This window comes from Elephas maximus, chromosome 5 (genome assembly GCF_024166365.1).
Source record: "Elephas maximus indicus isolate mEleMax1 chromosome 5, mEleMax1 primary haplotype, whole genome shotgun sequence".
NCBI classification, from domain to species: domain Eukaryota; kingdom Metazoa; phylum Chordata; class Mammalia; order Proboscidea; family Elephantidae; genus Elephas; species Elephas maximus.
In genome coordinates, this window is record NC_064823.1 from 91,002,952 (window position 1) to 91,062,402 (window position 59,451).

The 59,451-nt window shown below is 37.8% G+C and overlaps 1 protein-coding gene across 1 annotated transcript; it reads left to right on the top strand.

Moving 5' to 3' along the window:
* The first annotated feature begins 18,223 nt into the window (after positions 1 to 18,223).
* TMPRSS11E (transmembrane serine protease 11E) lies at positions 18,224 to 51,822 on the top strand. Its single transcript, XM_049885294.1, has 10 exons — positions 18,224 to 18,351; positions 20,353 to 20,477; positions 26,065 to 26,186; positions 30,809 to 30,876; positions 33,454 to 33,617; positions 40,212 to 40,250; positions 41,291 to 41,468; positions 46,348 to 46,607; positions 47,536 to 47,678; positions 51,661 to 51,822. Exons 1-10 carry the CDS (start codon positions 18,224 to 18,226, stop codon positions 51,820 to 51,822), a joined length of 1,389 nt encoding a protein of 462 aa, XP_049741251.1.
* Positions 51,823 to 59,451: the final 7,629 nt, after the last annotated feature.

The following is a 59,451-nucleotide window of genomic DNA, read 5'->3' on the forward strand; positions in this document are numbered from 1 at the left end:
CACACACACACACACATCTAAAAAAAAAACAAACCAAACCCATTGCCATCGAGTCGATTCTGACTCATTGCGATCTATAGGATAGTGTAGAACTTCCCCATAGAGTTTCCATGGATTGGCTGGCAGATTTGAACTGCCAACCTTTTGGTTAACAGCCATAGCACTTAACCACTTTGCCACCAGGGTTTCCATAAATATATACATATACAAAGAAACTATGTGAGCTTATAGGCAAAGATGGCACAGGACCAGGCAGTGTTTCGTTCTGTTGTACATAGTGTCACTATGAGTTGGAACTAACTCAAGGGCACCTAACAACGACAACAACAACATAATCAAAGAAAGAGATCATGTACGGATTAATATGCAATGATGCCCATTTATGCTGAGAGAGGAAGAGTAACAATAAAACTTTACTTTCATTTTTAGTCTTTTAAAAGATTTTTAAGAATGTACTCACTGTCCTTGTTTAATTTACTTTACACTGTATTTGTATTTAAAGCAAAATAAGCATGTGATTACATTTCCCACACTATCTCAAAGGTGATCAGTGACTTAGAATATAAGGTTCAATTACATTACCACTGTTTTCTAAAAAGGATTACAACATTTGCTATTGTATGAAAATCAAGTTCATCTGAGTGCAGAATTCTGTGGAACAAATTTATCAGTCTGTAGTTACCATAACTGTCTAATGGACCTTTATTATTCTTTCATTGTCTACTTCTCTCAGAAAATACATCATTGCTTTAACATAAAGAGGGAATAAACAGATATACTCAAAAAAAAAAAAAAAAAAAAACTGGCACCGTCATGTACTTCCACATCGGCACTGAGATTTTTAAGCATGCCTGATGGCTTTAGTCTTTGAGAATGAGGAAGGTTGCATAGTTGTAGAGCTGGTCTTCAGAGATGGCTGCTGTGTTTCATGGCTTTGTCTAGGTTATTGTTTAGAGGAACTCTACTAAGAAATTCTTAAAGCAAATTCCCTTGGACATACCCTCATCAGAGATAATGGATGACAATTGTGAAGAATGCTCTCACAGATTCAGGCATAATCTAATAGATCTGAAATGAGTGGATTAGAAAAAGGAGGTATTAAGAGATTGAGAAAGAAAAATGAGCTACAGAGACATCAAGTCGTGCCAGAACCTGCAAGTTCAACCATCTCCCAGGAACATATTTGGCCTGTGTGGTTGAGCAATTTCTGAGATTTTTTGAATAGTAATTCTAACATTAAAAAAAAAAAAAAACTTTTTTTTTTTTTTTTTTTCAATTCTAAGATGCTAGAACTAATCTTCGGGGAATCCAAAGTAAAGTACCATACAGGCTCCACCAAATGCTAGCCTACAACCTTTCATCTGAAGATTTCAGATAATATCTCTTTTTTGAAGCTGCAAAAGCAAAGAAGAGTTTAGCACTGTCTAAAGCCAAACCATGAGTCAGTGCAGAACAAAATATAATTACTGTCATTTGCTTCACAGGTACTATGTACTAGCTACTGTGATAAAACATTTAATCTTTATGACAGTCTTTAGTTATATTATTATATCCATTTTACAGATGAGCTGAGGCTGAGACAGGTAACATTATTTGCCCAGGGCTAATAAATGTCAGGACTGGAAATTGACCCAGGTGTGCTTGACCCCAAAGCATATGCTTTTAAACATTGTACTATGCTACCCTCACAGTATCTTCTTTGTTTGCCTGAATGGTCCTACTATTATGTTGGCTTAACTGTTTCATGTTGAAAGATATAAAATTTATATTTTCAAGGAACCATTTTATTATTTAATGGATAATTTTCAAAATAGACCTCTGAGGATGGAAGACAAGAACCATTTCTGTTTGCATTCTATAAAGTAAGGAAATGAAATGTTCAAAGGTAAGGTAATTCACTTGCGCGAATGAGCAAGTCAGTCAATATGAGAGATGGGATCTCTCCTCCCAAGTCTCCTGTCTACAGAATTCAACATTGCCAAGTAGAAGAGTTAAATTATCACAGCTGACTACATAATCTAAGAAATATTATGGCTATTACTATTGTCATTTGGACTTGTATAGAAATACATGGTCCTTTCAAAATTTTTTTTTTTCAAAATTAGTTATTGAGCAATAAAACCCTGTAAGTCCACATTTAGTTAAACACAGAGAGAACATACATAGTAGGGGGAAAAATCCCTGATGTTTATATATATTTTCATATATATATGATTCCAACATACATTTTTTCATTTGGTACTTATTAACAACCCTAGGAGGCAGGTAATTTTAATATCACCATTACTTTACAGATAGGGAAAGATTAGGAAGACCGAGACTACCAAGTCTCTGAGTTAGTAATTGACAGAGCTGAGGCTTAAACACACGTGTTCTAACTTGAGTCCTGGACTCTCCAGTACCCTCTGATGCCTTACCACACCGTAATCACTGGAACCACAAGCGCATCCTTGGCTAAGCAGAGCAAACTTTTCTTGGCCTTCAAACAGTTCATCTTAGTGTCTCAACATTCCGGATCAAGAAAATACCACAGATAATAAATGAATACATCTAAAAAATTTCAAACCAATCTTTCAAACTACATAACACATTCAAGCAGTTACTAAGCACTTGAGCGTATTATTTCCTTAATTTTATTGTGTTTTAGGTGAAAGTTGACAGCACAAATTCGTTTTTCTTTCAAAAATTTTATACACGAATTGTTTTGTGACATTAGTTGCAATCCCCACAATGTGTCAGCACTCTCCCCCTTTCCTTTTCCACCCTGGGTTCTCCGTGTCCATTCATGCAGTTTTCTTGTCCCTTCTTGTCTTTTCGTCTTTGCTTTTGGGCAGGTGCTGGCCGTTTGGTCTCATATACTTGATTGAACTAAGAAGCACGTTCCTTACATGTGTTATTGTTTATTTTATAGGTCTGTCTAATATCTGGAAACCCTGGGGTGGGTAGTTTGAATCCACCAGGTGTTCCTTGGAAACCCTATGGGGCAGTTCTATTCTGGCCTTTAGGGTCACTATAAGTCAGAATTGACTTGATGGCAACATGTTTGTTTTTTTTGGTCAAATTTTTGGCTGAAAGGTGGACTTTGGGAGTGGCTTCAGTTCTGAGTTAACAGGGTGTCTAGGAGCCATAGTCACTATCAGACCAGTAAATCTGTTTTTTTTTTTTTTTTTGTGTGAATTTGAATTTTGTTCTGTGTATTTCTCCACCTCTGTCTGGAACCCTCTATTGTGATCCCTGTCAGAGCAGTTAGTGCTGGTAGCCAGGCACCATCTAGTTCTTCTGGGCTCAGGCTAGTGGAGACTGTGGCTCATGTGGTCCATCGGTCCTTTGGAATATTTTCCTTGTTAAACAGTTTTTTAATCCTTGCACTGAACTCTATACTTCATGGCTGACAGTTGGAAGGTTTCTGACTCATAGATAACTTAGAGCTGGACAAATCCAAAGATGAGTAATTTTCTACATTTTCTTTACCAGTCGAATCCCTATTCGCACATGAAACCAAAATGCAAATCCCAGATATATGGATTGAAGTTGCTACAGTTGGAGCGGGGCTGTGGCTTGGGGCCTCACCTGTTGTGTTTTCTCCTTGTCCCCTCAGGCACATATGAGGCATCTTGAGAGATTTTTCAACACTTTTAATTAATTTCTCTTTATGAAGAAGGCAATAATGACAATAACCAACATTTGTTGAGCATTTACTGTGTGCCTGGCATAGTATCAATTACTCTATAAACACAATTTCATTTAACTCTTAGAAGAACCCTGTGACTTAGGTGCTATCATTGTCCCCATTTATAGGTGGGGAAACATAGACTTATTGAGGGTGAAGAATTGCTCACGGCCACTAGCTACTGAGAGGCAGAGCCAGGACTACACCCAAGCTGTTTGACCCAGAAAGCTCAGGCTTTTTTAACCACTAAGCAAAAGAATGGAAGTTGTTTGCTTAAAGTCATAGAGCTTATTACAAAGAGCTCTTTGACTGAAACCTTGATTTATTAATATTAGATTTATTATTTGTATCTCAAGATCACTCTGCTAAAGCAAATTAAACAAAATATTTTATCAACTTTCCCAAATACAGAAGCTGCAGGTGACTGTCTTTGTTCTTCAGTGTAATTATATAACAATGTTAATGTACTTTGCCCCCACATGTCTGTCAGTTTGTCACACTATGGGGGCTTGAACGTTGGCGTGATGCTGGAAACTATGCCACCGGTATTCAAATACCAGCAGGGTCACCCATGGCGGACAGGTTTCAGCTGAGCTTCCAGACTAAGACAGACTAGGAAGAAGGACCCAGCAGTCTACTTGTGAAAATACTTAGGCAATGAAAACCTTATGAATAACAGTGGAACATTGTTTGATATAGTGCTGGAAGATAAGCCCCTCAGGTTGGAAGGAACTCAAAAGACTACTGTGGAAGAGCTGCCCTCTTTAAGTAGAGTCAACCTTAATGACATGGATAGAATCAGTCTTTCAAGACCTTCATTTGCTGATGTGGCATGACTCAAAATGAGAAGAAACATCCATTAATAACTGGAACCTGGAATGTGCAAAGTATGAACCTAGGAAAATTGGAAGCCTTCAAAAATGAAATGAAGGGCATAAAGATCTATGTCTTAGGCATTGGTGAGCTGAAATGGACTGGTATTGGCCATTTTAAATTGGACAATCATATGGTCTACTATGCCGGGAATGACAACTTGAAGAGGAATGGCGTTGCATTCACTGTCAAAAAGAACATTTCAAGATCTATCCTAAAGTACAATGCTGTCAGTGATAGGATGATATTCATATGCCTCCAAGGAAGACAAGTTAATATGGCTATTATTCAAATTTACACACCAACAACTAAGGCCAAAGATGAAGAAATTGAAGATTTTTACCAACTTCTGCAGTCTGAAATGGAGCCAACATACAATCACGGTGCATTGGTAATTACTGGCGATTGGAATGCAAAAGTTGGAAGCAAAGAAAAAGGATCGGTAGTTGGAAAATATGGCCTTGGTGATAGAAATGATGCCAGAGATCACATGATAGAATTTTGCAAGACCAATGACTTCTTCATTGCAAATGCCTTTTTTTCACCAACATAATCGGTGACTGTACATGTGGACCTCACCCGATGGAATACACAGGAATAAAATCGACTACATCTGTGGGAAGAGATGATGGAAAAATTCAATACCGTCAGTCAGAACAAGGCCAGGGGCTGAACAATAGATCATCAATTGTTCATACGCAAGTTCAAGTTGAAACTGAAGGAAATTAGAACAAGTAGACGAGAGCAAAAGTATAATCTTGAGTATATCCAACTTGAATTTAGAGACTATCTCAAGAACAGAGCTGAAGCATCGAACACTAATGAAGACCAGACAAGTTGTGGAATGACTTCAAGGACATCATACATGAACAAAGCGAGAGGTCATTAAAAAGACAGGAAATAAAGAAAAGACCAAAATGCATGTCAGAAGAGAATCTGAGTTGTTCTTGAACATCGAGTAGCTAAAGCGAAAGGAAGACATGATGAAGTAAAAAAGTTAAACAGAAGATTCCAAAGGGTGGTTTGAGAATACAAAGTAAACTATTGTAATGACATGTGCAAAGACCTGGAGATGGAAAAACAAAAGGGAAGAACATGGTCAGCATTTCTCAAGCTGAAAGAACTGAAGAAAAAAATTAGTCCTTGGTCTGCAATAATGAAGGATTCTATGGTGAAAATATTGAGCAACTCAGGAAGCATCAAAAGGAGATGGAAGGAATACACAGAGTCACTATACCAAAAAAAATTGGTTGACGTTCAACCATTTCAGTAAGTATCTTACGAGCAGGAACCAACGGTATTGATGGAAGAAGTCCAAGCTGCACGGAAGGCATTGGGGAAAACAAGGCTCCAGGAACTGATGGAATACCAGTTGAGAAGGTTCAACAAACAGATGCCGTGCTGAAAGTACTCACTTGTCTATGCCAAGAAATTTGGAAGACAGCTACCTGGCCAATCAACTTGAAGAAATCCATATTTATACTTATTCCCAAGAAAGGTGATCCAACCAAATGCAGAAATAATCGAAAAATATCACTGGTGCCATACAAAAGCAAAATTTTGCTGAAGATTGTTCAAAAGTGGCTGCAGCAATATATTGACAGGGAACTGCCAGAAATTCAGGCTGAATTCACAAGAGGAAGGATGTGGAAACAGGGATATCACTGCTGATGTCAGATGGATCCTGGCTGAAAGCAGAGAATACCAGAAAGATGTTTGTTTGCCTGTATTTTATTGACTATGCAAAGGCATTTGACTGTGTGGATCATAACAAATTATGGACAACATTATGAAGAATGGGAATTTCAGGACACTCAATTGTGCTCATGAGGAACCTGGACATAGATCAAGAGGCAGTTGTTCAAACGTAACAAAGGGATACTGTGTGGTTCAAAATCAGGAAAGGTGTGCGTCAGGGTTGTATCCTTCTATCATATCTATTCAATCTGTATGCTAAAACAAATAATCTGAGAAGCTGGACTATATGAAGAAGAATGGGGCATCAATGTTGGAGGAAGACTGATTAACAACCTGTGTCATGCAGATGACAGAACCTTGCTTGCTGAAAGTGAAGAGGACTTGAAGTACTTATTGATGGAGATCAAAGACCACAGCCTTTAGCATGGATTACACGCCAACATAAAGAAAACAAAATCCTCACAACTGGATGAATAAGCAACATCATGGTAAATGGGGAAATGATTGAAGTTGTCAAGGATTTCATTTTATTTGGATCCACAATCCACACCCATGGAAGTAGCAGTCAAGGAATCAAAAGAAGCATTTCATTGGGCAAATCTGCTGCAAAAACCTCTTTAAAGTGTTGAAAAGCAAAGATGTCACCTAGAAGACTAAGGTGGGCCTGATCCAAGCCATGGTGTTTTCAAATGCCTCCTATGCATGTGAATCAGGAAGACCAAAGAAGAATTGACGTTTATGAATTGTGGTGTTGGAGAAGAATATTGAATACATCATGGACTGCCAAAAGAATACATAAATCTATCTTGAAAGAATTACAACCAGAATGCTCCTTAAAAGCAAGGATGGCGAGACTACATCTCACATACTTTGGACATGTTGTCAGGAGGAATCAGCCCCTGGAGTAGGACATCATGCCTGGTAAAGTAGGAAAGTCAGTGAAGGAGAGGAGGACCCTCAGTGAGATGGACTGACACAGTGGCTGCAACAATAAACTTAAGCATGGCAGTGATTGTGAGAATGGTGCAAGACCAGGCAGTGTTTATTTCTGTTGTACATAGTGTTGCTATGAGTTTGAACCAACTCATTTGTGCCTAACAACAGCAACAAGAATGTACTTTGATTGCAACTAGTCTGTTTTGGATATTGTAATAGTATTAGATTTAGCTATGAGTATCCAGAAACCCAGAGTAACAGTGGCTTACCTAAACAGAAGCTTATTTCTGTTTAATGTAAAATAAGTCTGTGGTAGGTAGTTAAGGACTGATAGGGAAGTTCACAATGTAATTAGAAATCCAAGTTACTACTATCATGCTGCCTCACCAACATGAACATGTGTCTCCCAAATCATGGTCCAGCGTGGCTGCCTGAGTTCCAACCAGCACATCTGGATTCTAGTCACACTGGAATAGAGGCTTTATTTGTTGGAACTTACTTACATGGCAATTCTTATGGACAAGAGACACCACTTTATTTTCCAGGTGGTCATGTACCCAACAAAGAATTCGGAATTATATTATTTAGAAAGACAGGTAGAACACATATTTGAGGTAGGCCACTAGGAATCCTTACCACAGACATGCTGAATTTGAATTATCATTGGTACATCTCATGTATCTACCTGCCTTCTGTTTGTCACAGAAGGCAGGTGGATATATGAGTCTAAAGTTAGTCAGGTGACTTGGGTTAAAGTTATAGATTTGATATTTATAAGCATATAGATATGAATTAAAGCCATGGGAATTGGTGAATGGAAGTACTGGTTGTTTGGATAAAATAATAATATTCTTGTAATTTTATAGTATTAATTTGTACAGCAAATTCTATTGTATTCTAATATGAACCTGAGCACATTCTACTATAAGTTTTTAATAAAATTTTGATATACTAAATGGAAAAACAGACCACGCTCATGAATAGGTAGACTTAACATTGTGAAAATGACAATTCTACCGAAGGTGGTTTACAAATACAATGCAATACCGATCCAAATACCAACAACACTCTTTAAAGAGATGGAAAAACTTATCGTTAACTTCATATGGAAAGGGAAGAAGCTCCGGATAAGTAAAGCACTATTAAAGAAGAAGAATAAAGTAGGAGGACTTGAACTACCTGACCTCAGAAACTATTATACAGCTACAGTAGTCGAAACAGCCTGGTACTGGTACAACGACAGATACATTGACCAATGGAACAGAATTGAGAACCCAGTGTAAATGCATCCACCTATGGTCACCTGGAAAACCCTTGTGGCATAGGGTTAAGTGCCACAGCTACTAACCAAAAGGTCAGCAGTTCGAATCCACCAGGTGCTCCTTGGAAACTCTATGGGGCAGTTCTACTCTGTCCTATAGGGTCACTATGACTCAGAATCGATTTGACAGCAGTGGGTTTGGGTTCTTTTTTTTCTTTTTTATGGTCACCTGATCTTCGACAAGGGCCCAAAGACCATAAAATGGGGAAAAGACAGTCTTTTTAACAAATAGTGCTGGCGAAACTGAATGTCCATCTGCAAAAAAATGAAACAGGACCCATACCTCGCACCATATACAAAAACTAACTCAAAGTGAATCAAAGACCTAACTATAAAGCCAAAAACTATGAAGTTCATAGAAGAAAAAATAGGATCAATGCTAGAGGCCCTAATACACAGCATTAACAGGGTACAAATCACAACCTACAACACACAAGCTCCAGAGGATAAGCTAGATAACTAAGATCTTCTAAAAATTAAACACTTATGCTCATCAAAAGACTTAACCAAAAGAGTAAAACGAGAACCTACAGACTGGGAAAAAATTTTTGCTATTACCAATCAGACAAGGGTCTAGTCTCTAAAATCTACAAGAAAATCCAACACCTCTACAACAAAAAGGCAAATAATACAATTAAAAAATAGGCAAAGGAAATGGCTAGACACTTCACCAAAGAAGACATTCGAGCGGCCAACAGACACATGAGGAAATGCTCACTATCTCTAGCCAATGGAGAAATGCAAATCAAAACCACAATGAGACACCACCTCACCCCAGCATTATTGGCATGAATCAATAAAACAGGAAATAATAAATGTTAGAGAGGCTGTGGGGAGATCAGAACACTTTTGCACTGCTGTTGGGAGTGCAGAATGGTACAACCTTTTTGGAAAACAATATGCACTTCCTTAGAAAGCTAAGAAATAGAAATACCATATGATCCAGCAATCCCACTCCTAGGAATATATACTAGAGAAATACCAGTCAACACATGAATAGATACATGTATACCCATGTTCATTGCAGCATTGTTCATCATAATAGCAAAAAGATGGAAACAACCTAGATGCCCATCAATAGACGAATGGTTAAACTGCGGTACATACACACGATGGAGTATTATGCAACGCTAAAGAACAACAATGAACCTGTGAAGCATCTCATAGCTTGGACGCATCTGGAGGGCATTATGCTGAGTGAAATAAGTCAATCATGAAAGGACAAATATTGTATGAGACCACTACTATAAATACTCATGAAAAGGTTTACATACAAAAAGAAACAATATTTGATGGTTACGAGGGTGGGGAGGGTTGGGGAAGGAAAAACACTTAATAGACAATAGATAAGCGGTACACAATACTGGGGAAGCAAGCACGACTTGTACAAGGCAAGGCCACGGTAGCTCCATAGATACATTCAAACTCCCTGAGGACTGAATTGCTGGTCTGAGGGTTGTGGGGACCATGGTCTCAGAGAATATCTACCTCAATTGGCATAACAGATTTTATAAAGAATATGTTCTACATTCTACTTTGGTGAGTAGCATCTGGGGTCTTCAAAGCCTGTGAGCGGCCATCTAAGATACTCCACTGGTCTCACCCCTTTGGGAGCAAGGAATAATGGAGAAAACTAAAGATACAAGGGAAAAATTAGTCCAGAGGACTAATGGACCACATCTGCCACGGTCTCCACCAGCCTGTGTCCAGTACGATGAGATGGTGGATGGCTACCACCACTGACTGCTCTGACAGGGATCACATTAAAGGGTCCTGGACAGAGCTGGAAAAAAGTTTAGAACAAAATTCTAACTCAAAAAGAAAGACTAGACTTCCTGGACAGGCAGAGACTGCAGAAACACTGACAGTATGGGCTCCAGATACCCTTTCAGTTCAGTAATGAGAGCACTCTTGAGGTTCACCCTTCAGCCAAAAATTGAAGAAGCCCATGGAACAAAACAAGACTAGAGGGGCGCAGCAGCTGTAGGGCAGGGACTGGAAGGCAAGAAGGAACAGGAAAGCTGGTAATAGGGAACCCAGGGTTGAGAAGGGAGAGTGTTGACATGTCAAAGGTTGTTAACCAATGTCATACAACAGTGTGCGTACTAACCGTTTAATGAGAAACTAGTTTGTTCTGTAAACCTTCATCTAAAGTTCAATAAAAAAAATTTTTTTTGGTAGAGTATGATTAAGCTGAGGTGAATATGTATATAATGATCATTTTCACAAATCTTATGAAATGTTTTCATATATTAACAAGTAACCAGTTGCTGTTGAGTCACTTCGGACCCATAGAAACCACACGTGTGTCAGAGTAGAACTGTGTTTCATAGGATTTTCAACGGCTGTTTTTTCAGAAGTAGAATGTCAGGACTTTTTCCTGACACATTTCTGGGGTGGGCTCAAACCTCCAACCTTTTGGATAGAGGATGAATGGATTAGCTGTATTAACAGGTTAGTTATTGGGACAGGGAATTAATTAATCAAAAACCTCACTTTTGGAGAATCATATGAACATTAGTAGGGTCCTCACATTTTCGAACTGCCTTTCATTGCAAAATCAACTCAAATAAGATTTTATCATTCATAGGTATTTCTAGATTATTTTTAGGCAATTCTGGTACATGGATTACAATGCTTTCCAGGGAAACAACAATCTGGAGGACACCACAGGATCTTAACATGTATTTCACCTGGCACATTCTTACTTTAAGGACCATTAGCGTCTAGGGATTTTAAAGCTGACTTGGGATGTAAGAGGTCATGAAATCTTATGACTTCGTCATATGAGTGATACTTGGAGTATACCAAGTGACTTGCTGTCCCTTATTTGGCCATTCCATATTATCTAGCATTGTAACCATCGGAAAAATAATGTATTTGAACAATTATGTAAAGGTGGATAGCTTAATAAATGCTGAATTTTAACCATAACTTATACGAAACATTTCTAGGTTGAGGCATGGGACATTAATTTTGGAGGAAATTAAAGAATATTTAGGTCAATTCAAATCTCCAGTTTTTTTTTTTTTAAACAAATAAAGACTATGAGAGCACATGGAACGTCACACAGATTGGGGGCTGGGGGATGCTGGCTGGAACTTGCGTGATGTTCAATGTGTTCTCAGATTTCTCATCTACTGGAATTGTCTCAAGTCACCAGCCTTCCAATTCAGAGTTACTTCACCTGTATCATGCCAATTCTCAGCAGGCAAATACAAAAACTAACAAGAAAGATTTGATAGGAAGACTGAAAATCTGATACTATGCGTTAGTAACCACAAGAATGTCTCTAGCTCAGGTTTCTCAACTATTTTTCTTTTGGTACACCTGCCATAACATACTGGACACACTCTCTATTGATTCTTATTTTTCTTTCACACTTTTAAGTGAGTACAATTCCCTATGGCAAGCTGCAGAGTCATCCCTTTCCACACCGCTGTGGGAAATTTCTACTTTTAAAGTTGCTAACTCAGGTCATGCCAATTTATTATCTCCAACTGCAAAGAGTTTGAGGAAAAGAAAGTAGATATATTGGTGGAATGTAAGGCCCATAATAACTCAATTTGTAAGTCTGTAAACCCATACCTAATTGCTTAATAGTATCTTTTATGCCCCCCATCTATCTGTGATTGTAAATCTCTAGAGGTCATGCAAAGTGTCAAACTAAAGCTCAGTTTGTAGTATCCAATGTTGCATCATACCTGGTTGAGAATTTAATAAAGACCTTGATGATGACACATGGGGATCAGAGACAGTCCTTACTGTTGAGCTGCCACTAATATTTACATAATACTCTTATCTAACTCATCAAGTGCCATCTTAACTAACTCCTGTTAAAGTAGGTGGAAGGAAAGATACTATTACTTGAGTTTTATGGTTAGTTAAATATAATCATGGTTAAGCTATGGGTTCACCACCCGGCTGTCAGTTTTTCACATCTTTATCAGTTTGTTGCATCTTGCTGCGATGGTGGAAGCAATGCCATTGGCATTTCAAATAACAACAGGCTCACCCATGGTGGACAGGTTTCAGCAGAGCTTCCAGAGACAAAGACAAACTAGGAAGAAAGGCCTGGCATCTACTTCTGAAAATTAGCCAATGAAAATCCTACGAATTACAACAAAATATTGTCCCATATACTGCTGAAAGATGAACCCCCTAGGTTGGAAGTCTCTTAAAATACACAGTAGCTACAAGAGTGGACTCAAGCATACCAACAATCAGGAAAATTGTACAGGAGCTGGCAATGTTTTGTTCTGTTGTGCATGAGGTCAAATCTGACTTGACAGCAGCTAACAACAAGCTGTGGGTTCTGCATAAGTTGACAGTTAATGAGTGGTAGGGTTTTTCTGTCACTCACAATTTTATTAAAAACTTACTGCTGTACTAAGCAATATTTTATTTTTTAAAAGTCTAGTTTTATGCCTACCACTTCAATAATCCCTAGGTATTTTGTAATGTGAAAATACCTTATAAAGTCATTTCAATAGTACTTAGAAAATTGTGAGATATTTAAAAGAATTATCATAGAGCTTGGTATCTGAATGATTTCACACTGTCACCTCCTATAAAATGACAGTTATTTAATTGTAATTGATGCCATTTGCTAGTATTGAACAACATACTAAGAATATTATGAAACTAATTTTTGTTTCTATGCTAAAAATGTTGTTGAGAATATAGTTCATTATATTTCATAGTTTTTTTTTTTTTTTTTAAATGAGGACCTAAAAGAATTGTAATGCTGCTAAGCAATTGGTCTGTTTTTATCTTAGGATGCCATAAAGAATGTACAGGAGCATGGTTTGTTTGTTTTGTTTTATTTTTGAGTTGGCTATTAGAAAGCTACAAAATTTGTGACCCAACTTAAGAAAGTAAATAGGTGGGGGTTATGATATGTAGTCCTAGTACTATTGCATTTTATGTTTTCAGTTATGTTTTAATTTCTTCTTAACAACAAAAAAAATTCCAGTTACGTTTTAATTTCTTCTTACATTATTAAATTTAATTTAATGTCATGTAATTCTAGTCTATATGTCCTTATAAAAAAATTATAAGCCACCCCAAATCAGCCTGGAACAAGGTGGATATAAGTAAAAACATTTATAATAAAAACAATGAGTTTCCTATCATTTGTCTTAGGCATAACAAGAAAATGGAAAGAGCCGTCTGGCAATCAGACTACCACTTCATTATAATTGTAACTTCTCTATGAGTACTATTCATTATTATTATCATTGTAGGGGATGCACACATTATAATTCAGTACAAGGTCCTAGCTGATGCTATCATACACTTTATAGATATATTTTAAGTATCAGTGGATGGGGCATAACTATGTTATTTGTATTTTTACAAAGAAATTTTATTTGTATTTTTTCTTTTAAAAATGGCCGTGAAGATACATGACCCATGCACACATACACAAAATTTAATTCTACCTTGGACATCTTTATAGTCTTGTTCTAGAAAGTATGAGAAATATTGAAAATTTGACCCATGCTTGTTTGTATGAGCTTCCCACAAAGGAAAAAGTATTTATGTGGATAGGATAAGCAGGGACAACCCTATGGACTAAAGAAATAAACTAATTCCAAACACATAATAAATACAAAATAAATATTTATTAATTGATGTTTTAAATATTAGGCACTGACTTAGGGAATTAGCAATGGCGTAAGGTACCATGTTTTACTGTGGTATCTCTTCTTATGCTTTTGTTTTGCTATTGTGGCATGCAGACATTCAATGCCCCCAAATTATGTTTCTCCAGAGACTAATGCCCACTTATGGGTACTTGTCACTTTCTGTTCTAACACTTTTACAAATAGACCAAATATATAGTTGAAAAATAATTATTTTAAACACAGGTGAAATAGAAATATTAACCATAGAGCTTGATCATTACATAAAGTTTTTCTTGGAAATCAGGGTTTATTTTATTAGTAATTATTCTTTACAATGGCTGACCTGTCTTTCCTGTGTATAGTATTCCAAGTTATTCTCTAAGAACCAAGATGAAACGTAAGTGCTTTGAAAGACATCAGGGCTCATATTGTGGTGTTGGCAAGTGATCAGTTCAGTACGGTTTACCTGTTGCCATTGAGTCGATACCGACTCATAGTGACCCTAAAGGACAGGGTAGAACTGCCCCACAGAGTTTCCAAGAAGTGCCTGGTGTATTAGAACTGCTGTCCTTTTGGTTAGCAGCTGTAGCTCTTAACCACTACACCAATATGGTTTAGTTGACTTTAATTCACTCCATGAACATTTCTTGAGCACATATTTAGAGAATACAGAGATAAATAAGTCTTAGGACCTGTCCCCAACGAGCTTAAGATGCATACTTCAAAGCGATTCATGGAAGTAAGTAGACTTGACTGAAGTAGACTGGGACAAGAAATATTAGAGGGGACTTTTTGCACTGGCTCTTAATTATGCACAGGCTTTTATGGTACAAGCAAAGGATAGACTCTAAATTACTCCACATTGGAGGCAGCATGAGCAAAGGCAGAGAGCTTAAAAGCTTGCTCGTCAGGTAGAGGGAGAATGCCAGGCTAAGGGAAGGCAAGTAGTCTGAGCCATTGACTTTATCAGTTGTAGAAAGACAGCTTAGAGTAAAGGAATGAATCAGGGACAGGGGAGACCGAAGAGAAACTTGTTATCAAGCTACAGGGCAAGTTTTAGTGAGGACTGCCAAAACAAGGTCTGGCAGTCTTGGCAATGGGATTGGAGACAGACTACATTAGATTTGCCATGTGAGTGAGACTAGAAAATGAAAAGATTATAACTTCCAACAGAATTAGCATTGACTTTAGGTCCATAAACCATGGCAAGAAGGCCAAATCAGCCCACCATCTGTTTTTGTAAGGTCCTTGGGTTGGAGCCCTGGAGGCACAGTGGTTAAGAGTCTGGCTGCTAATCAAAAGGTTGGCAGTTCAAATCCACCAGCTGCTCCTTGAAAGGGGCAGTTCTATCCTGTCCTATAGAGTCACTATAAGTCAGGATCTACTTGATGGCAGCTTATTTACTTGATGGCAACAGACTTGGAACTAAGAATGATTTTTATATTTTTTAATGGTTGAAAACAAATCAGAAGAAGAAAAATATTTCATGCACAAGTAGAAATTATATGATATTAAAACTTCAGTGTACATAAATAAAGTTTTATAGGAACACTGCCATGCTCATTTGTTTATGTACTGTCTCTGGCTGCTTTTGTGCTGCAATGGCAGAGCTGAATAGTTGTGATGGAGGCCATGTGGTCCACAATGTCCAAAATATTTTCTATTTTGTCCTTTATGAAAAGTTTGCTGATTCCAGCTTAAGTAGTTGATAGCAATGCTTTGGGGCCCACCAACCTCGTAGATATTAGGCAAAAGCTTGTTCAGAACAGCTTGGCTGGAGTAACCTGGTGAAACATAAGAACTGACAGAATATCAGGGCTGCTTATTGTTATGAAGGACGAGAAAAGAATTTCAGACCCACTACTGGAGTCCTGGGTAGTGCAAATGATTAACACACTCGGCTGCTAAGTGAAAGCTTGGAGGTTTGTGTCCACCCAAAGGCACCTTGGAAGAAAGATCTAGTTATCTACTTCCGAAAAGCCAGCTATTGAAAACACTTTTGAACACAGCTCTACTCTGACATATGTAGGGTCGCCATGAATTGGAGTTGACTTGACAGTAAATGGTATTAATCAACATATCACGGTGTTGTTGTGTAAGGGTGTTTGTTCTGGTAAACATAATGATAAGCCTTGACTTATTCTCCAGTGTTTGCCAGGAGGTTCATTTGGGTTAGTACCATTTATCCCCCCTTGCCTTTTTGTGGTTGTTGCTGTTTTTCTTTTTTGGCACTATTTTTCAAATGACATGTTAAGGAGTGATAAAACAAATGGCTTCACTGTCATGATAATGCAGCCTTGGACACATTAAAAATTGTCTTTTGGCAATTTTAGACTAATAAATATGTACTCATACTTTAACTGCTATATTCACCTGACTCGTCACTGTCTAACCACACATGTCCCCAAATTGAGAAGAATCTTGCAAAGAAAGCTAGTAGACACCACTGAAGCTATTAGAATTCAATCGCTCTGTCTGAAGGTGATTTTAAATGATAGTAGGTTTGAGATAAGGCTCAGATAAGTTTCAGCAGGTGGCAATTATGATTGGACAAGAGATTATGTGCAGGAGGGGACTGATTATGTAAGCGTCTGTTGATACATAACATGTACTTATTCTTCCATTTGCTAAATATTTTGAGCTTACTTCCTAGCATATTTAATTTGAAACAGTCCTGTACTGAAATATCTTGCTGAGATAACCAAAAACAAAAATAATTGAGAAACAAGGTGTGTCAGTTGGAAAAGCAATGCCATACAGACTGGGAAGGGAAGGAAAAAGATAATGTTTCACATGACAAGTATCTCAGTAATATGGTCACTATCATTGTTATTAATAATTAAAACAATGATGATAATAATAAAAACCAAACCCATTGCCATGGGGTCAATTCTGACTCATAGCAACCCTATAGGACAGAGTAGAACTGCCCCATAGGGTTTCTAAGGAGCACCTGGTGAATTGGAACTGCCAGCCATTTGGTTAGCAGCCGAGCTCTTAACCACTGCACCACCAGGGCTAGTCCCTGCTATTTATACAATGATTTTTCCAGTTGGGAGCTCAAAGTACTAAAATACTTCATCATTTTTATCTCTACATAGCTTGATAGCTTAGGAGGGGTTTGAAATTATTATCCCTGTTTTTGACATGGAGAAAATAAGAGGAAGGATTGAATCTACTGGTCCAAGACTACAAAATAAATAAGTTGGTGGAAGAACTCAGACGATGCTTTCTTAATTGTTTATTTGAAGTGATTTTGACTGGATTCTGTTTTTTTTCCTTGTTCTATGCTATCTCTCCTGTCTCCTTCTAAACCACCAAAGACTGTCACTAAAGTAGGCACAGGAGGTGGAGGTCAGAGAAGGCAGACATACCCGTACCTTATACACTATAGTGATAGGATTGGCATGAAATCTTCCAGTTGTTTTTACTTCTAATTTAGATCTCTCTCTCTTTCTCTTTCACTTAATTCAAAAGCCATGCCTATTTGTTCTTAAATAAATAAATAAAGCCACCTTAAAATAAAAAAAATGTAAATTAAAATGAAAATTTCTCTTTTATTCCTGCCTTTTCACTCCTTACTTTTAATAATTTGGCATATCCCCTTCTTTATATTTTGCTATGCACACACACACATAGTTTTATTGTTTACCACAACTGGAACACGGAATGCATGTTATTCAGCAACATTTTTTCACTAGAATAGGTCATTGACATTTTTCATGTTAACACAGGTAGATCTACCTCATCACTTTTAATGGCTGTATTGTTTTGCTTTACTGTCTTGATTAAACATTGTTATAGAACAAATAGAACTTCTGTCTTATATTTCACAATTTTACATAAGTGATCATTTACTTTTGACAAAATTTTGACCTATTTTCTACAACTACAAATTCATTTCTTCATCGAGTACGTTTTGAGATTCGTTGAGAAGCCCTCTCCTCCCTGCATTCCCCCCAAAGTTGTGCTTACGTCTGCTATATGCATCTCCTTTTTTCTGAAACAGATGAATAGCAAGGATTCAGGAAGAAAGAAACAGGACTCAGTTTTAGGACGTCTTGGCCACATTTGCACATAGAAGACAGCCTCCTCATGGAGAAGCCCTTTTATATCGCAGTAATTGCCATTCTAGGAACAGTTGTTTGGAGTCTCACTCAAGGGATAGCTGTACATGAGGGAGGTTTGGGAGAAAAAGATGCTGTTTCCCTGGCTATGGCCCCGTGAGAAAAATCAAAGGAACAAGGGAGGAGACCAGGTAGAGTCCCCCGAGCCTTCTACTACCTCCCAGTGCCTTCAGCAGGCACATTCATGTAGTGATGATAACGCCACTGATTTTGGTGACAATGCTACCTGTTCTGTGTCCAGGATGTGGTGATGGTATGGAAGAGATCAACATGATAGTATCATCACTTCCTGGTCCTACATCAACAGGAAACACAGTTTCCTAGATTTATATAAGCAAAAAAAATTATTTACTGTACAATGCTTTGCAGTTTGCAAAAAGTGTTCACATTGATGATCTCATTCTGGGTCTCACAATCAATCATGAGCTTTAGACAGGATGGCTATCCTGTCCCTAATTAACAGATAGAGAGACTTAGTTCAGAGTTTAAATGATTTGTCCAAGCTGCACAGCAGGTGAGGAAAGAGCTGGAATTAGAATTCTATTGATGGTGATTGAGTGCCCAGAGCTCATTGCAGGATGACACCGCACTCCCTCCAGTCCTCAGCTTCCAGAAACATAGAACTCTGGAAACAGGTTACGGACGCCACCCATTCTACCAGTATGATAAATACTCCCGAGAAATTTAAAGTAACAGTATCATAATCAAACTCCTTAGACGACTTTGACTTATTATTTCATTTTCTTTAGCTTTTGAGTTCACTTTTCAACTACTATACCCCGAGGGAACAGCAATTTTATTAATCAAAGAATGACCAGGTTGGTCAACATTTTTAGTAACATGTTTTTGGAGGCAGAACAATTGAGAGAGTTTGAGGAAATTTCATGCAGAAAGAATTTCCTGTAGCATCCCTGAAGCTCAGAGGTAAATACTAGCTTTTTAGAAGGGAGTCTCAGGTTATCTCTCATGTATATCCTCAAAGTTTGGTGTGGAAATAAATTAGAGAATTAGAAAGAGAATAGAATTAGAAACTCTATCTGAAACCTGGTATGATTCCAGCTGCAACACATTTCACAGACTGCTTAAGATTCTAGAGTGCTAGAAACAGTGCTCTAAATGGTTTTGTAGTTCCTTCATTGCCTAGCTCAGTGTCTTCTATATGCTGTTGTTAGCTACTGTCTTGTCTACTCAGAGGCACAGTAACCTCATGTACAATAGAATGAACCGGTGCCCAGCCCTGCATTATCTTCACAATTGCCAGTATGTTCAATCACATAATTGCAGATATGGTGCTAGTCCATTTCACTGAGGTTCCCCTGGCCTTTGCTGGCCCTCTACTTCACCAAACATGATGTCCTCCTTTAGCGATTAATCCCTTCCGATGATTTGCCCAAGGCAAGAGAGTAGGACAATATTCTGTTGTGATCCATAAGGTTTTCATTGGCTAAATTTTTTGAAAGCAGATGACCAGGTCTTTCTTCATAGTCTGTCTTAGTCTGGAAGCTCCACTGAAATCTACCCACCATGCATGATCCTGCCGGTATTTTAAATACCAGCGGGATAGTTTCCAGCATCACAGCAACATACAAGCCATCACAGTACAAGAAACTGATAGACAGGTAGTGGATTTTGTACATAGTGGGTCAATAAATAATAATAATAAAAAAAAAATAGCTGACCCTAATATAACTCGTTCCTGTCGAGTTGATTCCAACTCATAGCCACCCTATAGGGCAGAGTAGAACTGCCCCATGAGGTTTCTAAGGAGTGGCTGGTGCACTTTCTATATGCCAAGCACTGTCATAAGCACTTTACATGTAGGATTTCATTTAATTCTATGAGATAGATGCTATTATTACCATCTTTATTTTATGGATGAGGAAACTGAGACCCAGAGATGCTAATTTACTTGCCCAAGTTCAGGTAACAGAGCTAGGATTGGACTTAGGTACCCTGGGGCCAGGGTTGTCCTCTAAACCAAGACACTACACTACCATGTAACTGAATGTCATTTATTCCCCAGAAATTTCTGCTTTACTTAAGGAGTGGACATGGTATGCATTGTGATATAATCCATCTATTTGTTTTCTTTCTCAGGCCAGCTGTGGTGAGGGCCAGGAAAAGAACTTGTTTGGAGCCCTGGGCTATTGGCCTCATTACCTTTCTATCCTTGATTGTCCTGGCAGTGTGCATTGGACTTATTGTTCATTATGTGAGATACAGTAAGTATGAGCTGCCCTGGCATCATTTTGACTCATCCCACATATTTCTCACTTACCTTTCCTGTTTCTATTTGCCTTGGGTGTATTCATTCATTACTACAATTTATTTGCATAGCTGGCACAAAGAACTCTTTACCTGTCTTGCCTCTCTCTTTGAATCCTCACAGGCCATGGAGGATCCTGGCTTCTGCCTTTGGTGTAGCAATGCTTCCTGCTGGGAACAGCATGCTAGTTTGTATACTCACTAATGAGAATAATAAAACCTTAAAGAGGGAAACAGTGGAGGTACACAAGAAAGCTAGAGGAGAAACACAATATCTTATGTTGTTTGAGGCCATAGGGCTACCAACTTGACTTAAAATAATTCCAACTCATTGATTTTATGGAGCCCAATAAATTAATTAAATAATCAGAGATCATGGAGAAGTTGACTCTATTTATAACAGTATATTGGAAAAATGCTCATAGCAACGTATTGTTGAATAAGTGCCTATTTATGTTATTTTAAATCTCTTCTTGGGACATATTGCATATGACTAAAGAGGACAGGATATGCTAAGAAGGTTAATTATAAAGAGGCTCACTCTGTGATAATCAAGTATCTAACTTATTGCTGGATGAACCTTGAGTTGCTGTTATTAGAAAGATCTCCAGGGTCCTTCAGAACTGTTCTTCCCCAGTGTAACAACCCTCATGAAGTTTGCTTCTACTGTGCAGGTTTTAATTAGTTGACTCAACTATGACCTATTGGTTTAATATCTCCCTCTGTGATTAGATTATGCTTTGATGTTCAAAGACCTATAACCAAAGAAGCTAATCACTTGATTCTAATGTAATTGGCGATTTGGAGAAGTTGCTTTCCTGTGAAGAGAAACGGTGATACTGTAAACTGATTATCATCCCCCAGAATCACACACTAATCCAATCTTAATTTCCAGATCAAGGTGGATCATTTCTGGGTAATTTATGAAAAATAATTAAAGCAAAATTTATTTTTGGTAGAATTTGCCCACATGTCTTTAAATTCTGGGTATCTGCATTTTGATAATGGAGACTTCTGTGGAGCGTGCCTTTAACAAAAAAAAAATAATAGGAATACCTTTATAATTCTACAGCTATATTATGAATATATTGAGTTCCATTACATTGTGAGCATCATTATACCTACTCGTGGATGCTTAAGACTGGGTAATACTCACTTTTCTACTTCCAGAACTTAGAGGAATCCTGGCATATACTAGGTGCATGATAAATGTTTATTGAATATTGAATGACAGAAATGAATAAATAATACTTGCTATGCATTCAATTGTGTCGCTCCAAACTGTATGTCAACTTGACTAGGCCATGATTCCCAGTATCATGTGGTTGTCCACCATTTTGTGATTTTACGTGATTATCCTATGCGTTGTAAATCCTAACCTCTATGGTGTTAATAAGGCAGGATTCAATCTACAGGATTAGTTGTACCTTGAGTCAATCTCTTTTGAAATATAAAAGAGAGAAGCAAACAGAACAGAAAGGGACTTTATACCACTAAGAAAGAAGAGCTGGGAGCAGAGTGTGTCCTTTGGACCTGGGGTCCCTGCTCTGAGAAAACTCCTAGACCAGGGGAAGGTTGATGAAAAGGACCTTCCCCCAGAGCTGACACGCAGAGTGAAAGCCTTCCCCTGGAGCTGGCATGCTGAATCTGAACTTCTATCCTCCTTAACTGTGCGAGAATAAACTTCTGTTTGTTAAAGCCATCCACTTGTGATATTTCTGTTATAGTAGCACTAGATAACTAAGACAATATTTATCATGTCTTCTTGGGGCTTGCTTTGGCTTGTCTGATACCCCAGGAAGCACCTAGGAATGATACTGCCCTTATCACCTCAGTGAGAGAAAATATTTCTTACTACTGACTTCTTTGCCTCTTCCCAAGTCAAGTTTCAAAACACTCACAAATCTTACTCATATGAATACAATGAAAAACTAGCAAGATTTTCCAGTAATCCGTGCCCATTTCCAGTATACCTGTGCCTGAATCCTATTGTTTGGGTGTTTGGAACCCACAATTTCCACTTCCCACACAGGTCACCTGAATAAACAGTGATTGTTGTGATTAGTTTTATTGTCTCGTATTTATGACCTGTTCTCTGTTTTATGGGATGTAAATTCATAACAGAGAACATATAGCACGTGACCATTTACGAGCTGGGATGCAAAGATAACCAAACCATTAAGTTACAGAAACAGTGATACAGATGAAGGTAATCAGACTTGGGGAAAAAATCCTTTTCACCCTCATGTCATGGAGTTGTACGTGTAGTATGTGTTCAGGGACCTTTGGGACTGCATTTCTGCCCCTACTGTAATTTAAATGACCAGAGGCAAATCTGTTATGAGCCACATGTTGCGGATGTAGAATCACAAACCTGTTAGGAAATTATCAAGAAACTCACATTCATCCTTATGTCTCTTACTTGTCTATTAATATCCTGTCTTAGTCATCTAGTGCTGCCATAACAGAAATACCTCAAGTGGATGGCTTTAACAAAGAAAAATTTATTCTGTCACGGTCTAGTAGGTTACAAGTCCAAATTCAGGGTGTCAGCTCCAGGGGAAGGTTTTCTCTCTCTGTCAGCTCTGGAGAAAGATTCCTTGTCATTAATAGTCCCCTGGTTGAGCAGCTTCTTAGAAGCAGGCACCCCAGGTACAAAGGATGCCATCTGCTCCCGGTGCTGCTTTTTTGGTGGTGTGAGGTCCCCAACTCTCTGCTTGCTTCCCTTTCCTTTTTTATCTCTTGAGAGATAAAAGATGGTGCAGGCCACACCCCAGGGAATCTCCCTTTACATTCGATCAGGAATGCAACCTGGGTAAGGATGTTACAATCCCACCCTATTCCTCCTTAAAATGAAATTACAGTCATAAAATGGAGGACAACCACACAATACTAGAAATCATGGCCCAAGCAAATTAATACACACAGTTTTGAGGGGGCATAATTCAATCCATGACATATCCCTAACAATATTTTTGAATAAGTAATGTGCCACATAATTCTGGAAACTAGAGATACTTTTAAATATTTGGTGGCCTGATTGGGTCTATAGAACAAAGTAAAATGCTGAGTATAGATAATAAGTTGTTCATTAGGTTGAGCCATATGCAGCTGCCAATATTTGACCATATTTGACTCATGCAAATGACAATTACATGCGGTTCAATCTAATAATTAAAAACAAACAGGTCTAAGGAAGTAGAAGAGTCCCTGGTGGTATATAGTTAACACGCTCAAACTGCTAATTGAAAGGTTGAAGACTTGAGTCCACCCAGAAGTTCCTTAGAAGAAGGGCCTGGAGATATGCTTCCAAAAAATCAGCAGTTGAAAACCCTATGGAGCACAGTTCTGCTCTCACACACATGGGGTCACCATGCATCAGAATCCACTGAAGACAACTGGTTTTTTAGGAAGTAGAACAGTCAGCTCTCCTTTTATCTGGAGCCTTGCTATTCAATGTGTGGTTCAGTATCGGCAGTATCAGCTTCCCTGAATCTTAGGCCCAACCTTAGATTATTAAGCCATCATCTGCATTTAAATGGGACATTAAAGTTTGAAAAGCAGCATTCTAGAACAATGAGGATAACTACACAGAGAGGTGATAAGAGTTAATTCTTTTTTTTTTAGTGATCAGGTAAACTCTTTTTATATAAAATGTTTTTCAGTATTTACGTAGAGGTGATCTTACTCGTGGTTTTGTAGAGGTTATAACTTTTATTAGTTTACCTTAAATTCACTTGCAAGTTACATTGGCTTAACCTAATTCCTGCACACTTTCCCAGGGTAGAGCAAAAATTGTGAGAGCTACTCTTTTTGATTTACAGCAAACTGGATTTTTTATTAGTTGTTTCCTACCCCATTATTAATTAATAAAATAAATTATATCATATGTTACATTCTGAAACAAGAAGCCCTGGTGGCACAGATGGTTAAGTGCTCAGCTGTTAGCCAAAAGGTTGGTGGTTTGAATCCACCCAGTGGCTCCTGGGAGAAAGATCTGGCAATCTGCTTTCTTAAAAAAAAGCCAAGAAAACTCTGTGGGGGTAGTTCTACTTTGTAACACAAGAGGTTGCTATGAATCGAGACAACTGGACTGCACTTAACAACAACAATTCATTCTGAAACAAGACCAAATCCGTATATAATAACAAGAAAGTATGTGTATTGTGTTGTGTTAAGTTTCAGTTATACTCCAAGGTTTCTTTTTAATAATTTTTTTTAGAGAATGACTGTTTAAATTTAATTAGTTTTTTCAATGAAAACACACTAACGCTAGAGAGCACATGGAAGGGAAACAAACATGAACATGTTCTGTGACATTGCTCTTTTCCTTCGAGGAAAGTAAAAGTTCAAAAATGTACAGTACAGAGAAAAGCTACATTAATATTTAGATTATGTAATTTTGTTTTGTAGACAAATCTGAATTAATGAATCGGAATCAACTTGACTGCAATGGTTTGGGTTTTTTGGTTGTTGGGTATACCAAAAAAAATCAAGCTCATTGCCGTCAAGTGGATTCTGACTCATAGTGACCCTGTAAGACAGGGTAGAACTGCCCCATAGTTTCCAAGGGGCACCTGGTGGATTTGAACTGGTAAACTTTTGATTAGCAGCCAAGCCCTTAACCACTACACCGCCAACCATGACAATTTTCTTGGTCACCATTGTATCCTTAATCCCTGGCAGAGTGTGTCTTACAGTGAAGGTAGTCTAGATCAATATTTGTTGAATGAATGAATAAATAAATGAATCTTCTGAGGGCTCTGTGCTTGCTTCACGTACATGAGGATAGAAGAAAAGCTATGCTGTGTTCAACTCTTTAGCAGTCAAAGATACGGGCTGCTTAAGCTGCACTCAGCAAGTAGAGATATTGGCTCAGGAAGCAAATAAGCCAACAAGCCAACAGCGAAGAGCCAAGGAGAAAATAAATGGAGTTATTGGGGAACCAGGAGAAACTAAGTAGTGTCCCTGGAGGGTTGTATCAGGTGGCAGCTCTAGCTTCCCAAACTTCCTGTTTACTGGCTGGGTTTTTTTTGTTTTAGCATTTTTCTCTACTCTCATCTTCCTCTTTAGGTAAAATAAATGTTCTCACACCAGAGTTTTTGTGTCCGGAATGCATGTGTAGGTTACTGAATTTGGGAAAACCTATCTGAAGGATATAAAAATGCAGTCACATTAGGGAAACTCCTTAATCCATCCCTGTTTGTGTGCTCGGAATAGATGACTCACTGCTCTTGTGGTTTATTCAGGAACGGATGACACATGAGTAATTAGCTCACAGCCACAATGAAGTGTTTGTACAATACCTTAGGAATACCAGGTGTTTCTTACAGCTTTTGTACTCTAAATCTTATGATGATGAATGTTATTATCTTTTATTCAGAGATAGCTATGAAGCCCGGGGCAGGTTGATGGGCTGGGGCAGGGCCATTCTTTCCTGTCTCAGTCTTTCTCGTAACCACCAAATGGGGAAATGATGATGCTTTATATACATCTGTTTAATGTAGTTGGGGTTTTTTTTTTTTTTTGACTCTTTTCTTGTAGATCAAAGGAATACCCACAATTACTATAGCACACTGTCATTCACAAGTAACAGACTGTATGATGAGTTTGGAAGAGAAACTTCTAAAAACTTCACAGAGATGAGCAAGAAAATTGAATCAATGGTAAGCACTTTTTTTTCTCCTTTTCTAAGCCATTTGCTATCACTTCGTTATTACAATTTTTACTATCCCAGTTTCTAAAGAATTCATTTGACCAGGGACAGATTACCCAATAAACAAGGTAAGCACATGTTTAGGGCATCAGCAAAACATGGACACTGGTTGTCCAAAGCAAAGACCCATAGATGCCAAGCAGATAGGACACAAGGAAAAATGAATGCTTTAAAAAAAAAAAAAAAAAAAACTGCTACCAGCTCCAGTGTGTGAGAATGTGTCAGTTGGAAATAAAGATCTCACAGAGTCATGAAGACACCCATGTACAAGGTTGTTTAAGCTATGAGGCCCCTACCACTTCAACACCTTTGTTGGTATCTGTCTCCTATGGTCCCCTCCTGTGTAATTGAAACTCCTTGTCTCAGCAGGTGTCTTGGGAGTATACTATTTCCTTGCAATAAACAAGAGGTGGGGATGTAATGTTGAGTCTAACTCTTGCCACATTCAGTTACTAAAAATTTTATAATTCTGTTCATTTCATTCCCCTAAAAGGGCATATGTCATTTTTGCGTTCAGTGGCTAATATCACAGTTGCATTTACAAAGAAGTTACATCATGGATAACTAAGACACACACACACGCACACACATACACATGTATATGTTACATGTATATATGCATATATACCTCACATATCCCGTTAGAATGAGTGAGTAAGCAGAAGAGGGGCACCACAGACAGTCAGTGTTTAGGGCCCTCACATGCCTTAATCAGGCCCTGAATTCAGCTGCTCCTGGCATATCTTTGCAATATGGGAAGAGGCCCTACCTGAGAGATATAAAACAAAACTGATATTACATCATCTGGAAGAGCATGCTTTGCAAGGCAGAACCAAGTGACCCTTAGCCGTTCCTTTATGTCCCCTCACTCACCCTTCCTTAGCTAGTGTTCCACTCTTGACTGGCAGACTCTAGAAATTCTGGGAAAGTGAGGGTGGCCTAAAATATGATTGTTCTGTCCTAAAGAAGAGAACTTGAGCAAGAGATCTCAAGATTAAACTATTTAAACACATACCTGAATAATATTTTAGTACTTAAGCATATCCATCCCTGGACCAAAAAAACAAACAAGAAAGCCTCAATGCCAACAAACCCCATTGCTTTTGAGTCAATTCTGACTCTTGGAACCCAATAAACAGTAACCACCAGTAGAACAAATAACATCCATCGGATGTCAGCGGCTATTATCTTTATGGAAGCAGATCACCAGACCTTTCTTTCATGGCACCACTGAGTGGTTTCAAACCGTCAAACTTTTGATTATTAGTAGTAACCAAATGCAAACTGTTTGTGCTACTCAGGGACCAAATCTGGACCAGTTTTCAGTAAATAACTGTTGAGCGAAGGTCCAGGGTCACCAACAAAAGGCATGACCTAGACACACAGGCAGTGATGAAACAGTGCTTCACTCACATAAAGAGACACAGCAAGGTCAGCTTTACATGTCCGTGCTGTTCTCCCATGACCAGCAGATCACTCCCCACAGCTGGGGCAGGGCTGATGTTCGGCATGCATCCCTCTGAGCCACAGATGTCTTTTCTTCCTTTAGGAACAGATAAAGAAGTAGAGTTGGTCAGGGGCCATATAATGCACATATAATGTCCTCAGGGCAAGAGGGGAGGGTTGTGCTGATAGTTCACCAGCTGCTATAGGATGTGTTTTGAGTCAAGACGCCCTGGGGAAGGGAGTCAGTCCACACTCTCATTCCATCTAAGAAGCCAGGTTGGTACAACTGGTCCTAAGCACAAGGTTCATTTGGCGGTCACAGGGAAAGGTGACCTGCTGTACTCTCTCTGCAGCGCCACAATAAGCCCATAGGAAAGCCATGAATACTCATTTTTATCTTTAAGATGGAAATATCACCCAGGGGGATGAATCAAATATTTAAGCAACTGGAAAAATTAGCAATGTAGACCAAAAGAAACAAGGGCTTGGGTGATTGATTTTCATTATTATCGGATTACTTGAAGAATAATTTGGATTTTTCCTGCTAGTTTGTGAGAGTACCGGTTGCATAATATCATGGAAATAGCACTGGCTAGAAATCAGGACACCTAGTTCTGGAACCCTCTACAGCTGGTGACGTGCCATTTGCAATATCACTTAATCATTCTGGTTACATTGTTTTCCTATGGAAACTATGGCATCAGATTAGGTAATTTCTTAATTTCCTCCTGCTGCCAGTATCCTGAATAAGAATAGAATGTCTGTCACCCCATGCGAACAACCTTATAGGCTAGAAGGTGGAGGATTTGTTCACCTTGCTGGGAAGGAGGACAATCTTGGCTGTGTTTGTATCTGCAAACACAAACCAGGAAAATATTGAAAGAAGTTCTTCGCTGAGTGTATACATACCCATACACCAAAAAAAAAAAGTCTCATGGCCATTAACTTGAATTCCTCTTATAGCCACCCTATATGCTGCCCCATAGGGTTTCCAAGACTGTAAATCTTTACGGAAGCAGACTGCCACATCTTTCTTCCGCAGAATGGCTGGTGGATTTGAACCGCCCTTTCAGTTAGCAGTTGCTTTAACCACTGCACCATCAGGGCTCCTACATAAATATATATATATATTTATATAGGTGCTCTGGTGGTATACAATATGTATTACATACATAATATATATTTGGAAACCCTGGTGGCGTAGTGGTTAATTGCTATGACTGCTAACCAAAGGATCAGCAGTTCAAATCTGCCAGGCACTCCTTGAAAACTCAGTGGGGCAATTCTACTCTGTCGTATAGGGTTTTTTTTATTACATATATAATATATACCCAGTACATATGTATATTATTACATATTTATTATATTATATATGTATTACATATAGATTATATATGTATTACATTACATATATAGTATTACATATACATATTACAATATTATATATGTAATACATATATTACATAATATGTGTATTACATATATACATACATATGTATGTATATATAATATATAATACATATGTATTATGTAATACATATGTCTTATATATATACATGTATATATACAGAATAAAGGAAAGGAAGTGGAACTAAAAAGGTAAGAAAAGATATAATTTGCCTTATTCTTTGTGCCATTCAACAAAAATAAATTTTATATTTACTGATTTAAACTTAAAGGAATATAGGCAGGATTCCTTAATACCTATTGAAATTATCTGATGAAAAATAAACACTTAAGTAAAAAATTTTAAGTTAATACTGTTATCTATTAGAAAAACCCTGTTTAGATAACGCATTTGAATTGTGCTGATATGTCTTATAATTATAGGAGCTATCCTTGGTTTTAAAGACAGTAGGAACAAATGAAATGTAATAAAGAATAAAAAGGCTCATTGTTTCTGTTAGTCAATCAGCAGTTAGTAGTAACCATGTTTGATAAATATCAACACACTGAAAACAAGAAACAATTGAAATGTTTCCTTACTTTGATTTCAATTTAAAAAAATTAAGTTGACTCGAATTCTTTTTTTTTTTCCACTCTCTCCTTCTCACAGTTACGAGGTTTAATTGGGAAGTAACAGGTTACAATTCAGGTTCAGGAATGCTCAGGATATAGTTCTTCAGTCAGGACAGCTCCTTCTCAGTCACACACGAAGGCACATCTCTGTCTGGCCCCTCGGCCTCTACCCTGGTCTGGCAAGTGTTACAAAGCTCTTTTAGCTCTGGGGACAAGTGCCCAGAGGCATCCCACTCTGCCTTGGCCTGAAGGCACTCAACTCTAGCTCAGCAAACCTACCTCCACCAAGTGTCAAGAGGCACTTTACCCCACCAGTAAGCCTGCTGTCCGAAGGCACTCAACTTTCTTGCTCCGTGGGTCAGCCAAGAAGCCCACTTTGCTATCTCTCCTTGTCTCCTGCTGATCTCCTGGTTCTGCTGCCTCTACTGCTGCCAGTTCTCTGCCAGTGCTTCCTGACATCTTGCCATCTTTTGTGTTACAGCTCTCTCTCTCTGTTTCCTGGGTCTAGGAGGGTCTCAATGCAGGGAACCCAGGTCCAAAGGACATGCTATGCTCCCATGTTTTCTTCTTGGTGGTAGTCAGGCCCCCTTAGAATTCTTATTTACAGGGATAAGAAATATCTTAACCAAATACATTCTTGCACCTTATTAGAGTAAATCTTATAGGATGTGTTAGGTCAAGTATCACAGCTCAGATCAACCTTTCTAAGTGCATTTTTGAGTGCTGAGCTCATTGTGGATGCAGATTATGCTAGATAATTGACAATTTTTTCACCAGGTGTGGGAATCAAGTGACACCGTCACTTATTAATATATATTTATATATACAAATACCTTATATATTATAATCTATTAATTTGTATTTATATCTTGCCCAACTATCACTTGGTGGAATTATTTCATCTTTGTCTATGTGCAGTTGAAGTCCCCAGCTCCTATAATAGCTAAAGCAGAGTTCAGTTGAAATCACTGTTAGAATACCAGGAGAGATTACTCAAGTTCAGTACATTGTGAAATGTTGGTCAATTTTTTTTTTCAGAGTGTTGAATTAACTCACAAAATTTCAGAAAATTGTTCTCATTAACATATTTTGAATATTTTTGAACAGGTGAAAAATGCATTTTGTAAATCTTCATTAAGGGAAGAATTTGTCAAGTCTCAGGTTATCAGATTCAGGTATGTTGATCTAAAATGTTGACTTATGTATATAATAAAAAGCTGAAGCTGTTAACCTGGTTAATGATAAATACCTTCTGAAGTGATATGATGTAGTTCCATTAGATAAACATTCATCTGGTACGTGTTTTCTTTAAGTCATAAATTACAATGTTCCTTAAAAACTCAAACCAAAATAGTTGCTGTTGGGTTGATTCCTACTCATGGAGAAGCCATGCGTGTCAGAGTAGAACTGTGCTCCACAGGGTTTTAGACAGCTGATTTTTTAGAAGTAGTTTGCTAGGCCTTTCTTCCAAGGTGCTTCTGGGTGAGCTCAAACTTCCAACCCTGTGGTTAGCAGCCAAACACTTTAACAATTTGCACTGTGCTTTACTCATTCTCTAAGTCCAAAAGTAAGCATTTGTAAGGTGATCGCTACAGGCAGAGGTGTAATTGGTGGTTATGTTATAGAGTTGTTCTTTGGGAAACCTCTAACTAGCAGAGATAAAGACCTAGCCCACATCCTTTAGTTTAATAGCAAGTAGTACCTTATGTACTACCCAAACCAAACCCATTGCTGTTGAGTTGATTCTACTCTTTGCAACCCTATAGGACAGAGTAGAACTGCCCCATAGGGTTTCCAAGGGGCAGCTGATGGATCTGAACTGCCAATCTTTTGGTTAGCAGCCAAACTTTTAACCACTGAGCCACCAGGGTTCCTCCTTATGTACTACCCTATGTAAAACAGTGTTGTAGATGACATTTATCTTTAGCTCTTGCTTCTCTACTTTATTGATTTTTTTTTTCCATTCCATCTCTTTCTGCTACAAACATTTAGCTGAGAAGATATATAGGTCTAGTAATCAATTGTCAGTAAAAGACAAGTTCAGACTAATATTTGAAGCAAAATTCTATGCTAGGATTTTAAATAATTTGTTTGAGCACATATTGCTTGTAGTTTTCAAAAGTAGGATAGGAGAAACATTTCCAATACTATCTTAATGACAAAAATTCAAAAAAAATTCAAAAATTACTTGTCAATCCATGTTATTTAGCTGACTTCGATGAGGTATTGCTTTGACTGCTTTCTCCTGAAAATTCTGTACTCTGTGGTCTTTAAGACATTACTCTTGGACCTGTATCTACTTCTCTGATCTTACATTTTCACTTTCTCAAGGTGTCCTCACACATCTTCATGAATTGAAATCTCTAATGCCGTTCTGAATTATTTTCCTGATTTCTAGAACTATGTGCCCGTGCATGGATATCTTCACATGAAAAATCCATAGGAAATTTCCCAACTCAGAAAGGACTTAGTCACCTAATGAGAAATCTGTAATTCATCATGAACTCTTCCCTTTCCTGTGTCCCTCACACTTTATGAATAATTAAGTACTATCAATTTTATCAAGGAGCCCTCATGGTACAAAGGTTAAGCACTCTGCTGCTAACCAAAAGGTTGAACCCCCCAACTGCTCTGCAGGAGAAAGATGTGGCAATCTGCTTGCATAAAGATCATGGCCTTGGAAACCCTGTAGGGCAGTTCTATTCTGCCCTGTAGGGTTGCTACGAGTCAGAATTGACTCAATGGCAATAGGTACAGGTATCAATTTCATCTTCCAAATCACTTTCCAGTTTGTTCACCTCTTCAGCTCTCAAAAATGCTCTAGTCTGGGTCCTTATTATTCTTTCTTTTATTACCGAAATAGGAAGAACACTAAGTTTACTGGAAAGATGAAGTCAGTTTTAGAGATGGTGAGTTGAGAGTATTTGAAGATGAAATCTCTAAAAGTAGAAATACTGTCTCAAAGAGTATGGATACTCAAATTTGTAATAGACCAATAAAAGTGGTCTCTGAAGATACGGTTCTAATTTAAATTCTCCTTTACAATTCATGAAAGTAGGGGTTGGTGTCATTTTTTAAGGGTTGGTGTAGTGAATAGCAAGGCAGTAGATTCTTTGGTAATGATAGTGTGTGGGAAGGAGAGGGAGGGTGGGTAGCAGAGAATGAGAAAGAGGAGTCAAGGATGGTTATAAAGTGCATTTGTTCCCAAGGCAATAGTAACTCAAACAAATAACACTAAGGTTAAGTAATTCTCTAGCTCAAAAGTACAATCATGTGAAATCAGTTATATAAGGATTAGGAGTTGTTTAGGAGAGCCTGCAGGTCATTTAGGAGAGATCATTGGATTTAATCCACTGGGAATTATACCTCAAAGCCAAAACCACTGTTAATTTTATACTCACCATGCATTATATTTGAAAATTTTGAATGGTTGACAAGAGAAGTATTTTTTGTTTTGTTTTGTATATATATGAATAACCATATACTTAACTAGACTCCTTGGTGGTAAAGGGACCATGAGTATACTAGCTTATTTTAAGGGGTTTGCGTCGACGGTGGGTTCTGTACTTGGTCGACGATAGGAACATAGAAGGAAATAAGTTGAATATTTTAAATTGCATTTATGGTTTTCTGTGAGTGTATGTATGTGTTTCAGTGAATGATAAAACCAAAAACAGATTGTGATATAACCATAAATCATAATCTGGGCTATACCTTTAAAGTCCCATTTTCCCTTTTTTACGGGTCCACAGTCAAGAGGATCATGGAGTGTTGGCTCATATGCTGCTAATTTTTAGATTTCGCTCTACTGAGGATCCTGAAAACATAAGTAAAAATATTCAACGTGTTCTACATGAGAAGTTGCAAAATGCTGTAGGGCATCCTAAAGTAGATCCTGAGTCAGTTGAAATTAAAAGTAAGTATATTTCTCTTATTTAGTTTACTCTTCTTACACAGAACCTTTCAGGGTTAGGTTTGGCCTTGGGCATTTTTTTTTTTTTTGATAGCCTTTAATTCTGGGGTCTTGTTATTAAGAGAAAATGCCTTTGAAACTATTACTAATAAAATATTTTAATTTTTAAAGCTGCCCTAAGCTTATGCCTTCCACCCAAGGCTGTCATTGACTCTTGGGTCTGAGTTCTTTTTCTGTATTGGGCCTTATACTTTAGCTATGTTGTTGTTACCTGCCATTGAGTTAGCCTCCATTGTACAACAAATGAAACGCTGCCTAGTCCTTCACTGATTTTTGGAAGTAGGTCACCAAACCTTTCTTCCTAGTCGAACTGAAACCTGTTCAGCATCTCAAGCCTTCACTGACAGATGGGTGGTGGCTGTGCATGAGCTATCTCCTGCATGGAAGGCAAGAAGTCTACAACTGAATCACCACCGCCTGCTACATTTTATTTGTAGATGCCAATTATAAGTGGGAAAAATAGATTTGTATCTTCCTCTGGTTTTTCCTCTCCGCTTCTATTATATATTCTGTGAATATGATGTGGGTGGAAAGCTTCATGCCATTCACACATTTGCCTTTGAATTAGCTGTCCCATTAATATACCTTATAGCTTCTTTGGAGCCCTGGTGGTGCAGTGGTTAAAGAGCTCAGCTGTTAAGCAAAAGGTTGGCAATTTGAATCCACCAGCTGCTCCTTCGAAACCCTATGAGGCAGTTCTACTCTGTCCTAGAGGGTCACTATGAGTCAGAAGCAACTCAATGGCAATGAAGTTTTTGGCTATAGCTTCTTAGACCATTTTCTAATAAGAGATTTATAACATATATATATTTGGTATATTTTGCAACTACTATGAAAAATTTATGAAAAATTTGAGATTCCTTTTTTGTTTTTTCTTTACAGACCACAAAGACAAAACAAGCAGTGATAGGTTCTCATTTTTAGTAAGAAAGAAATATCAGAGTTTCTCAGTGAAGACAAAGGTCTGGTTAAGGTTTGAGTCAGATGCCATATAGCACTGCTGGCCTATACTCATGCAAGCCACATGTGTGCTCTTAAGTTTTATAGTAGCCATATTATGTAAGAATAAACATATGAAATTAATATTAAAAATTTGTGTGTTTAACCCAATACAGCCATATCTCGGAGGTATTGTGGGTTCAGTTCTCAACCACCGCAGTAAGGCAATTATTGTGATACAGAGTCACACGAAGGTTTTGTTTTCCAGGGTGTATAAAAGTTATATTTACACTATACTGTAGTCTATTAAGTGTGCAATAACATTATGTCTAAAAAAAGAATGTACATACCTTAATTAAAAAACACTTTATTGTTAAAAATTGCTAACCATCATCCGAGCCTACAGAATTGTAATTTTTTGCTGGTGGAGGATCTTGCCTCGATGTCGACGGCTGCACACTGATCAGGGTGGTGGGTGCTGATGGTTAGGATTCTAAGGCAATTTCTAAAAATAAGACAACAATGAAATTTGTCACATCAATTGACTCTTCTTTTCGTGAAAGATTTCTCTGTAGCACGCGATGCCGTTTGACAGCATTTTACTCACAGTAGAATTTCTTTCAAAATTTGATTCTATCTTCTCAAACCCTGATGATGCTTTATCAACTAAGTCTGTGTAATATCCTCTTTGTTGTCATTTCAATAATGTTCACAGTATCTTCACCATTTCAAGAAACCACTTTCTTTGCTCATCCATAAGAAGCAACTCCTCATCCATTAAGGTTTGATCATGAGATTATAGCAATTCAGTTACATCTTTAGGCTCCGCTTCTAACTCTACATCTGTTGCCATTTCCGTCACATCCGTAATTACTTCCTCCACTGAAGTCTTGAACTCCTCAAAGTCATTCATGAGGGTTGGAATCAACTTCTTCCAGACTCTGGTTACTGTTGACATTTTGACCTCCTCCCATGAATCATGAATATTCTTAACAGCATCTAAAATGGTGAATCCTTTCCAGAAAGTTTTACATTTACTTTGCCTAGATCCATCAGAGGAATCACTCTCTATGGCAGCTACAGCCTTCCAAAATTTTATTTCTTAAGTAATAAGACTTGAACGTTGAAATTACTCCTTGATCCATGGGCTGCAGAATGGATGTTGTGTTAGCAGGTATGAAAACAGCATTAATCTCCTCGTACATCTCCATCAGAGCTCTTGGGTGACCAGGTGCATTGTCAATGAGCAGTAGTATTTTGAAAGGAATATTTTTCTTTGAGCAGTAGGTCTCCACAGTAGGCTTAAAATATTCAATAAACCATGTTGTAAACAGATGTGCTGTCATCCAGGCTTTGTTGATCCATTTACAGGGCACAGGCAGAGTAGATTTAGCCTAATTCTTAAGCACCCTAGGATTTTTGGAATGGCAAATGAGCATTGGCTTCAACTCAAAGTCATCTGCTGTATTAGCCCCTAACAAGAGAGTCAGCCTGTTCTCTGAAGCTTTGAAGCCAGGCACTGACTTGTCCTCTTTAGCTATGAAAGTCCTAGATGGTATCTTCTTCCAATACAAGGCTGTTTCATCTGCACTGAGAATCTGTTCTTTAGCGTAGTCACCTTCATCAGTCATCGTAGCTAGATCTTCTGGGTAATTAGCTGCAGCTTCTACATCAGCACTTGCTCTGCTCCTTCACCTTGCACTTTTATGTCATGAAGATGGCATCTTTCCTTAAACCTCACGAGCCAACCTCTGCTAGCTTCAAGCTTTTCTTCTACACCTTACTCACCTCTCTCAGCCTTCATAGAATTGAAGACAGGTCCTTGCTCTGGATTAGGCTTTAGCTTATGGGAATGTGGCTGGTTTGATCTTGTATACAGACTACTAAAATTTTCTCTGTATCAGCAATAAAGCTGTTTTGCTTTCTTATAATTCGTGTGTTCACTGGAGTAGCACTTTTAACCTCCTTCGAGAACTTTTCCTTTGCATTCACAGCTTGGCTAACTGTTGGGCACAGGAGGCCTAGCTTTTGGCCTGTCTCGGCTTTTGGCTTGACTTCCTCACAAGCTTAGTCATTTGTAGCTTTTGATTTAAAGTGAGAGATGTGAGACTCTTCCTTTCACTTGAACACTTAGAGGCCATTGTAGAGTTATTAATTATCCTAATTTCAATATTGTCATGTCTTAGTGAAAAGGGAGGCCTGAGGAGAGGGAGAGTGATGGGGAATGGCTGGTTGGTGGAGCAGTCAGAACACACACAACACTTATTAAGTTTGCCATTTTACACGGTTGCAGTTGTGGCGCCCCAAAACAATTACAATAGTAACATCAAATATTACTGATCAGAGACCGCTATAAAAGATATAACAATAATGAAAAAACTTGAAATGTTGTGAGAATTACCAAAATGTGACAAAGAGACATAAAGCGAGCACATGCTGTTGTAAAAATCGTGCCAATAGACTTGTTGAGGCAGGGTTGCCACAAACCTTCAATTTGTGAAAAAACGCAATATCTGCAAAGCACTATAAAACAAAGTGCAGTAAAATGAGGTATGCTTGTGTATCCCAAATATTAATGAACCCTAGTGGCACAATGGTTAAGTACTTAACTCCTAACAAAAAGGTCAGCAGTTTGAACTCACTAGCAGCTTTGTGGGGGTGGGGTGGTGGGGGGAGACTTCGTGATTTGCTCCCATAAAGATTACAGCCTAAGAAACCCTATTGGACAGTTCTACTCTGTCATATAGGGTTGCTATGAGTTGGAATAGATTCCAGGGCACACAACAACAAAAACAACAACAATCCAAAAATATTACTGTTTCAGTAAGTAATCAATGTGTAAACTTCATGATATATTTTTCATTCTTTTTTATTATTATTAAAGCTTTAAAATCTAGTGTATATGCATACTTTTAACACATTTCAATCCAGACTAGCTACATTTCATAGGCTCACTAGCCACACATATCTAATGGGTATAGTATTGGATATGGTAGTTCTAGAAACTAGAGAATAGGTGGCAGGTAGAAAAAAATGAACACAAAATGCTAGTATAAAAGCTGACAGATTTAACTAGAGGCCTTATTTTGATGGCGACTATCCTATTTAAAATTTTTTTTTTTTTTATCCTATTTACCTAAGAAGGGAGGCCTCAGTAATCAGGGCCAGCTACGTAATTTGCTGGGCCCAATGGAAAATAAAAATGGTAGGTCCTTGTTCAAAACTCAAGAAGTATAAAACTTTCTTTCATTCACATCTTTCTCTCAATTTACCATGATGTCTTTTATTTGCCGCATAATGCCGTTCTAAATGAAGAAAGGAATCCCTTGATGGTGCAAACAGTTAATGTGCTTGGATGCGACCTAAAAGGTTGGAGGTTTAAGTCTATCCGGAAGTGGCTGGAAAGAAAGACTTGGGGATCTAATCACAAAAAATTAGCCACTGAAAACCCTATGAAGTGCAGTTCAATTCTGACACAGATGTGGGTCGCCGTAAGTAGGAATTGACTTGACCCCAACTTTTTTTTTTTAGGTGAGGAAGAGTTAAAATTTTAGCATTCATTTTACTCTTCATCTTTATATTGTGCAACGGCAGTTTTAAATACAAAATAAGAATATTTAATTTGTATGTGGAATCATGAAAATTATGTAACTGTATTTTGTAGCTTGTACATGTAAGCATTTCATTTTTACCAGATCAGTGAAAACACGACAGTAAGGCTAATTCCACTCTTTTTATTTCCCTTCTTGATGTGTACACATTCTATTCACACTCTCTATCTTCGACTTACCGATAAATAAGAAACGATGGAAGAAAAAATAACTCTAAATTGCCCAACTTTCACTTTCCTTCTATATTATTATTTTCAGCATAAGATGTTGGCTAATACAGGGAAGTAATAGGAGCAAGAAAAGAGATGATAGTGTTCTTTTGTCACTCATGATTTTTAGAATGCCATTACATTCTTCCTGTATTCAAAGTAAATTCTGGTTCAAACAGAAAACATGGTCTCCCAGGACTATCATTGACTCGCTCCTTAATAAGTCATAGACATACAGGCTTACTTTGTACTTGCTTTGAATCTCGCTTACTTCCCACGCATTGTTTCCGCTGGAATTCTGGGTTCATGGGGCATTGTAAATGTTATATGTAAAGGGGATTGTACACAAACATACAGTGTGTATCTCTTCCATTCATGTACATGCTCATTTGTTCCATCTAACTTCACTTTCAAAACCCAAGTGCAAAGGTAAAATTATTAAGAATTTTAAGATAGCCTCAACAGAGCATTAAACTATGCATGCGGCCATTTTGAGCACAGGACCCAGAGTTGCAGCACAGGTTGCACATTCACTGTCATCAATTTCAACATGAAAAGCCAGAACTTTTTGAGGAAGAAATGGAAACCAAACTCATTGCCAATGAGTTGATTCTGACTCATAGTGATCCCACAGTACAGAGTAGAACTGCCCCATAGGATTTCCAATGCTGTAACCTTTATCAGAACAGACTGCCACATCTTTCTCCCACAGAGCGTCTGGTGGATTCAAACCCCTGAACTTTTGCTTAGCAGCTGAGCACTTAACCACCGCGCAACCAGTGCTCCTTGAAAAGAACATATTATTGTTTGAAATAGAAAGCTCAACGATGATCCTTTTAATGCTTACTGAGAATAAATAGTCAACTCATTCTTTATCTCCCCCATCCTTCCCAAATTGCCAGAACAGAGAAAACATAAAAGTCAGAAAGAAGCCTTGATTATAAAACAAAAAAAAAAAAAAGATTTTTTTTCTAGAATACAGATTTCTAGTAAATCAATACTATTAACTACAAAAGAAAATTAACAGATTACAATTTTTGAATTAGAACTTCATCCTGCCATATTCGAAAAGAGTCAGGAAATATGAGAGCTTAGAATTTTACGTATCCGTTAGCTGGTTTAAGTTTTATGGAGAGTTAGGGCCTAGCTATTGAAAAATCAACAAGCTGAAAGCCCATTAGCTGGAGTTGAATGACAATTTGAGGCCAAACTGCCTTTCTACAACCTCAGCAGAAAGGACACTTAGAAAGGGATAATGTTATTTCTTAAATGGGAGTTAGGATTATTATGCAAATGTCACATGGGTATGTTCTACAAATGGGAATATGCCTATGAGTTTATTAAAATAATCTGAAAGAATGGTCAGTGGCAATATCATTACATTTGGGAATCAATACTATGGTTTAGACCGGTATTTACCAAAGGGGGACTGTGTACTACCTGCATCTTACCTTCTAGTACAAAATTCAGATTTCCGGGCATCAACACTAACTTTCTGAATCAGAATTACTGGAACAAGGGAACAGGAGTTTATTTATAAAGATGCCCCCTGTATGATTCTTATCCACACAAATGTTTAAGGAACACTGTTCAGGTCTCCCTTCTTCCCAAGGCAGCGAACATACTCCGCCCATGAGAAACTGTGCTACCCTCTTTATAGCCTAGAGCTGTTATCTTATAACGGCATTAAGCAGCTATTTAGTATTTGAAGTATTCAGAGGCATAATGAAATTCTGATATGCTGAACCTGTTCTATTCATCATTTTTGTGTATTTCAGAGATTAACAAGACAGAAACAGACAACTATCTCAACAGTTGTAAGTTCAAGATTTTTATTAAAATTGTAAAAAATTAACATTCTAGATCATTCAGACTTACTTTGTGTTGGTATCAGAGGGCCAAACATTGGTCGATTTGTGCGCAGCCCCTGGTGTTTACTTTATCTCAGAAACAACTTTATTATTACTAAAGAAAATCAAAACTGGGAGAGCTTTGGAGTGGATGTATGGGAGACTGTGGCAGATGTGTGGTGGGAAGGAGTTATGTAACTTTCAAAGAGGAGGCAAAAAATGTTCACTTCTCAGTGTTCTGATTGCAGGTATCCATATTATACTCTCACAAAAGTTTTCTAAAGATTTATATAAAAGTAGTGTATGTGTTGACATTTTTTACCTCGAGGCATAAACTTATTGTCACTTTCCCCTAAATAAATTCTTCTTGATATTATTAATCCCATGTTACCAAAATGGCAGACAATTAAGGAGTTGGTGGCATGTATTGATGAAACTACTGAAGGCCCAGATAATATTTTTACTCACATTTTAAAAGTGCCAGCCCTAGGCCTAGTACTTTCCTCTCTTATAAAGTAGTCTTCTATTTAGAGAATATACTTAATAGTTGTGGAAATAGCACATCAATATATTTATCTCAAAGGATGGAAGAAATGTACTACTTACTAGCTCAGAATGTTGGTTAATTAGTAATTGATTTAAGCATAAAACTAAAAAGAAAATCCAATTGCCTAAATGTGTATGTATGTGTATATATATATGTATATGTATGTATATATACATACACACATATACATGTGTATATGTATAATTTTTTATTGTGGAAACATTGAGAAGAGGACGGGAGAATGGCTGAAGAATGCATTCTAGAGGTGGTAACAACTGATTTAAATCTTAAAAGACCAATAGGAGTTAACTAAATGAAGAATTACAGTTTAAGAAATGGTAATATCACGAGAAAATGTCTGATAATATAAGAGCACAAAGTAAAAGAAATATGGGACATAGTAACACCATTTTGTTGCTTATAAACAACTGTTAACAAATACATCATCTTTCTTTCATAGGCTGCGGAACACGAAGGAATAAATCTATCAGCGAGAGTCTCAGGATAGTTGGTGGCACAGAGGCAGAAGAGGGTGAATGGCCATGGCAAGCTAGCCTGCAATGGGAAGAAGTGCATCGCTGTGGAGCAACCTTAATTAATGGCACATGGCTTGTGAGTGCTGCTCACTGCTTTAGAAGGTAAGTCCTGAACCTCGCAATGGAGGTGGGGTAAGCAAAGTGAATTTGAAAAAAGCAAAGTGAATTTGAGGCATAATAGGAAGGAAATACCTCATGAAATTTGAAAGAGTTAAGTTTAACACAAATTAAAGAATGTGTGTACATCACAAACAGGTGGGACGCTCATAAACCTCAGAAGTTTTATAGTTTGAAAATGGAAATGGAATTAAAGGCATGTATATAAATTATTGGATGAACTCAGTAGGTTCTCAAGGGAAATAGGAATTACGAAGTTATCTTTAAAGGGCTTTAAGCTTGATGTCAAGGAGAATAGCCATGTCTCTCCACTGCCGCCAGGGATGAACGTTGGGTGGATTGTAGGTTGGACTGCAGTTCCACATAGTAAGAAAGATAAGTTTAGTATGAAGAAATTTGGAAGTAGCAAATTATACAACTGAGTAGGTTGACCTGTTATATTCCAAGGAATGGATGACTTTTTAACCTAGCATTAGAATGTCTACAGTATACAGTATATCATATATATATATACACACACACACAGTACACAGAATACCTTCTATAGCAATGCTTCGTTAAATTATTGCGTGGTCTTCTTGGTTTTCAGAGAAAGGTGTACGTTTGTGAATAGGGGACATGGGGCACGTAAAACACATTTATTTCTTTCACTATGCAGAATATGCTTTCCAGGTATCCCTTTGGAGTCACTGATGCCCAAACATGTCAAAATGCACTAGGATTTAGAGTGGGTGACTTGGCAAGTATTTCCTAGGAAATGTGCCACCGTGGTGTTTCCATCTGTGATATAATCCCTGAGTCTGATTTGCAGATTGGAAAGAGTTTTTTCTATACAGGCATACCTCATTTTACTATGCTTCACTTTATTGCTCTTCACAGATATTGTGTTTTTTCGTAATATTGAAGCTTGTGGCAACCCTGTGTCAAGCGAGCCTACTGACACCATTTTTCCAATAGCTTGTGCTCACTTCATGAGTCTGTGTTACATTTTGATAATTTTTGCAATATTTCAAACTTTTTCATCATTATTATATCTGTTATGGTGATCTATGATCAGTGCTCTACCGACCAGCCGTTCCCCCGTCTCTCTCCCTCTCCTCAGGCCTCCCTTTTCCCTGAGACAGGACAATATTGAAACCAGGCCAATTAATAACCCTACAATGACCTTTGAAAGGAAGTGAAAGGAAGACTAGCATGTCTCTCATTTTAAATTAAAAGCTAGAATAGATTAAGTTTAGAGAGGAAGGCATGTTGAAAGCTGAGATAAGCCTAAAGCTAGGCCTCTTGCACCCAACAGTTAACCACGTTGTGAATGTAAAGGAAAAGTTTCTTTTTTTAAATAATTTTTATTGTGCTTTAAGTGAAAGTTTACAAATCAAGTCAGCCTCTCACACAAAAACTTATATACACCCTGCTACATATTCCCAATTACTCTCCCCCTAATGAGACAGCCCACTCTCTCCCTCCACTCTCTCTTTTAGTGTCTGTTTCACCAGCTTTTAACCCCCTCTACTGTCTCATCTCCCCTCCGGGCAGGAGATGCCAACATAGTCTCAAGTGTCCACCTGATCCAAGAAGTTCACTCCTCACCAGCATTCCCCTCCGACCCATTGTCCAGTCCAATCCATGTCTGAAGAGTTGGCTTTGGGAATGGTTCCAGTCCTGGGCCAACAGAAGGTCTGAGGGCCGTGACCACCAGGATCCTTCTAGTCTCAGTCAGACCATTAAGTCTGGTCTTTTTATGAGAATTTGGGGTCTGCATCCCACTGTTCTCCTGCTCCCTCAGGGGTTCTCTGTTGTGTTCCCTGTCAGGGTAAGCCCTCGGCTGTAGCCAGGCACTATCTAGTTCTTCTGGTCTCAGGATGATGTAGTCTCTGGTTCATGTGGCCCTTTCTGTCTCTTGCCCTCATAATTACTTTGTGTCCTTGGTGTTCTTCATTCTTCTTTGATCCAGGTGGGTTGAGACCAATTGAAGCGTCTTAGATGGCTGCTTGCTAGCATTTAAGACCCCAGACGCCACTCTTCAAAGTGGGATGCAGAATGTTTTCTTAATAGATTTCATTATGCCAATTATCTTAGATGTCCCCTGAAACCTTGGTCCCCAAACCCGTGCCCCTGCTACACTGATCTTTGAAGCATTCAGTTTATTCAGGAAACTCCTTTGCTTTTGGTTTAGTCCAGTTGTACTGACCTCCCCCGTATTGTGTATTGTCTTTCCCTTCACCTAAAGTAGTTCTTATCTACTATCTAATTAGTGAATACCCCTCTCCCACCATCCCTCCCCCCTCCTCATAACCACAAAAGAATGTTTTCTTCTCAGTTTAAACTATTTCTCAAGTTCTTATAATAGTGGTCTTTTACAATATTTGTCCTTTTGCAACTAATTTCACTCAGCATAATGCCTTCCAGATTCCTCCATGTTATGAAATGTTTCACAGATTCCTCACTGTTCTTTATCGATGCGTAGTATTCCATTGTGTGAATCTACCATAATTTATTTATCCATTCATCCATTGATGGGCACCTTGGTTGCTTCCATCTTTTTGCTGTTGTAAACAGAGCTGCAATAAACATGGGTGTGCATGTGTCTGTTGGTATAAAGGCTCTTATTTGTCTAGGATATATTCCAGGAGTGGGATTGCTGAATAGTATAGTAGTTCTATTTCTAGCTTTTTAAAGCTTTTTAAGGAAGTGCCAAATCGATTTCCAAAGTGGTTGTAGCATTTTACATTCCCACCAGCAGTGTATAAGTGTTCTGATCTCTCCACAGCCTCTCCAATGAAAAGTTCTTGAAGGGAGGGAAAAGTGCTACTTCAGTGAACATATGAATAAGAAAGTGAAGCAGCCTTATTGCTGATATAGAGAAAGTTTTAGTGGTCTGGTTAGAAGATCAAACCAACCACAACGTTCCCTTAAGCGAAAGCCTAATCCAGAGCAAGGATCTAACTCTCTTCAATTCTGTGAAGGCTGAGAGAGGTGATGAAGCTGCAGAAGAAAAGTTTGAAGCTAGCAGAGGTTGGTTCATGAGGTTTAAGGAAAGAAGCTGTTGCTATGATCTAAAAGAGCAAGGTGAAGCAGCAAATGCTGTTGTGGAAGCTGCAGTGAGTTATCCAGAAGATCTAGCTAAGATGACTGATGAAGGTGGCTACACTAAACAACAGATTTCAATGTAGACAAAAGAGCCTTATATTGGAAGACGATGCCATCAAAGACTTTCATAGCTAGAGAGGAGAAGTCAATTTCTGGCTTCAAAGCTTCAAAGGACAGGTTGACTCTCTTGTTATGGGCTAATCCAGCTGGTGACTTTAAGTTGAAACCAATGCTCATTTGTCATTCCAAAAATCTGAGGGCCCTTAAGAATTATATTAAATCTACTTTGCCTGTGCCCTATAACTGGAACAACAAAGCCTGGATGACAGCACATCTGTTTACAACATGGTTTACTAAATCTTTTAAGCCTTCTGTGGAGACCTACTGCTCAGGAAAAAAGATTCCTTTCAAAATATTACTGCTTGTTGACAATGCACCTGGTCACCCAAGAACTCTTGTGGAGATGCGCAAAGAGATTAATGTTGTTTTCATGCCTGCTACCACAACATCAGAAACCCTGGTGGCGTAGTGGTTAAGAGCTACATCTCCTAACCAAAGGGTCAGCAGTTCAAATCCACCAGGCACTCTTTGGAAGCTCTATGGGGCAGTTCTACTCTGTCCTAAGGTTCACTATGAGTTGGAATCGACTTGATGGCAATGGTTTTTTTTTTTTTTTTTTACCACAACATCCATTCTGCAGCCCGTGGATCGAGGTGTAATTTCAACTTGCAAGTCTATTATTTGACTTGTTATTAAGAAATGTATTTCATCAGAAATGCAATCACTGCTTTAGATAATGATTCCTCTGATGGCTCTGGGAAATAAATGAAACACCTTCTGGAAAGGGATCACCATTCTAGATGCCATTAAGAACATTCATGATTTGTGGGAGGTAGTCAAAACATCAGTATTAACAGGATTTTGGAAGAAGTTGATTCCAATCCTCTTGGATGATTTTGGGGCGTTCAAGACTTCAGTGGAGGAAGTAACTGCAGATGTGATGGAAACAGTAATAATAGAATTAAAAGTGGAGTCTGAAGATGTGACTGAATCACTACAATCTCATGACCAAACTTTAATAGATAAGGAGTTGCTTCTTATGGAGGAGCAAAGAAAATGGTTTCTTGAAATGGAATATTACATAAACTTAGTTGATAAAGCAGTGGAAGGGTTTGAGAGGATTAACTGTAATTCTGAAAGAAGTTCTATCGGGGGTAAAATGCTATCAAACAGAATTGCATGCTACAGAGAAATCTTTCGTGAAAGGAACAGTCAATTGATGTGGCGAACTTCATTGTTGTCTTATTTTTAGAAATTGCCACAGCCACACCAACTTTCAGCAACCACCACCCTGATCAGTCAGCAGCCATCAACATCGAGGCAAGACCCTCCATTAGCAAAAAGATTATGACTCACTAAAGCCTCAGATGATGGTTAGCATTTTTTAGCAATAAAGGATTTTTTAGTTAACGTATGTACATTGTTTTTTTAGACATAATGCTATTGCACTTAGTAGACTACAGTATAGTGTAAACATAACTTTTATATGCACTGGGAAATAAAGGATTTAGTGTGACTCTCTTTAGTTAGATATTCATTTTGTTGTGATTGTCGGGAACTGGACCTGAAATATCTCTGAGGTATGTCAGTACGTAGAAGTTATAATTTTAAAAGAAAAACTTGTATTGACACCTGCAGATTACATTGTTTAATATGAAAACATTTTATTAGTGGCATAGTAAAATGGAATTTATTCTTCCTTTTTTCCCCCCAGATATAAAGATCCAGGCCGATGGACTGCTTCCTTTGGAGTAACACTAATGCCTCCAAAAATGAAACGAGGCCTCAGGAGGATAATTGTCCATGAAAATTACAAATACCCATCACATGACTATGATATTGCAGTTGCACAGCTTTCTAGCCCTGTTCCCTACACAAATGTTGTACACAGAATTTGCCTTCCTGATGCTTCTCATGAGTTCCACCCAGGTGACCATATGTTTGTGACTGGATTTGGAGCACTGCGAAATGATGGTGAGCATCTGAACAAAAACTCAGATTACAGCAATGTAACTTTGTATTCTAATGCATTTAAAGAATGGAATGTCATTATGCCAAAATATGCTGATTGGTTGTCATATGGACCTGGGTCAAGCCAAGCCTTACTAGTGAACTACATTTTTAGAAGACATATAAATTTTTCAAGCCTTAGGTTATTATTAAGTGCATTACTATTACTACAGTAATGGTGTTTGGTAAGGTGTCTGAAAGAGTAAATATGTCTCCTAGCCACTGAACTTTTTATGAGGGAATTAACTAGCATATTAGAGATCATTAACAGACCCAATTGTGAAGATCACGGAGTATTATGAAGCCACCTTTCTTCCCAACCCCAGTTTCCTTCTGAGGTAACCAACGGACTGGAAATTACTTAAACGATTTGAGGTGCTTCCCTAGTTACCTAACTTTTCATTTGGAAACCCTGGTGGCATAGTGGTTAAGAGCTACAGCTGCTAACCAAAAGGTCAGCAGTTCGAATTTAAAGTAGGTAGGAAGAACTCTGATGAGCAATCTCTTTCTAGATATTACTGTATCTGAAAAACACATATCCTAAGATTCTACATCACTGTCTTACTGAATAATTATGTAAGAATTTCTCCAAATTTATAAAATATATGTAACCCAAAAACCCACTGTCATTGAGTTGATTCAGATTCATAGTGACCCCACAGGGTTTCCAAAGCTGTAAATCTCTATGGGGGCAGACTGCCGTCTCTGTTTCCTACTGAGCCACTGGCGGTTTAGAAATGCTGACCTTTCAGTTAGCAGTCAATCGGTTTAACCACTATGCCACCAAGTCTCCTTAAAATATATGTATATCCACAAATACAAAAATATGCCACCAAGTCTCCTTAAAATATATGTATATCCACAAATACAAACATGATTTTTTCCCCTTTAGGTAGCAGTCAAAATCATCTTCGGCAAGTACAGGTGGATCTCATAGACACTAAAAGATGTAATGAACCTCGAGCTTACAATGGTGCCATAACTCCTAGAATGTTATGCGCTGGTTCCTGGCAAGGAAATAAAGATGCATGCCAGGTAAGTGGTTTTACTTATTAATACGCCACATGCTACCTTTTTATTTTGAAATAATTATGGGAAGTTGCAAAGATGGTACCAAAGAATCCCATGTACCCTTCACCCACTTTCCCCCAATGGTTATATCTTATATTACTATTGTTGTTATTGTTAGTGGTTGTCAAGTCCACCTCTAACTCGTGGCAACCCCATGTGTTACAGAGTAGAACTACTCTATATGGGTTTCTTGGCTGTAATCTTTACAGGAACAGATGGCCAAGTCTTTCTTTAAAAACCGAGAAATTGACATGGTACAATGTGTGCTTATAGCTCTATGGCATTTTATCACATGTGTAGATTTGTGTAACCACCACCACAATCAAGATGGAGAACTATTCCATCATAACAAAGATCTTCCTTTACAGTGACACCCATTGCCTTTCTCCCCACCGTCCCTAATCTCTGGCAATCACTAATCTGTTCTTCATATTTGTAATTTTGTCATTTTGAGAATGTCGTATTAATAGAACAGTAACTTTATTTTAGAATTCCATTTTTATTTCTCTATAGTGTTTTTGATGATCTCCTTGTGGAAATTTTTTAGTGGTTCCTCTAGATGTTATACTATGCACACATAACTTATTACAGTCTACTGGTGTCAACATTTTACTATTTTGAACAAAGTGTGTAATAGAAAACTTACCTCCCCTTAAGTTCCTTTACCTTCTCCTGTTCGTAATATTAAATATTAATAAGGTAAATATTAAATATTTCCTCTACATATATTGAGAACCACACTGGACAAAGTTTTTGCTTCAATTGTCAAACATCACATAGAAAACTCAACAGGAGAAAGTCTGTTGTATTTACCCATAGTTTTGATCTTTCTGTTGTTCTTCCTTCCTTCCTATTTTCTAAGATTTCTTCTTTTATCATTTCCTTTAGCCATTCTTTAAGGTAGATATGCCAGCGACAAATTGTCTTAGGGTCTTTTTTTTTTTTTTTTGGTCTGAAAAAACCTTTACTTTCTTTTCTGAAGGATAATTTGTTGAATATAGAATTTGGGGTTGAGAGTTTTTCAGCTTCAGCAGTTAAAAAATGTTTTTGTTCTTTTGTTACTCCCCAGCCACTTTTTTTCTGGCCTCCGTGGTTTCTGAAGAGAAGTCTGCTGTCAGTCAAATTGTTTTTTTCCCTGTAAGTCAGGTGTCATTTTTCTCTTTCAGCATTCAAGACTTTTTTTCTTTGCCTTTAGTTTTCAGAAGTTGGATTATGATGTGACTTGACATGGATTTCTTTGGATTTATCCTGTTTGGCATTTGCTTAGCTTTTTGAAGCTGTAGGCTCATGTCTGTTACCAAATTTGGTAAATTTTCAGCCATTATTTCTATGAATACTTTTTCACTCCCCTTCCTTATTTCTCCTTTCCTTCTGGGACTCCAGTGGGAATAATAGATCTTTTGTTATAGTGCCACAGGTACCTGAGTTTCTTTTAATTTTTTTTTTTTCACTCCATTTTGTCTCTGTTTTTCAGATTAGGTAATTTCTATCATTCTGTCTACATGATTACTGACTCTTTGCTCTGTCATCTCCATTCTGCTATTGAGCCTATTCCCTGAGTTTTATGTTTTGGTTATTGTATTTTTAAGTTCTAAGATTGCCATTGGGGTATCTTTGTGTCTGCTATTTCTTTGCTGAGTCTTTTTTTCCCCCATTTGTTTTAAGTGTGGTAGCAGTTGCTCATTGAGACAGTCGTATGATGGCTGCTTTAAAATTTTCATCAGATAATTCCAACATCTATTCATATTAGTGTTGGTGTCTTTGATTGTTTTTTCTTATTCAAGTTGAGATTTTCCTGTTTCTTGGTATGACAAGTGATTGTCAAATGTATTTGGGGCATTTTGGGCATTATACTATAAGACTCCAGGTCCTATTTAAATAGTTAAATCTTCTGTTTAGCAGGGCTCCTCTGAGACCACATCGGCGGGAGTGGGAGGCTACTATTTCATTACTGCCAACTAGAGTTTGAAGTCCAGGTTCCCTACTCATTATTTTTTGACACTCAGCTAGGGGAGTAATGCCTTATTACTGATTAGCAGAGGTAGAATTTCAAGCTCCTCACTAGGCTGTTCTGATACCACCACTCTGATACTGTCATTCTTCTGATTGGACAGGCCTATATATCTAGTGTGCGCTTTACGCCCCATATTGGTATTTGAAATTCTGTGTTAACATGTATGATTTCCAATCTGAATCCATAAAATTGTACATCACCCATTTTTAATTTTCGTAATAAAAACTTTATGTGTTTGTCCTCTAATTCTTTCATATACATACTGCATCTGGCTTTTTGCCTTCATTGTGTTAAAAAAAAAAACAAAAAAACAACTTAATCCACTCTGGCTTCACCACAGTCCTTTCCAACTTTTTCCTCTGTGTAAACCTGCTCCTTCTCTGCTTCATATAGGCTTGGGTCTCAATTATCAAAATGACTTATTTTTAAATAACTTTTGTATGAGCATCTTATTTTTTACAAGCAGATTATATAGTGAAACCTGTGAGAACTGGAACTCAATGGGACTGCTTTGTTTTTCTGAGTCTCACAAATTTTCCACCTTTGACAGGGTGCAGTCTTACCACTTTTCTATCGCTATTAGTGGAAAATATTTGTGTTTTCCTTTTCTGAGAAGTTTCCAGCTTACACAGGTTCCAGGTTTCACAGGTTTTACTATAGTATCCTTGAGGCCAAGACCCATGCATTTACATATCAGTAAATATTTATTGGTTAACTGATTTAAAAATTATAAAAACATTATTTCCAATTCAGGTACTGTTAATATTAATTGATATTTTTATACTAATTAGACAATTCACAGGAAGTAGTATAACATAGGGAAAAAAGCATGTACATCAAATTCAGTTTCTGTTGTTGGTTATCATGTGACCTCAGGGAAAGTTACTTAATTTTTTTCAGCTTTAGAAAACCAAAATGGAGAAAATAAAGTCTATCTCTATGCTTTCTTGCAAGGATTACATGAGTTAATGAGATAATATGTTATTTAATTAAGAGCTTCATAGGTGTTGAACACTTAATGAGTGGTCAATGACCAGATACTTCACTGGCTGAGGGATGATCTGTCAGTTCCATGTTCTTATTACATGTATAAAGAAGCAGCTGTCTAGAGTTCACAAGATATAAACAATTTGAATTTGTGGTGCATATTTATGCATTTACCAAGTTCTACTTTTTGTCAGACTCTGTGCTAATCACCTTACATTCACTGTCTTACGGTAATTCTCAGACTAATCATCTGGGGTAAGTGTTATTGGGAACATTTATAAATAAATAAATTGAAAGCCTTAGCCAGTTTGGAAAGACCAGACCTGAGACAGAGCGCCTGAGTGGTACAAACTGTCAATGTGTTATGCTACTAACTAAAAGGAGTTTGAGTCCACCCAGAGGTGTCTCAGAAGAAAGGCCTGATGATCTACTTCCAAAAAATCAGTCATTTGAAGACTCTATAGAACACAGCTCTACTCTAACACATGTAGGGCTGCCGTGAGTTGGAGTTAGCTTGTCAGCAACTGGTTTAGACTTGAGATTTAATCCCAGGTGTCTGACTATAACATCCTTGCTCTTTATCGGTAATAGACTCTTTACCCTTTTTTGGAAGCTATGTCACACTGATTAAGAGGCAACCTCCACTGGGAAGATAACAGGAAATTGTTTTTGTCCTATATATCAGGTAAGCTAAGAGCACTGCTCTCCAAAGAGGTAGAGCCTTCAATTTCAGTGGACTGAACCCTGAATCTAAGCCAATTCTCCAGGAATTGTGTTTCTCCCCATTATGTGGATAACTGATGGCGACCCAAGGAAGCACTTCTGCATTCAAACACACTGAAGAATTTTGAAAATAACCCATTTCATTAAACTCTTAAGTTAGAAAATAGCAAATTGCTCCGTGATGAACTGAATTTTAATTGCTAATCTCTCCTTTTCCCTTAGGGTGACTCTGGAGGACCACTTGTTAGTTCAAATGCTAGGGATATATGGTACCTTGCTGGAATAGTGAGCTGGGGAGATGAATGCGGGCAACTCAATAAGCCTGGGGTTTATACGAGAGTAACTGCCTTCCGGGACTGGATTGCCTCCACAACTGGCATCTAAGAGAGAAAAACCCAGTAGAATGGAATACATTTGTGTGTGTGTGGACCATTCTTAGAGATACAAAATTGTAAAAGAACTCTTGCAGGTAACCAGGATCTGGCCTATCTAACTAAGCTGCTTGATATATTTTCATCTTAGCTCTGCTCCACACATGAGTATCCTTCTTCTGCCTGATGGACTCTGTCTCAACATACACCCTTTATTTCCTAGGATTTTTCTGCCATCAAGATTTTGGCTTGTTGACATAAATTTCTAATGTGTGTACAGAATTAGAAGTGATTCTTTCTTTTATTTCCCCAGCTTCTCTCATTTCAATAAATTTCCACTTTCAAGGTGTAGGACTAGGAGTGAAAGTAAACTTAAAAAGGAAAAAACTGAATTTCTTATATACAAAAGTATTCAGTATTTTTTTTTCTCTATTGAGGAAAATGATCATATTCATTTTAAAAGGTCAAGCAAACAGAGACAACAGAACACCAAACATGTCATGATAGAGAAACAATGGGGCCTAAGTAAAACACTACAGAGAAAAACCAAGATGTAACTTTATTTTCATATCTAGTTAAACAACTACTGAGATAAATGGTGGGAAGATTCCATTTTCTTGTGATCTACAATAACTACACAGAGTCTATATAATGTACTTGCTCTGACCAAATTAAAACAATATTTATTTTAACTTTGTACTGCCAAAAATGTCAGTATATTAAAAAAAAACAAAACAAATAAGTCACCCGTGTGCTCGACATTATAATATAATCCATGAAGAAGAGGAAGATGGGAAAATGCCACTAGTCAATTTATTGTGAATTCTTCTAAGATTTGAGACTATAATGAAATTCACATAAAGACAACCAGCATATTTTATGTAGTAAATTTTTTTTTTTTTTTTTGGCGTGGTTGGATGGGAGGGGATGATGAGATAATCCATCCAAACTATTAAGTAAAATGGGATTAGAACTAACTGCTTGTACATTTAAATTTTTTCTAAACTACAAAGCCTTGAAGGGAAGAAAGATCCAGGAGTTAAAGTATAGCTGTAACAATGCAACTGAAGCCAGGGATAAGAGCTTCAGTCTGAGGTGATTGCAGATATTTTTTGCCCCGACTACTGTATTTACAGCCTGTGTAGAGCTGGTGGTCTTGTCGGAATCATCTGGGCTCACATGGAAGATATCATAGGGAAGTTATCCCGGGAACTGCCTCTCTGCTGCATCTAATCTGTCAAGGAATTACTAACTACCTGGATATGAAACTGAAGAATAAAAACTTAATATCAGCCACCTTCATAATCTGAGCTTTTCTAAATTATTACTGAGCTGTTGTAGACACAACATTCAAGTGAATTATGAAGTCAAGAATGACACTATGACGTACGGGCAGACTAATGTTGAGATTTCATTGGGTCTCTCAGTTACCCTTTCCTCCTTGTATACAGCTACTTGTGCAAGTTCTGTACATTAGTAGGAAAAATTTTCTCTCCACTGACCCAAATAATATTTGCAAATGAGCTGATAAAACTTAGAATCTTGGCTAAGATAAGAAAACTGACATGAATTAACAGTATTAATCTTTTGCATAAAGTATTTTTTGTTCCATTTAATGAAATGTTTTGGGAAAAAAAGAAACAAATTTGAGAAAAATGATGAATTTTAAGACATAAACACAGTTCCAACTAAATTACTGTCAATGCCCCATTAAAAGAGGAGCCCAGGTGATGCAGTGGTTAAGTACTTGGCTGCTAACCAAAAGTTTGAACCTGCCAGCCGCTCAGAGGGACAAAGATGTAGAAGTTTGCTTCTGTAAAGATGACAGCCTTGGAAAGCCTGTGAGAGCAGTTCTAGTCTGTCCTTTCGGGTCTCTATGAGTCGGAATTGACTCAACAGCAACGGGTGTTTTGTTTTGATCCCATTAAAAATTGATTGCTTTTGTCTCAGTACATTCTCCAGCTGGGCCTCTAGGTGGCACCTCCAAGCTCTAAGAACCTAATGCATGAAGAACTGGATCTTCAAGTAATACTGGAAAATGTAGCAGAAATTCTATGATAGGACCTTGAAATGCAAAAGAATGCAGCTCATTCTTGCATAGGCATTTACATGGCATACTTATTAGTTAGTATTTCCCATATTTCTGGAGATTAGATTCCAAACTAAAAAAAGAAAAAGAAAAAAGTGATGCATGTGATTTGAAGAATTCCCTCTGCGACAAACTTGAGGATATCTAAATTAAGGAGAAATTTTAATATTTTAAATTGCATTATATTTCTCAGAGAAAAAATTTTGGTATTTCCTTTTACAAAAGATTTGAGAAATAGAGGCTGGAGTCACAGTGAAAATATGAGCAATAGTTGAAACTTGATGTACACAGAGAAATGGATAATACAGAGTCATACTTTTAAAATGAAAACTCCTTTTGAAAGGTACACCTTATCTTTACTTGTTGACTCTCTCATTACTCAATATTTCACATTTATGACAATAGTAAAAAATCTACCATCGATTATTTGGCACATTAATGATGTACTTCTGGCAGTAATGAACACTGAGGTGTGAGGTGAGAGTGATGCTGGCTTTTGTGGGTAAAGTTATGTGTCACCTTAGCTGAGCCATGATTCTCAGTGGTTTGGCAGTTATGTAATGATGTAATTTGGCAGTTAGGAAATGACGTAATTTGGCAGTTACGTAATGATGTAATCGTCCTCCATTTTGTGATCTGATGTAGCATCCTCCATTTTTACATAACACCAATTTTGCATAATGACTGGTCTTCGGAACATAACCATGTAGATAAGTGAGGAGAAGGTGTAAAGTCATGACTCTAATGATATTTTTTAATTGTACAAGAGGGCGGGAAGTTCCTCATCTATATATTTTACCTCTCTTCCCTCTGAGCCTCATAAAGTTCTCTGTATATAATAATCTTTCAATAAATGTTGTTGAATGGCTCTTTTATTTTTGTGTTATGCAGAAAACATAGCTTTATTATTTTTTACAGGTTAATTTTAAGAAGTCTTTCCTAGGTTTTAGTAACTGTATGACATAAGTTATTTAAACACTCTAGACCTCAGTTTACTCACCAATAAGGCAGGGATAAGAATATTTACCTCCGATGGTTGTTGTAGGCATTAAAATGAGTTAATGTTTGAAAATGCTTAGCACAGTTCTTGAAACATGGTAGGTACTCAGGAAATGGTAGATATTATAACTGTGGCTGTAACAAAAAAAAAAAACAGTCTTGTTTTAAACAATATGATACTTGATCATAATAGCTGAATAAATATTTTTGAAATGAAGAAATAATTAGATCAATAGAATTGGCTGGTTTCTTGTTTCAGTCTCATTCTAAAAAAGAAGTTTTATTGTGATCATTCCAAAACATGGTACTCTATGACCATGAGAGTTTATTCTAATTGTTCATTTCACTATTTTAAAGTGATAATCCTTATTAACCATAGAGCAACAGGATTAGATCAAGTTTAGTTCAAGTGTTGCCTCCTCCATGAAGAATTCCTTGATTTCTTCAAATGGAAGCAACATCCTCTTTTCTGCAATTCTGAAATATAATGTTCCTTTGAGATAATTGTAGATTCACATACAGTTGTAAAATATAATTCAGAGAGATCTTGTGTACTTTTTTCTAGTTTCCCCCAATGATAGTATCTTGCTTAACAATAGTACAATATCACCACCTGGAAATTGACATGAAGACAACTCATCAACTTTACTCAGATTTCACAAGTTTTAAAAATATACACACTGTGTGTGTGTTTAGATCTGTGCGATTTTATCACAAGTGTAGATTCATATCACTACCACCATAGTCAAGAGACAGAACAGTTCCATCTCAAGGATCCCCTATGCTATCCTTTTATAGTCACACTCACCTCCCTCCCTAATCTATTCTCCATTTCTCTAACTTTGTTATTTCAAGGAGAGTAAACAAATGAAACCATACAGTATGTAACCTTGTAGGATTGGCTTTTTTCACCAGCATCATCCCCTTTAGATCTATCCAAGTTGTTGTTTGTATCAATATTTCATTCCTTTTTATTACTGAGTAGTATTCTATGGTATGAATGTACCACAATTTGCTTAACCATTGACCCATGGAAGAATATTTGGGTTGTTTTTAGTTTTGGGTTATTACAGTAAGCTACTATGAACATTCACGTGCAAGTTTTGTAGAAACATACATTTTTATTTCTCTGGGATAAATGCCCAAGAGTGCAATTTCAGGGCCATATAGTAAGCACATGTTTAGCTTTTGAAGAAACTGCCATATTCATTTCCAGGAGGGCTCCTTACCAGTTTTTAAACTATTTGTACTTATCACTCTCTACTTACGTATTTTAGATAGCATGAATAGATTTGATTTCAACAACTAGACTGCAAGTTTCTTAGGAGTAGGGACTGTGACTGATTCATTTGTATACCTTTCATAGTTTATAGGGAAGTACATTATTTATGATAGGTGCTCAACAGATATTTATTAAGTGAAGAGTGAATATATAGTGTGAAAAGCAAACAAGCAGCAATATATGTAAAATAAAAAGAAACAATGACTTGAATACAAAAGAATTAACAGTATTTCCTTCATGAATGTGTAATGACCTAATTGTTGTATTTCTGTACTTTGCCACAAGTACCTCTAAATATCTTATTTTGGTTAATATAAAATCTTGTTCTTTACTTTCCTACGTGGTATGCAATCAGACTAAAAACACAGTTTGTATGGTGAGCCTATAATTGTGCCTGAATTTATCTCCTGATACATGATGTATGTAATGATTTTCTGACATCTCTGTATCAGCTTCTACACTGTACTTGTGGGGTGGATTCTAATATAGGGATATACTCAATAAATATTTGTTCATCTTCTTAGTTTAATTTTTATAACCATGACTCAATAATTTGTTTGTCCTAATGTAATTTTTATTATACAGTTCTCAAGGTGGAGTGAAAGACAGAGGCTGTGACGTGGAATTTTAAGGTCTCCATTAGTTGACATGCTTTGGTATGGCTGTACCCTGCTTATAATTACAGCCTTGCATATGCCCTTGACTTCTTCCCCAATCTCTCTTTCTCTTTGCTACTTTACACAAAGAATTAGATCTTTGTCCTTGGTTCCTGAGAAATAATTTCTAAAATCTTGGAATTTCCCCAGCGATTGAAGTGTCTTTGATGAGGCCTCCAGAGCACACCTGAGGGTTTATGCTAATGAGGCAATTCAGGTCAGAAAGATCACCTTATGATATCAGCCCACTTAGGGGGAGAAGAAGGCATGACTCAATCAAACATGTGTGAAGCCCTAATAAAGGCTCTGGACAGGGAGACTCAATGACTTCCTGGTTGGTGACAGACATCAATGAACGTGGTATAGAAGCATATCCCTTTTTGGGACACAGAAGATCCATGCTGGGTACCCTCTCAGACCTTGCTGTATGCATCTCTTCATTTGTATTCTTTATTTTTTTTGCCATAATAAAACTAATTTTAAGTATAGAGCTTTCCATGAGTTCTGGGAGTCATTCTAGCAAATTATCAAACCCAAGGGGGTAGTAGGAGCCAGCAGGTCAGAAGTGAACGGAGCCCTGGGGACTCTCGAGCTTGTGCTGGCATTCTAAAGGTACAGTGGGAAAACTCCAAATTTGTAGCCAGCAGGTCAGAAGAGAGGATATTGTGGGGACTCACAAGCTTGTGGCTGGCGTCTGAAGTCTTGAGCAGACCTGGCAGTCTGGAGGACTGTGCCCTTTTACTTGTGAGGTCTGAGCTAGCTCTGGTGGTTAGGGTCAGAGAAAAAAGTGCCACATTTGCAGCTGATGTCAGAACATAAGGGAAACAGAATTGATAATAAATTGATTTGGACTGATTACTTAAAGTTTCATGTCAGAGGAGCGAGATCTGGGATTTAATATTGTCGGCAGCTACTCTGCCACACTTACTTTTTACCACCACTTTGGTAAAATCCAACTCTTTCCTCCAATATCCATGTAGCTAAACATGGTTAAACAAAAATGCACAACTAGATTGACTGGTCTGACTTCAAATTCATGATCATAAACCTCTGGTATAATCCTAATGCTTCCTGGCCATCCTTGCAGTGCAGTGAATTGCTTTCATATGGCCTTTCTGGCAATGGTCTTGTAACTCTTACAAAATGATTGGCAGAGCCACAGTCTTGCAAGTGATTGGTTGATTACTACATAAATTGAATGACTGAGGCCTACAAATGGGGTTGGTCAGTTTGTGGTCCTGGTGGGAGGGCCATTCCTTGAAATTGACAAGGAGTAGGCTTATATGGAGGAGCCCTGGTGGTGCAGTGGTTAAACACTGGGCTCTAACCAAAAAGTTGTCAGTTCAAACCCTTCAGCCACCTCTCAGGAGAAATGTGTCTCAGTCTGCTTCTGTAAAGATTTAGAGCATTGGGATACCTATGGGGCACTTCTACTCTGTCCTACAGGGTCACTGTGAGTCAGAATGTGACTTGATGGCAATGGGTTAATTTTTTTGGTTTGGGTAAGCTTATGTAAGGGCCAATCCTGCAGAGTTCCAGGGGGACCTCTCTATCATCAAGAAAAGTCTTGGACCACGCACTGGGGATCCCTGCCCTGAGAACCTCCTAGACTGAGAAGAAAGGGTTGTAACACCAAAGACAGCCCAAGACAGTGAGACAGTGGCGGTGGGCTTGCCAGCCCATGATGCGAGAGCTGAGTGGCTTCAGGCAGGTGGCTTGTCAGTGGAGCTGAAAGTGTTGTAATACTTGCCCATGCAGGGCAGAGGCCTGTGTGTGCCCTCTGCAGGGGTTGCCTCATAGGATCCAACCAAAATATAGCCAAAATCAAGAAAACACTGATAAAGCAATAGCAAAATTTAAGAAAATAATAGAACAAAATTTCAAAATAAATTATTAAAAATCATACAAAAACAGCAATTAGAAATCCAAAACGTAAACAACAAAATTTCAGAACTAGACAATGCAATAGGTTTTAGGAAAAAATTTGAAACAACGGAAAACAAAATCAGTGAAACTGAAGTCAAATGCAGAGATGCCATCTGGAGGAAAAATCAGAGAAAAGAATGAAGAAGAATGAAGAAAACCTAAGAACTATGTGGGATACAATCAAGAGCAAAGGCTGTAGTCTGATCTTTATCAGTAAGTGTTTGAAGTCGTCTTCATTTTCAGCAAGCAAGATTGTGTCATCTCATCTAACTCAAATGGCGTAACATAGTTTGTAAAGAAAATGTTTTATGTCCTACTTTGGTAGTAGCGTCTGGGGTCTTAAAAGCTTGTGAGTGGCCATCTAAGATATTCCACTGGTTCCACCCCATCTGGAGCAAGAGAGAATGAAGAAAACCAAAGACGTAAGGGAAAGATTAGTCCAAAGGACTAATGGACCAAAAATACCACAACCTTCACCAGACTAAGTCCAACTAGATGGTACCTGGCTACCACCACCTACTGCTCTGACAGAGATCACAATAGAGGGTCCTGGACAAAGCTGGAGAAAAATGTAGAACAAAATTCACAAAAAAAAGACCAGACTTACTGGTCTGACAGAGACTGGAGAAACCTTGAGAATATGGCCCCGCACACCCTTCTAACTCAATACTGAAGTCACACCTGAAGTTC

Coding starts and splice junctions, on each gene's coding strand:
- TMPRSS11E (XM_049885294.1), top strand. CDS start 18,224: ATGGAGAAGCCCTTTTATATCGCAGTAATTGCCATTCTAGGAACAGTT. Junction 18,352..20,352: donor GTTTCCCTGGCTATGGCCCC/GTGAGAAAAATC, acceptor TTTCTTTCTCAG/GCCAGCTGTGGTGAGGGCCA. Junction 26,187..30,808: donor GCAAGAAAATTGAATCAATG/GTAAGCACTTTT, acceptor ATTTTTGAACAG/GTGAAAAATGCATTTTGTAA.